The 72,089-nt window shown below is 39.4% G+C and overlaps 2 protein-coding genes across 3 annotated transcripts; both read right to left on the bottom strand.

Annotated features, from left to right (window-relative positions):
• Positions 1 to 32,072: 32,072 nt before the first annotated feature.
• LOC136867084 (uncharacterized) lies at positions 32,073 to 34,196 on the bottom strand. The gene is made up of 2 exons (XM_067144189.2): positions 32,834 to 34,196; positions 32,073 to 32,684 (listed from the first exon to the last, which is right to left on the bottom strand). Exons 1-2 carry the CDS (start codon positions 33,050 to 33,052, stop codon positions 32,295 to 32,297), a joined length of 609 nt encoding a protein of 202 aa, XP_067000290.2. The 5' UTR covers positions 33,053 to 34,196; the 3' UTR covers positions 32,073 to 32,294.
• Positions 34,197 to 36,637: 2,441 nt separating this feature from the next.
• On the bottom strand, positions 36,638 to 71,345 carry bonsai (28S ribosomal protein S15, mitochondrial). Of its 2 annotated transcripts, none has more exons than XM_067135165.2 (4): positions 71,162 to 71,345; positions 59,997 to 60,125; positions 53,435 to 53,630; positions 36,638 to 37,017 (listed from the first exon to the last, which is right to left on the bottom strand). In XM_067135165.2, exons 1-4 carry the CDS (start codon positions 71,340 to 71,342, stop codon positions 36,744 to 36,746), a joined length of 780 nt encoding a protein of 259 aa, XP_066991266.2. In that variant the 5' UTR covers positions 71,343 to 71,345; the 3' UTR covers positions 36,638 to 36,743. The 2 variants fall into 2 exon arrangements, with proteins under 2 accessions (XP_066991266.2, XP_066991265.2); XM_067135164.2 differs by lacking the exon at positions 71,162 to 71,345 and adding an exon at positions 60,343 to 60,877 and having other exon boundaries at positions 59,997 to 60,130.
• Positions 71,346 to 72,089: the final 744 nt, after the last annotated feature.

Genomic DNA, 72,089 nt, shown 5'->3' with positions numbered 1-72,089 from the left:
TTTTCTGTGTAAAACAAAGACATTGCAGAGTAAATTGTTCTTTTAGTAACTTGACTGGCAGTTCAGAATATGAAGCATCTATTAACGAGTGTCAGCTCATCTGCAGAACAATGTCACGCAGTGTGTTTCTATTAAGGTGAGAGGAGAACAAAGCACCGTCATTATTTCAAAGCTTTGCTGTTTCGAACCATCAATGTAGTTGACATGATAAAGATGTTGTTTCCCATCGATAACCTGAAATACTTGTTCCGACTGAGTAAATTTATATTACCAGTATAGTTGGTCCGTTATTGGACATTATAAATTTTGCAGCTGACTCGTTCCTGCTTGCCAGCGTTTCACTCCAATGTGCTAAGTTGGGCTCATCAGTTGGTAAATAGCACACCTACCAAGACACATAGCTAGTGCATACCGTGGAGGCCACTGCGTAGGCTACTTGGAGCCACTGACAGTGCCAGTGCATTATGAGAGACTTTGTCTCACTTTCAAAAATTGATGCCTGCCTGGCCATCAGATGATAAAGATGTTGTTTCCCATAGGGAACCTGAGATAATTGTTCCGAATGAGTAAATTTATAATACCAATATAGTTGGTCTGTTATTGGACATTATAAATTTTCCAGCTAACTCATTCCTGGTTGCCACCGTTTTGCCCCATTGTGCTAAGTTGGGCTCCAAGTAGCCTACGCAGTGGCCTCCACGGTATGCACTAGCCATGCGTCTTGGTGGGTATGATGTTTACCAACTGATGAGTCCAACTTAGCACACTGGGGCGAAACGCTGCTAACCAGGAATGAGTTAGCTGAAAAATTTATAATGTCCCATAACGGACCAACTATATTGGTAGTTGACATGTACAGAACGACTGGAGTTTCTGTTTATGCGACATGGCACACAAAGCAATCTCACTGCTTTGAAACAGTGAAGTGTTGTTGTGTCGAGGCAGCTGATTGCGCCGGCTCAGTTTTTCGAAGCATTCACACATTAGCTAACTCTACAGTGCACTATGGGAGACTTTGTCTCATTTATAAAAATTGATGCCTGCTACAAAATCAGATGATATAGATAATGATTCCCATACGAAACCTGACATATTTGTCCTGAATGAGTAAGTTCATAATTCCAATATAAATAGTCTGTTATTGGAAATTATAAATTTATATATATAAAATACGGTACCGCATGACTTAGCGAGCAAATGTTTGCCGGGCTGAGTGGCTCATACGGTTGAGGCACTGGTGTGACCCCAGCTTACCAGGTTCGATCCTGGCTCAGTCTGGTGGTGTATGAAGGTGCTCAAATACATCAGCCTCATGTCTGCAGATTACTGGCAAATAAAAGAACTCCTAAGAGAAAAATTCTAGCACTTCAGCATCTCCAAAAACCCAAAAAAATAGTTTGGCAATATTCTTACATTACATAATTAGATAGTTACATAGTTACATAGTTAGATTCCCGGCTCTGCCACGAAATTTGAAAAGTGGTACGAGGGGTGGAACGGGGTCCACTCAGCCTCAGGAGGTCAACTGAGTAGAGGTGGGTTCGATTCCCACCTCAGGCATCCTGGAAGTGGTTTTCCGTGGTTTCCCACTTCTCCTCCAGGCAAATGCCGGGATGGTACCTAACTTAAGGCCACGGCTGCTTCATTACCTCCTCCTTATCTATCCCTTCCAATCTTCCCATCCCCCTGCAAGGCCCCTGTTCAGCACAGCAGGTGAGGCCGCCTTGCCAAGGTACTGGTCATCCTCCCCATTTGTATCTCCCGACCCAGAGTCTGAAGCTCCAGGACACTCCCCTTGAGGCAGTAGAGGTGGGATCCCTCGCTGAGTCCGAGGGAAAAACCGACCCTGGAGGGTAAACAGATAAAGGAGAAGTTATGAAGAAACATGTGGAAGATTGATGGTATGATTCTACACATTACACAGGTCTGTTCTTTGCAGTTAACTTCAACAGCTGTAAACAGATAGATATTGCTTTTCTAAGAAAATCCCTTGCAGATAACATTCACATCAATGCTTTCAAACGCTTACAGCTGAACTACCGTTCTGCTCAAAGAGGTCAAGGTGTGACCCTTTTCCCTCCACTTGCAAGAACAGTATCTCATCAAAGTGGCTTCTTTGTTCATTGTGCTCGGCTATGGAATGAACTCACATGACAGAAAAAAGATCTTCCTATCGAAAAATGTTCTAACGATGTAAAAGTAATGTATATTTAATGAAACCTTCCCGTACATAAAGTAATTTTCTACTTATGTGAATGTTCAGTGTGCATGGGAGAAAAAAAGAAAGTTTCTGTGATCTTGAGTGTGTGAGACTGTACATGGGTATGAGTGAGTCGGCCTAGCTGGAGTGTACAGGGTATTTCTAAATTCCCATTACAGACTTTCAGGGCTTGCAGTGGGGACTAAGATGGTTAAGTTTAGCATAGGAACTTGTGTCCGGAAACGTACCGTCCTCCCGCTACCCGCAAGACACCACCACAGCACACGTTCACAGCGCCCGCATTTTCGGTGCTCTGTCCGACTCCTGCTGCTTGTCGTTTGGGTCCAATTACAGGTGGGATTCGATGTGACGACCACCGACATCAACACAGACACGGTACCTACATACCATGTTCTTGTACACACAGTCACCAATCCCTAGTCCTCCAACATCCGCCGCAGCCATAACCTGTGCCAGTAGGTCTTCCTCGGATTCCACAGGGGTCTCGTAAATCAAGGTTTTCATGTGACCACACAGGTAGTAGTCTAGCGGTATCAAGTCAGGTGAACATGCAGGCCAAACAATCGGGCCACCACGACCTATCCACTCTTGCCCAAATGTTTGGTGCAGATGATCTCGGACCGCAAGTGAAAAATGAGGTGGTGCGCCATCGTGCTGAAACCACGTTACCGAGCTTGATAGCTGCAGTTGCTTAAGTGCGGCCAGTATCCAATATTCGGGAGATAGTGGGTTCGAACCCCACTGCCGGCAGCCATGAGGATGGTTTTCCTTGGTTTCCCAATTTCTCACCAGGCAAATGCTGGGGCTGTACCTTAATTAAGGCCACGACCGTTTCCATCCCAGTCTAGCCCTTTCCTGTCCCATCGTCGCCATAAGTCCTACTGTATCTGTGTCGGTGCGACATAAAGCCAACATCAAAAAAAAAAAAGAACCGCATGTTTTGACGCACATGCAGTGGCACATCGTCAAAGAACTCGTGCAGTATGTCTTCAAGGAATATTAAGTATGCGGCACCCATGAGATTTCATGGAAGAAGGTTTGGCCCAATCACACATCCATTCAGGAACCCTGCCCAAATGTTCATACCGTATGGTTGCTGAAACCCATGGGGGCGCACAGCGTGCGGATTTTCAGCAGCCCACAATGACTGTTGAGGGAATTGGAAGCCCCTTCCCTGGTGAACTTTGCTTCAGCAGTGAAAAGGATCCACTGTGGAAAGTGGGGATCATCCATACAACAATGCAAGAACCACATGTAGAAGTGGGCTCTTGACGCAAAATCCTGTGGCTGCATTGCCTGTACCCTCTGGAGGTGGTACGAGTGTAGCTGCTGCTCATGCAGAACACTCCAGGCAGTTGTGTGATCCACATTCAGCGTCCTTGCTACGTTTCTGGTACTCGTATCATCCTCTTCCACAGCATGGAGTACAGCCTCTTCAAACTCGGGTGTGCGGCACCGCCTTGGAGCACCACAGTCGTCTCTGTGGTGAATCTACCTGTCTCCAAGGCTCACTGATACACCTTAGCAAAGAGGGCATGTGTTCGGCGGTCTGGAAAACGCTCCCCATACAAATGACTAGCAGCTCTCCCATTGCACCAAGCTTCGCCGTACAATATCAACATGTCGGCGCATTCCGCAAACGTGTATGCTATGGTCAACAGCAACACACTACCTATGAACTTACCTATGAACTACTGCAAGTACAGTACTGAATGTACAGCTTACTGCTGTGCACATAGTAAGGAATTACTGTTGTACTGTAGTATGAATGAAGATCACAACCACAACAGCAGGTACAACATGTCTGCGTGCAGATCACACACTCAACTGACTGGCATGGAATGTCAACAAACCTGTTGGGTTATGGGACATCACGTGATCGTTCAATGACATACAGTACGTACTCTAGTCAGGGGCGCCGAAAATGCGGGAGATTTGAACACGTGCTGTGGTTGTTTCTTGCAAGTAGTGGGAAGACAGTACGTTTCCAGACACAAGTTCCTATGCTAAACCGCCTTGGTCCCCAGTGCAAGCCCTCAAAGTCTGTAATGGGAATATAGAAACACCCCGTATGTGGGAATTCATTCGTGTGTAAGCAGAATTACTTGAATGTACATCATATCTGTGTGAAAATGAAAACCTACAACCTGTTTTCCAGTCATTGACCGGGTCAGGGATTAATGAATGAATCATATATAGGCTATTAGTACGATGGGGTCGCCACTCCCAAAGTGATTTATTAATGACTGATAGATGCTATGAAATGAGAATGGAGAGTGTTGCTGGAATGAAAGATGACAGGGAAAACCGGAGTACCTGGAGAAAAACCTGTCCCGCCTCTGTTTTGTCCAGCACAAATCTCACATGGAGTGACCAGAATTCGAACCACAGTATCCAGTGGTGAGAGGCCGACGCGCTGCCGTCTGAGCCACAGAGGCTTCCATATCTGTGAATGTTATGTAAATTATGTAAATCTGTTAATTGTATATAAGCACATTCTGTACAGTATAATTGTAATTATTTAATACTGTAATTTTAAGTGGGGATGGACGCACCTTTGTGTGCGTAGGGCGATGTCCTTTCTCCATTCACCATCCCTGAATTGTATCTACAGTTTGTGGAAAATAAATAATAATAATAATAATAACTGACCTATTGTTCTGTTCATGGGATTTTACTCCTTAGCAAAGAAGCCTTCAATATCTCACAACTGACATCCCAGAGTGACGAATAATAATCCAGACTGGGAATCAGTAAGGATTCAGCCTTGAGAGATCATCCTCGGTGCATGTTGAGAGGACTCAAGGCATATTTTTGGTCCTTTTACTCGGCAAGAAATCCTCTTCAAAGGGAACATTGCATTGTTTATCACGTTTGTGGCTGAAAACTATTTTGGTTAGTGCACAAAACTGCCATCCTGTAAGATTGTTTGCCAAACCCCCTTCATCCTCCCCTGTAGAGTCCTCATCAGAATGTACAGTTGCATCCAGTGGCTCAGTGTATATGTCCCTTACATCTTTGTCATCGTCTTCCATTGTATGTAGGGGGGGAGAGTAATGGTGATTATTGTTTAAAGAGGAACCATCCTCTAATCAGAGGGAAAAAAAATGAAGGTATTGGCCAATGAAAGACAAGGACCACAAAGGGCATGAAAATGAAAGGCTCCCTAAGCCTCTAAAAATAATACCGCCAGGGTCGTAAAAGAACAAGTGTTGACCAAGGGAAGTCAGGTAGGAGAGATAAAAGTGAGAAGCCTGGCACAAGTAAGTGGAAATAATGCCAGAACTCGGCTAAGGCCCCGTGATTGCCAACTCACGATGTTATAGTTTCAGATGTGTACCTTAATTAAGGCCACGGCCGCTTCCTTCCCACTCCTAACCCTTTCCTGTCCCACCGTCGCCATAAGACGTATCTGTGTCGGTGCGACGTAAAGCAACTAGCAAAAAAATATTTATATATTTTTTTAAATATATATTTTATAAAAGTACCCAGATGAAGAGATTTTTGAATCTGAAGGCTACCAATTTTTCAAGAGCAAAGCGCAAAGAGGAATCCTCAATGAGCTGTGATGCTTGGAACCGCGTTTGCTGTTAGAACCAAGATCCTTAAATCGGTTGCAAATTTCGAACCTGTGAATGACAGATTGTCTATACTCACAATTAAATGCGCGAACAAAACCTACGCCCTAGTTAACGCACATGCTCCTACAAACGATAAGAACAAGTCTGATCCAGATGAAGTTGATAATTTCTGGGACCTACTGGATGAAAAATTGAACAAAATCCCCAAACACCATGTCAAGCTTCTTTTGGGTGACTTCAGTGCCCAACTAGGTCGTGAGCAGAAGTACAAGAAAGTTATAGGAAATTACCCTGCTCACAAAAGAACCAATCCCAACGGCAAAAGACTGGTGACCATTTGCGAAAATCACAACCTGCAGGTCATGTCGACCCACTTTCGCCATCTACCCAGAAAGCAAATGACTTGGCGTTCTCCCGTCCAAGCTCTCGGAGAGTTCCAAATTGATCATGTTGCGATCTCCAGGAGAAACAGCCCTGAGATTATGAATGTCAAGGTAAAGAAAGGCATCAATGTGGCCTCAGATCATTATATGTCTCTTATCAAATTCAAACCAATTCCCGCAAACACAAGGAAGACAACCAAACAGATCACACGCTTCGACAATGATAAACTTCGGAAAAGGGTCGAGGAGTTCCAGGAGAAGGCTAGACCAAATGACTGTGACTTTAACAACGCCAAAAGTCTCCTTGTTGAGGCCGCCAAAGACGTTGCAGAAATCAAGAGAAGCAAAAAGCATGCCTGGTGGAATAGTACCTGCGAATCAGTCCTCCAAGAAAGACTCAATGTGTGGAAACAGTACAACTCTACGAAATCAGAAAATGATTGGGAAACCTACAAAACCCAACGTGCCCAAGCAGCTAGGGTGTTCAGAACTGAGAAACATAAATACGAAAAATCTCTCATTGAAAAGATAGAACAAAACTTTAGGAAGAATGAAAGCAGAGAGTACTACAGAGCCTTCAAACGCAAACTCACTGGCTATAAACCACCATCTCTATGCTTTGAGCGAACGGACGGCACACTGGCGACGTCAAATGAAGAAAATTGCAGCATTCTGGCAGATTACTTCAAGAATTTACTTAATTGCTCTAAACCGCAAAGCGCCATTGAGACCAAGGAACCCTTACTCAGGTACCCAGTTTCCAGACCACCCGACAGAGATGAAATCAAGCGCCACATTGCCCGTCTCAAAAATAACAAAGCGCCGGGGGAAGACTCAGTAGTAGCAGAAATATGCCCCAGAAGAATCAGTTGATATCTTGCAAAAGCAAATAGAAGAAATTTGGAACAAGGAGACCCTATCCGAAGATTGGAAAATAGCTTTGATCCATCCATTACACAAAAAAAGGCAGCATGAAAAACATCAACAACTACAGAGGAATATCTTTGCTACCCGTGACTTACAAACTTCTATCACTTGCCATCTTGGAGCGTTTGGAAGCACAAGTCGAACATCAAATAGGTGAATACCAAGGAGGGTTCAGAAAAGGTCGCTCAACAGCTGAACAGATCCAAAATCTCAAAACGATCATCAGATATTGTACATTAAGGTCCAAGCAGTATGTGTCTGTCTTTGTGGACTTTAAGAAAGCGTACGACTCCATTGACCGGGAAGTCCTGCTAAACATCTTAAATGAATTTGGAGTTGATTTGAAACTGCTGGCATTAATTAGAGCCACCCTGACCGATACAAAATCCAAGGTGAAGTTCCACGCATGTCTCTCGCATTCCTTTGACATCAAAACAGGAGTCCGACAAGGTGATGGGCTATCCCCGATACTCTTCAACTGTGTTCTTGAAAAGATCATCAGAACCTGGCGGGTGAGATTACAGGAAACCAACTACAGTCCATTGAGAATAGGAACCAAATCCAAGGGGATCGCAACAGACTGCTTAGCATTTGCCGATGATATTGCTGTTCTCTCAACCGACATAGAAACCGCTAGAGCTCAAGTTGAAATTTTAAAGGAAATTGCCAAACAAACTGGTTTGCAGATATCGTTTGAGAAAACAGAAGTAATGACTAACATCAAAGAGGCTCCACCAAAACTCCATACAAAATACGGGGACATCACCCGAGTAGACAAATTCAAATACCTGGGTGAGATCATCATGAAAAATGGACTGGACAAAGAAGCACTTCAGGAGCGAGTACGCAAACTGGAAATAGCCTACCAAACATCCCGCACAATCTACAACAAAAAATGCCTTTCCCAAAACACCAAGATACGTCACTATGAAACAGTTCTGAAGCCAGTAGTTCTATATGCAGCCGAAACCATGTCTCTAAATGCCAACAAAGGACTCCTTGAAGTACTGGAGAAAAAAGAACGCAAAATTGTGAGAGGAATCTTGGGATCAAAGTACAGAAATAGAATCCATCAAAAGAGATCCAACAAGGAAGTCTACAGCAAAACAGAGAAAATTACCGACACAATCAGAAAAAAGACGGGCATGATTTTACGGTCATCTGAAAAGAATGGACAGAAGAAAGTTAACTAAAGAAATCTTTCACTTTTTTGATTCAAACCCCAAAACCACAATTCCCTGGTTTAGAAATACCAAAGAAGACCTGCACATGCTACATATCTCAGCTGAAGACGCCCTTAACAGAGATCTCTTCCGCAAGAAAATATTGACAAACGGGCTAAACCGAGACGAGCAACCGAAGAGAAGACACGGTGCCCCTTGGACAGAGGAGCGTAAGCAGGCCCACTCACAAAGAATGAGGGAAATTTGGGCTCTAAAGAAGGCCAAGTTCAGTGTCAAATGCAACAAGACTTAACGTGGTCCTTGATGGCCCCAGCGAATTATATATATATAAAATGACATAATTCCTTTCAGCTCCAAACTTCAACTTTCATAAGGAAAATAAACTAAAATTAGACCAACTTAGATTATGAGGTCAAATTGTTTGGTTTTTGGATTCAAAACAATTTTGGAACTGAAATTTCTCCCTTGCCAAAAAGTAGAGATGTTTCTGAAGGTTGCAAATATTTTCAGATCCACATATTGTTCCTACCATCATTACTTCAAAATTTAAGGCTTCTTAATAAAAATTAGTAATGCTTTACTGAATGAAAGAAGTACTACTAAAAGGAAAGGATTACAAGAACAAACATTAAAACATTCAAAACATAGCAGTTTGGTAGGTAACACTAGAGTATCTGGCCCTTTCTAAATGACTTGATTTTCAGCACTCTCTGTTGTGGGTCATTTTAAAAGTTTGTCATAAATACTCAGTGCCTGTGGGTCCACATATTTAACTAGTTTCTTAATGCCCTGTATTCTTTTAGTCTGTATTGGCGCTTTTCCACTGTAGGCTTTGTCTTGCAGCACTGCAGGGAAGACTGTTGATTGAGGTTTCCCTAGAAGGAGAACTATGAAAATTGAAGCTTCTACTACTCCTGGTTTGTCACTGAAATATCTGAACTGTTTGAAAGATGCAGGGGAGAAATATTGCTTTTTATCTCGTGAAAGATGCATATAGTAGACTCGTGAGAATTTACAGTTTCTTTGAAGAGGTTAGGCTATCATGTAACAAAATTCAGTATTTCAGTATGGTTCACAACGTGTACTTCAACTCCCTTTTTGCTGTTTTCAATAAGTTGCACATATTTTTGAGGGGTATACACTCAGTCAACTTTCTTGATTTTCTTCCTGAAAACTCCGAAATCTGTCACTCAGCAGAAAAGAATGTTCACATTCAGGAAATCTATATATTACTGAATTAAATCTTCCTGTAGCTATTAATTTCATGCACATCCTGATCACAGAATGGTTTGTTTTCTGTCCTGGAACACTGTCTGAAAACAAGTCCAAATTCCTCAAGTTGTCTGGAACATAATGCTGCACATACAGGAAGGAACAGACTTCCTGGATTTTAGATCATGAACACTAAAAATATTCACCCAGAGTTGCTGCAGATAAAATGTTTTTTGGACTGGAATACTTGGTAATGGTAAATTCTGCATGAAATCGAAGGCTAGACTGCCAACATTTTTGCTCTGAATATCTTCTGAAACGGCTTTTATGCATCAATAAAATTTACGACTCCTTCGAAGATGAATCTCTAACTAAGCTTTTGCCGTAAGTTTAGCATTGTCATTAATATGTGGGCTCTTCAGTTTTGCATTTATTTCTTCACAGATAAAGCATGTATCTCTCTGAGGTCTACCAAACCGATAGTTGTAATTTTCACAAAAATGTTGCCTATAGTAATTGTATTTCACTGCTGAATCAGGATAATTGTTGCAATAGAGCTCATACATTGTTTTCACATCAAGGTGAGCATCTAAATAATGAACTAACTTTACTGGGTAAGCAAAATTGTAAAAAAAGAAGTCTTGCTATATTGTTATAAGTGGCATTGTTTTGTTGGTTGTTATTTAGTGTCAGATGTAGCCTCATTATAATGTAGTTGCAAGAAGTCAAATCAAATATTGAATTATGGTTTGAATTACCAATCGTAAGATATAAACTTCATTTTTTGATCCGTATTGAATTGTGATTACATTAATAACAATGTTTTTTTTTTGCTTTACGTCGCACCGACACAGATAAGTCTTATGGCGACGATGGGATAGGAAAGGCCTAGGAGTGGGAAGGAAGTGGCCGTGGCCTTAATTAAAGTACAGCCCCAGCATTTGCCTGGTGTGAAAATGGGAAACCATGGAAAACCATCTTCAGGACTGCCGACAGTGGGGTTCGAACCCACTATCTCCCAGATGCAAGCTCACAGCTGCATGACCCTAATGGCCAACTCGTCCGGTGATAACATAAATTATGTTTGAAATGGACCGCCTTTTCAATACTATATTCTGTACAGTTTACATTAGTTGAAGAACTACTTTTTTTCTTTGCTATTGGCTTTACGTTGCACTGACACAGTAGGTCTTACGGCGACGATGGGTCAGGAAAGGGCTAGGAGTGGAAAGGAAGTGGCCTTAATTAAGGTACAGCCCCAGCATTTGCCTGGTGTGAAAATGGGAAACCACAGAAAACCATCTTCAGGGCTGCCGACAGTGGGGTTCAAACCCACTATCTCCCGAATACTGGTTACTGGCCGCACTTAAGCGACTGCAGCTATCGAGCTCAGTAAGAACTACTTTTAGCCTTGGTTTTTAAAACCAGTAATAGGAATGCAGATGTCTTACATAATGCTACATCCATAAACAAGTTCAATAGTTTTTCAAAATTAGGAGTGTACTGGATTAATCGCAACAGTTTTGTTTCATCCTACGTTAGACAGACTGGAAAAAGCTTTAATATAAGATATTTGGCTTTGGGTAGGTCAGTGTATACTGAGAAGCCCCTTCCTCTCAAGGAGAAAGAAGGCCACATATGGAAGGCTTTCTCCGTTAAGACTTCTTAACTGCCTTAACTTCAGGTCCAGTTGTTGTTATTAGCTTCGTTGGTATTTAAAATGCCAAAGATAGATTTCCTCTCACTCTGTAAGTCTCTGACAGAGTGGAGGTGGGCATCATTGAAGCAAAACAGATGGTTAAAGATGTTGAAGTGTTGCAAGGAAGCCTCCTGATTACCTTTTCACAAGACCCAGTCTGCAACAACTTCTTTCTGGACAGCCGTGAGGAAGCCCAATGATTTCTTTCACAGCTCTCTCCTCTACATCAAGTAGAAGCTATTTTTAATATTATCCAGGGGATATATGAGCCTTGGCCAAATATACTTATTAATGATGGAGAGTTTCTGATCAGGTTTCAGCAAAGGTGAACTACACAATTTATTGGTGTTTGTATTCAGGTCATTTATGATTGCAGCTTCATGAAAGACAACTTCATCACAAAAGTTAACACTGAGATATCTGATGCATTTGTCAGTATTTGTCAATGAATGTATAATAGAACCGTCTGCAGTGGTAATTTTAGTAGATACACGATTATTGTTTTCAAGACAAATTAATTATTTATACTGGATTTGTTTTTAGACCAATGGATGCCAAACAGCTATCGGTATACCTTTACTGGCAGGACATAGTGTTTACAGTGCACTATGTCTTCTGGTATAGGCTAGAGCAATTTTGTTACTTTCATTGACCTGTCACAGTCTTATCCTTGGCTTTGACAATATGAAAGTGACTGAGGTATGAGTGATGCTAGTAATGCCATTCTTTATGCAGCCAGTCCCTGCTATGAATGGTGTGAAAATGTTGCCCATAGGGTCAGTTGATGCATGCATTTCAGTGGGCTTGGCGGACTGATATGTAATAGCAACTTCTGGCTCGGTGAGGAAAGCAACGGGGAAACTACCCCACTCCTCATTTCCCTAGTACGCTTCTTCAGTGATGCCTAGGCCATGTATGACAGCTGATGGCGGAACTGTTGAGGATCCAACCAGCCTTAGGGCTGACGACTGAACATATTTAGAACACATTAATGCCCTGAAGAGTACAATAGGTTTTCGGCTGTGGGACAGCATATGGAAGACTCTAATCATAAATTCACAGGCATAAAACATGATATGGGAATTCTCAAAAATCATCAACAAAGGACCCCTTTTTAACATTATAGAAAGCTGTTTCATATAATTATATAGATCAGTATTTTAATCCGAACTATAATCTTAATGACATTTTAGAAAAGCCTAATCTTGCTTGACCTTCTAATTCCCATCTTTAGAAATGTCAAACAAACAAAAAAATTGTAATTAATTTTTTTCTTCACAATACTGTATTCACAGTATCCTTTCTCAGCAGCTGTCTGGTGTCCCACATCATTCAGCCCTGCCCTAACCTCCTCTCCTCTCTTCTCTCCTCACCCTCTCCCTTCCCAGCTTTCCCTTCGAGTCTTACGATCCAGTCTCAACTCCTCTTCGTGAGTGTTAGGCATACAACAGTAGGCCATGCACCACATGCTGTAACGAAAGGTAAGTCTGATATATAACCTATGCTACTTGATAAGCACTCTCTCTCCCTTTAGTTCATTAACTTTTGACTATCATTTATTTAGAATCAACTTCATGGACACCGTGTTGAATTGTAAATGTTACTACTCTACCAGCTGTAACCTAAGAATGTGCCAGCAATTTAGACATATTTTCATGTGCCATCCTTGACAACTTCCAATAGAGGAACCTTTCAGCATTTTCAAGACAATTACTCCAGAAAGTTTTAATGGGAAGTATTAAAGAAACATGTTTTTAACATCGGGGAGTGTGTATGTGAGGATCTTCAAAAGGCAGAAGTATTCAGTCAGCAGTATGTAAAGATTGTTGGTTGCAAGGATAATTGTCCAGATAGAGGAGGAAGTATTAAAATTTACATATGATAACAATGACATTTACAATAAGATACAAAAGCTGAAAACTAGAAAAGCGGCTGGAATTCATCAGATTTCTGGGGATATTCTAAAGACAATGGGTTGGGATATAGTACCATATCTGATGTACTTATTTGATTATTGTTTGGTCGGAGGAGTTATACCAGATGAATGGAGAGTTGCTATTGTAGCCCCTGTGTATAAAGGAAAGGGTGATAGACATAAAGCTGAAAATTACAGGCCAGTAAGTTTGACATGCATTGTATGTAAGCTTTGGGAAGGCATTCTTTCTGATTATATTAGACATGTTTGTGAAATTAATAACTGGTTCGATAGAAGGCAGTTCGGTTTTAGGAAAGGTTATTCCACTGAAGCTCAACTTGTAGGATTCCAGCAAGATATAGCAGATATCTTGGATTCTGGAGGTCAAATGGACTGTACTACGATTGACCTTTCTAAAGCATTTGATAGGGTGGATCATGGGAGACTACTGGCAAAAATGAGTGCAACTGGACTAGACAAAAGAGTGACTGAATGGGTTGCTATATTTCTAGAAAATAGATCTCAGAGAATTAGAGTAGGTGAAGCTTTTTTTTTTTTGCTAGGGGCTTTACGTCGCGCCGACACAGATAGGTCTTATGGCGACGATGGGATAGGAAAGGCCTAGGAGTTGGAAGGAAGCGGCCGTGGCCTTAATTAAGGTACAGCCCCAGCATTTGCCTGGTGTGAAAATGGGAAACCACGGAAAACCATCTTCAGGGCTGCCGATAGTAGGATTCGAACCTACTATCTCCCGGATGCAAGCTCACAGCCGCGCGCCTCTACGCGCACGGCCAACTCGCCCGATAGGTGAAGCTTTATCTGACCCTGTAATAATTAAGAGGGGAATTCCTCAAGGCAGTATTATCGGACCTTTATGTTTTCTTATATATATAAATGATATGAGTAAAGGAGTGGAATCGGAGGCAAGGCTTTTTGCGGATGATGTTATTCTCTATAGAGTGATAAATAAGTTACAAGATTTTGAGCAACTGCAACGTGACCTCGAAAATGTTGTGAGATGGACAGCAGGCAATGGTATGTTGATAAACGGGGTTAAAAGTCAGGTTGTGAGTTTCACAAATAGGAAAAGTCCTCTCAGTTTTAATTACTGCATTGATGGGATGAAAGTTCCTTTTGGGGATCATTGTAAGTATCTAGGTGTTAATATAAGGAAAGATCTTCATTGGGGTAATCACATAAATGGGATTGTAAATAAAGGGTACAGGTCTCTGCACATGGTTATGAGGGTGTTTAGGGGTTGTAGTAAAGATGTAAAGGAGAGGGCATATAAGTCTCTGGTAAGACCCCAACTAGAGTATGGTTCCAGTGTATGGGACCCCTCACCAGGATTACCTGATTCAAGAACTGGAAAAAAGAAAAAGAAAAGCAGCTCGATTTGTTCTGGGTGATTTCCGACAAAAGAGTAGCATTACAAAAATGTTGCAAAGTTTGGGTTGGGAAGAATTGAGAGAAAGAAGAAGAGCTGCTCGACTAAGTGGTATGTGATACAATTCCTTTAGTTTTGCCAATTGCCACCTTTTCAATACAATAAAAGTATATTACAAACTTACATATTTATTATGATGTTTACATGGTACATGTTTCGCTCCTTTTCGTGAGCATCATCAGCCAAACTATCATTAATCTAAGATTGTGTAAGATCATAGAACAATTCTTTTGGTTCAAGATTACTCCTATAAAACTAATTGACAATTTTTTAACATTTTAAAAGTCACACAACAATAAAATTATGTCTTAAGTTAACACTTTTTGTCTAAAATCTTCTTCAGTCCAACCATTTTATCGCCGAAGCTCATCCGGTGAAAATCTTTTAAAAATTTTTAAAAATAAGAATAAAATAAAAAACTTTTGAAATCTGGCTAGTTGTGTTGATTCTCGTTGCTTAACTTGTATAATTGTCATTAAAACTTCATAACAGTATTTTTTTTTTTTTTTTTGCTAGGGGCTTTACGTCGCACCGACACAGATAGGTCTTATGGCGACGATGGGATAGGAAATGACTAGGAGTTGGAAGGAAGCGGCCGTGGCCTTAATTAAGGTACAGCCCCAGCATTTGCCTGGTGTGAAAATGGGAAACCACGGAAAACCATTTTCAGGGCTGCCGATAGTGGGATTCGAACCTACTATCTCCCGGATGCAAGCTCACAGCCGCGCGCCTCCACGCGCACGGCCAGCTCGCCCGGTCATAACAGTATTGAAAGGAATTGTATCACAAATAGATCTTCAATACGGACAAGGAAAATGAAGTTTATAACCTGCAATAAGTGGTATGTTCCGAGCTGTCAGTAGAGAGATGGCGTGGAATGACATTAGTAGACGACTAAGTTTGAGTGGCGTTTATAAAAGTAGGAAAGATCACAATATGAAGATAAAGTTGGAATTCAAGAGGACAAACTGGGGCAAATATTCATTCATAGGAAGGGGAGTTAGGGATTAGATTAACTTACCAAGGGAGACGTTCAATAAATTTCCAATTTCTTTGAAATCATTTAGGAAAAGGCTAGGAAAACAACAGATAGGGAATCTGCCACCTGGGCAACTGCCCTAAATGCAGATCAGTATTGACTGATTGATTGATTGATCCAAGGATTTTAGATCTCACTAAGATCCCTATTTTGTTACTGTTGTGTACATCATTCATTTCAGGATCTCTAGATGCCTTTAATGCCTTTTAATGTCATTTGTGTATGTTTGTACATTTGTTTTAATTATTAGATGCGTCTGTATAAATTTGTCTTATGGCTGATGATGGCCAGCCAAGGCTGAAACTAGTTCCCGAACTATAAAATATAATGTAAACATTATGTAATATACTGTAGTATTGAAAAGATCGACCATTTCAGACATAATTTTTGTTATTATTGAATTACCAAATGAAAACCCAAAGAAACTACTCTTCCCTTTGCAAAAATCAAATTATCATAAATATGTGTCTTGGTCATGGCCATCCATCAATGGCTACTAATTTCCGATGACCAGCAGTCATAAGCCATTGCCAGCACAGTTGCTAGGTAACATTGTCCACCCATCCATCTATGTCTTACTCTTCCGTCACACATTTTGTGATGCTAACTTCTGTAATACAAATTTTTAGAGGACTCCCAGCCATCAGACATATTTATGCAAAACAGGCAGAACTAGATAACTCTTCTTATGCACAGGCATGCATGCATGCATGCATGCATAATGGACGGGACGAGTTCGTTTGTCATTTGCAGAAGAGTAATATGCGTGATGAGGTAACTCGTTACCCACATCATGATAATGGGCATAATTTGTTTTCAGTCAAAATATATTCCCTGTTATGAATGTTTGTTTATCAGTGGAAACTCCCCGATTAAGAGGTTAAAAGGTCTGTCTTCTATTCGACGTGCAACTTTGCTGAGATAATTAGAATGAAATCGATAGTAGCAGCCGCTGGTACTGTACGGTACCACAAGTACTTCCTGGGTTAGAGGGCGGTCCCCCAAAGCAGTATTATTGAACCTTTGTGTTTTCTTGTACATAAATGATGACAAAGATTGTATCCAAGTATCCTCAAATGCCGAAAGCGCTCCAGTATTAAGCAACCACAATAGCTTCATCACCGACTGTAATGTCTTCAAGTTGGGTTTCCACAGTGCAGTTTGGGCAGTAAAACAGATGTTCAGGATCTCGAATTGCACCATAGTTTCAATCAACATTCTGTGTATAACCCCAAGTTTGAGTGTAGCCTTGGTTCTAGGCAACCCAGTTTTTATCCTATTAAAACTCTTCCAGACAGGTCGAGATTTCAAAGTATGTGCTGGTGTTCCTTCTGTTGGTCCATTCCAGTCTAATAGTGTGGACTGTTGCTGCCAGTATCGATTCCTAAGAATGCTTGCTGTGGCTGGAGCAGCCCTGGTGTTTTTAATGAAACTCCTCCATGACCTGAGACTCTGTTGTACTATTTCATGACCATAAAGGGGATGATGATTGTTCACCTCTTCTTTGAGTTTTTCAATTTCAGCTGTTACTTGCCATTGGATTGAAGGAGGAGCTATGCCACAAGTGTGATATAGCTTTTTGACATTTGTTGATTTCAGGCAGCCAGAAATTGCACAGCACGTATTGTTCATAGCAATATCCACATTTTTTGAATGGACAGAACTGGTTCACACAGGACAAGCACATTCGGCTTTGCCAGGGCTGAAGTTTCTACAGTTGCTGGACGTGCTCCCCAGCTTGATCTTGTAATAAACCATTCGTGGCTCTGACCTTCATACTGACATTATGACAATGTGCTCTGAAAGTAAGAGACCAATCAAGCTGAACTCCAAGCTATTTCAAAACAGGGGTGAACTCAAGTTGCCTTTCTTCCCATCTGATGTTAAGTTTGTTATCTGAGCACGATTATATAGATGAAAAAGTGTAACCTCTGTATTCCTAGGATTCAGCTTAAAAGACAGTTCTGCAGCCTCAACGTCAGCAAATAGGAAATGCTTGGTATTCTGTCTGATAGATTCATCATTAGTGTACTGTAATAATATTGAAGAGAATTGGTGCAAGAACACTGTCCTGAGGGAGACTATTTTTCTGTTTCTATGAGCGACTTTCTGTAACTTAAAGTGTCACTTTGAATCTTCTATTCAGTAACAAGCGTTGAATAATTCTTGTAAATTTGAAGTCTTCCATCATTTTAAACATGTGCACCAGAAGTCAGTGATTGATTGTATTGTAAGCAGCAGTCAGGTTAAAAAAACAACAGCACCAGACATACAGTGCCTTTCTGAAACCCATCCTCAATATACTGAGCGAGGTTCAGCACTTGATTTGTGCACGACTGTCCTGGTCTGAATCCTGTTGATTTACTGGCTTACTGTCAACAAGAGAAGTCATTCAAACAGTTTAGAAAGGTGACTCAGGAGAGAAACAGGCCTGAAATTCTTGGGACCGTCTGGTGTCTTGCCTGATTTGAAGAGTACCACCACTTTTGACTTAAGCTAGTCCTGGCGGATTATCTCGGAACGAATACACAAATCGAAGAAATTAGTTATCCATTCCAAACCTTTGCATCAAAATACTTGATTTGTTCATTCCTTATCACCTAAACCTGCAGATTTCCCTACTTCGAGTTTTTGGATAGTGTTCTTTACTTGCTCAGTTCTTGCAATATCCTCGTTAACGACTTGCATGCTTTTCAAGCCTAGGTGGCACATTCCTTGTGTGCGGACAGCCAGGATGTCACCAACTTGACACACAGCATTGTTAACTCCACCAAGCACTGTAGATTAGAGGACAGTTGGAATAACAGTTGATGGTGCTAACATAATAGTAATATGAAAATAATACTAAAACAAATATGACGACAGTGTGTTTTTGATGGTCAGAATACATCCCCATGGTGTACTCTGTAGAGTGATGTACCACAGGGTTCTGTGCTGGGTTCTCTTCTACTTTCCCTATATGTCAATGATATTTCTCATAGTTTGAAGTATTGCAAACATCAACTTCATGCTGATAACCTAAAAATTTATATACATGTGGCTCCAGAGGACCTTCACTTACCTGAAGATTGTCTAAACGAAAAACTAATTTCCATAGCATCATGGTCTTCATCTTGCAGTCTAAAAATTAACCCTTCTAAATCTCTAGCAATACTTCTAGGCTATCCCAAACTCCTATCCAAAATTAACCAGGTGGATCTCCCCCCATCATTTGTGGCAGTAGAACACCACTTACATCCACAGTGAAATGCCTTATCATTACCCTGGATGAAAACTTGTCCTGGATTGCTCATATTTCTAGCATAATGAAACAAGTAATTTCTTCTCTTCACTCTCTAAACTGGTTAAAATATATTTCTAGAGAAACTTAAAAGAACAATGGTTGAAGCACTCGTTTTGTCTCATTTTGATTACTGCGATGTTCTGTACAGGGATGCAGATGTGATCCTACAAAATCGACTACAAGAACAGAACACATGTATATGCTATATATGCAATCGAAGGTACTCAACCATGTATCGCCATCATTTATGTACTTATCTTGGCGACGTCTAAGCGTACGGCGTACTTATCATTCCCTAAGCATCCTTCATAAAATACTAAACACTTCACAACCCACCTACCTGAGAAATTCCTTCCATTACCTCTCCTCACACCATGACAGATATACCCAAGCACCAGTGGCGTATCCTGGAATCTCCACTGAGGCATGCAACTAGTAACCATGCAGTTAACACAATGTATTAAGTAAATTTCAATTCTACTCACCGTAATTACATGTAGGTGAACTCGAGCCAAACAGTTTTACTGTAAGTTTCTGGATTGAACGTGTGTACACAATTCTTGTTTTCTGTTTCTAAATTTACGAGGGTCCGTCTCTGTGGTGTAGTGGTTAGTGTGATTAGCTGCCACCCCCGGAGGCCCGGGTTCGATTCCCGGCTCTGCTGGAACGGAGTCCACTCAGCCTCGTGAGGTCAACTGAGTAGAGGTGGGTTCGATTCCCACCTCAGCCATCCTCGAAGTGGTTTTCCGTGGTTTCCCACTTCTCCTCCAGGCAAATGCCGGGAAGGTACATAACTTCAGGCCAGGCCGCTTCCTTCCCTCTTCCTTGTCTATCCCTTCCAATCTTCACATCCCCCGCAAGGCCCCTGTTCAGCATAGCAGGTGAGGCAGCCTGGGCGAGGTACTGGTCATCCTCCCCAGTTGTATCCCCCGACCCAGAGTCTGAAGCTCCAGTACACTACCCTTGAGGCGGTAGAGGAGGGATCCCTCGCTGAGTCCGAGGGAAAAGCCAACCCTGGAGGGTAAACAGATTAAGAAGAAGAAGAAGAAATTTACGAGGGAAGGTAGAGGTCTCCCGTCTTTAACTATTTGAATCTTTTCATCAAACGAACGGCCAGTAAATGGCTTTTCAAACTGATTTACAATTATATCCGTTTTAGACTCATCCATCGTTAATACCACATGTGCGCAAAATATAACAAAACACCGAAAACACAATGAATTAACTCACTAGTTAGCCACAACTCAAGCACTGGAGGTAAGTCACCCCAGTGGCATTGGTCAGTTTCGTCACATTGGGTTCTCACCGGGGGGTAAAGATGCCGACTTTCTCCAAATTGCTAACAGATGGCAGACGGTAGCACGGGTATGGGGTGACAAATTCTGACCAAGTTTCAATTGCAGCGACATCGTTCGGAGGGTTTCAGAACTACGTCTGCCACTGAATGCAATTTTAAGATTGAATGCCTTTCATCCTTAACTCCTGCATTCGCTGTCTCTTCCTTCCTAGAGTGGAGTAGACGGCGAGACTACACCAGCACCACACGTAGTCAAGCAACGGAACCAATACAGTTGCGCGGACCTTTTGAACTTCTGAGAGATGAAATCGTTAATATTTGACTTGAAACAACCTAAAATCGTACATCAGACAGTTCTTTGTGTTATCATAACGCATGCAATGAATGCCTTGCATTCAAGGAGAATACGCCCCTGCCAAGCACGTAAAACCACCCTTCTTGCACTGCCAACCCACAGAACTACCACGTTCACCAATTCCTTTACATTCGCATCTTGTGAATGCAACAAAATTCCTGAGAATATCAGGGCTATAAAATGCGGAAATGCATTCAAAGCAGCTGTTTGTGTATTCTTGCATAACTGAATGACTAATTGTTAGCTGTACTAATCAAAGTATTTCTCTTTTATATCCTCCTTATGTAACTCGCTGACTCATGTTAAATTCATGTATAATCATGATTCAAATAGGTGTGGTTCTTTTGTTATACTATTAGTTTAGTTATAAATAATTTAATTATTAATTGCTTACTTAGTTGCTTATTTTATATTACTTATTAGTTATTATACCCGGTCTAGAAAGCCAAGAATAATGGCCGAGAGGATTCGTCGTGCTGACCACACGACACCTCGAAATCTGCAGGCCTTCGGGCTGAGCAGCGGTCTCTTGGTAGGCCAAGGCCCTTCAAGGGCTGTAGTGCCATGGGGTTTGGTTTGGTTTGATTTTACTAGTTATTATAATTTCTAAAACTGTTAAATTCATACTCAATCATATCTCAAATAGCTTTTAATATTTTTTTGTAACTTTGTTTCTTTAGTTAGGTATAAATAATTTAGTTATTAATTATTTACTCAAGAATTACCTATTTTTATTATTAATTACTATTTTGTTATGCATCATCATTGTAATTTTGTTAATAGGTTGTGTTGTTGTTGTTGTTTGAGTCATCAGTCCATAGACTGGTTTGATGCAGCTCTCCATGCCACCCTATCCTGTGCTAACCTTTTCATTTCTACGTAACTATTGCATCCTACATCTGCTCGTCATATTCATACCTTGGTCTACCCCTACTGTTCTTACCACCTACACTTCCTTCAAAAACCAACTGAACAAGTCCTGGGTGTCTTAAGATGTGTCCTATCATTCTATCTCTTCTTCTCGTCAAATTTTGCCAAATCGATCTCCTCTCACCAATTCTATTCAGTATCTCTTCATTCATGATTCGATCTATCCATCTCACCTTCAGTATTCTTCTGTAACACCACATTTCAAAAGCTTCTCTTCTCTTTCTTTCTGAGCTAGCTATCGTCCATGTTTCACTTCCATACAATGCCATGCTCCACACGAAAGTCTTCAAAAACATCTTTCTAATTCCGATATAAATGTTTAAAGTGAGCAAATTTTTTTTCTTAAGAAAGCTCTTCCTTGCTTGTGCTAGTCTGCATTTTATGTCCTCCTTACTTCTGCCATCGTTAGTTATTTTACTACCCAAGTAGCAATATTCATCTACTTCCTTTAAGACTTCGTTTCCTAATCTAATATTTCCTACATCACCTGCCTTCATTCGACTGCACTCCATTACTTTTGTTTTGGACTTATTTATTTTCATCTTGTGCTCCTTACCCAAGACTTCATCCATACCATTCAGCAACTTCTCGAGATCTTCTGCAGTCTCAGATTAAATAACAATATCATCGGCAAATCTCAAGGTTTTGATTTCCTCACCTTGGACTGTGATTCCCTTTCCAAATTTCTCTTTGATTTCCTTCACTGCCTGTTCTATGTAAACATTGAAAACGAGAGGGGACAAACTGCAGCCTTGCATCACTCCTTTCTGGATTGCTGCTTCTTTTTCAAAGCCCTCGATTCTTATCACTGCAGACTGATTTTTATACAGATTGTAGATAATTCGTTCTCGGTATCTGATCCCTGTCATCTTCAGAATCATAAATAGCTTGGTCCAATCAACATTATCGAATGCCTTTTCTAGATCTACGGATGCCATGTACGTGGGCTTGTCCTTCTTGATTCGATCCTCTAAGATCAGACGTAAAGTCAGGATTGCTTCACGTTTTCCTACATTTCTTCTGAAGCCAAATTGATCTTCTCCCAACTCAGCTTCAACTTGTTTTTCCATTCTTCTGTAAATAATACGTGTTAAAATTTTGCATGCATGAGATACTAAACTAATGGTGCGGTAGTTTTCACACCTGTCAGCACCGGCCTTCTTGGGAATAGGTATAACAACATTCTGCCGAAAATCGGATGGGACTTCTCCTGTCTCATACATCTTGCAAACTAAATGAAAAAACCTTGCCATGCTGGTTTCTCCTAAGGCAGTCAGTAATTCAGAGGTAATATCATCAATTCCAGGTGCCTTGTACCTAGTTAGGTCACTCACAGCTCTGTCAAACTCTGACCTCAAAATTGGGTCTCCCATTTCATCTGCATCAACAGCCTCTTCATGTTTCAGAACCAAATTATCTACATCTTTACCTTGATACAACTGTTGGATATGCTCCTGCCATCTTTCTGCTTTGTCTTCTTTCCCTAGAAGTGGCTTTCCATCTGAGCTCTTAACATTCATGCACCTAGATTTCCTTTCTCCAAAGGTTTCCTTGATTTTCCTGTATGCAGCATCTACTTTTCCCAGGACCATACAGCCTTCGACATCCTTGCACTTCTCCTTCAGCCATTCTTCCTTAGCTACCTTGTACTTTCTGTCCACTTCATTCTTTAATCGCCTGTATTCTTTTCTGCCCTCTTCATTTCTAGCATTCTTGTATTTTCATCGTTCATCAATCAGGTCTAGTATCTCCTGAGTTATCCACTGATTCTTAGTTGATCTTTTCTTCCTTCCTAACATTTCTTCAGCAGCCCTACTGACTTCATTTTTCATGACTCTCCACTCTTCCTCTATAGTGTTTCCTTCAGCCTTTTCATTTAGTCCTTGTGCAACATGTTCCTTGAAACAATCCCTCACACTCTTTTCTTTCAACTTGTCTAGATCCCATCTTTTTGCATTCTTTCCTTTCTTCAATTTCTTCAACTTCAGATGGCATTTCATGACCAACAAGTTGTGGTCAGAGTCCACGTCTGCTCCTGGGAAAGTTTTGCAATCAAACACCTGGTTTCTGAATCTCTGCCTAATCATAATGAAGTCTATTTGATACCTTCCAGTGTCTCCAGGTCTCGTCCACGTATACAGCTGTCGTTTGTGGTGTTTGAACCAAGTATTGGCAAGGACTAAATTATGATCAGTGCAGAATTCAACCAGCCGACTTCCTCTTTCGTTCCTTTGTCCCAGTCCAAATTCTCCTACTGTACTACCTTCTCTTCCTTGGCCTACCACTGCATTCCAGTCTCCCATCACAATTAGACTCTCGTCACCTTTGACATATTGTATTAAATCTTCTATCTCCTCATATATTTTTTCAATTTCTTCATCATCTGCTGAACTAGTAGGCATATAGACCTGCACTATTGTGGTGGGCATTGGTTTGGTGTCTATCTTGACGACAATAATTCTTTCACTGTGCTGGTCGCAGTAGCTTACCCGCTGCCCTATTTTCTTATTCATTATTAAACCAACTTCTGCATTTCCCCTGTTTGATTTCGTGTTGATAATTCGGTAGTCGCCTGACCAAAAATCCTGTTCTTCCTGCCAACGTACTTCACTTATACCAACTACATCTAACTTTAGCCTATCCATCTCCCTTTTCAGATTCTCTAACCTACCACAACGATTCAAACTTCTAACATTCCATGCTCCGACTCGCAGAATGTCAGTATCCATCTTCCTGATGATCGCCCCCTCTCGTGTAGTCCCCACCTGGAGATCCGAATGGGGGACTAGTTTACCTCCGGAATATTTTACCCGGGAAGAAGCCATCATCAGTACATCATTCATACAGAGAGAGCTGCATGTCATCGGGAGGTAATTACGACTGTAGTTTCCCATTGCTTTCAGCCGTGTAGCAGTATCAACACAGCTAAGCCATGTTGAGTATTATTACAAGGCCATATCAGTCAATCATCTAGACTGCCGCCCTTGCAACTACCAAAAGGCTGCTACCCCCCTTTCGATGAACCATTCGTTAGTCTGGTCTCTCAACAGATACCCATCCGATATGGTTGCACCTGCGGCTCGGCTATCTGCATCTTGGGACACGCAAGCCTCCCCACCGCGGCAAGGTCACATGGTTCGCAGAGGAGGTGTTAATAGGTAAGACACAATATTCATGTCCATTTATATATAAATGTTCTTTTAATAATTTCAGTTAACATGCAATTTTGATGTAGGCATGTACAATCTTGCACTGATTAGATGTAAGAGAAAGCCATCTGGTCTTAATCTTGCCAGGATCGATCAATCAATCGATCATTTCAATATTAAAGAGACTCGAGGATGTTCGGTATTGAGAAAGCCACTCTGCTAAAGAATATTACTCAGGATATGCTGTAGGGAGGCCTATCCCATGTACCCCATATAAATGATACGAGTAAACACTGGAATCACAGGTAAGGCTTTTTATGGATGATGTTATACTGAATAGAGTAATAAATAAGTTACAGGATTATGAGCAACTACAAACAGACCTATTGGTGTGATGGTAAACAGGATGAAAAGTCAGGTTGGAAGTTTCACCAAGAGGACTTTTCCTGCATTGCTGGGTTGATAGTAGTGATGGGCAGTCTGAGACTAGGTCTCGAGATTTCTCGAGACTAGCGCTGGCACTATTTCTCGCGAGAAATTTCGAGAGTTCTGGGGAGCGTTGTCCCCGCATTGTGCGGCGAGCAGCATGTTGTAGACCTACAGATAGTCGGAGCTGAATGTTGTTTGTGCTGAGTATGCGAATAGCCACGCATGGGCCCTCTCCATCTCGTAAATACGTGTCAACAAGCGACTAGGGCGTTAATATCTACCGAGGTCTTTTTTGACGCAGTATAACATAATTGTAAAGGATACGCATTCGGGCATTGTATGTACTGGTGGGTACACGAATGAGTGGTTTAAGTACAGAACCTGACGGCTACTGTAGATACACGTACCTGGATACTAGAGGTGTGCATTATTCGAACTCGAGACGAGGCAAGATGCGCCTTGCTGCATATGCAACCGCCATTACGCATGAGTGGAATGTGTAATGTAAAATCCTTCAGTTTGCTCCAATTCTTTCGACAGGTAGGTGAACATCATTATCAGACCCCACATTCAATAACATATGACCACTGCTTGTGTTTACCGATATTTTGGTGACGAAGGAAATAATTCCTTACAATGTTATAGAGTATTCCCGTCATAATTAGATACTTTGATATATGACGGTGCAATGTGAAATTGTACTAGTTCTGCACGACATCTTGAAGATGATGTCCGAAACGCAACGTAAGTCATGGATGTCGGTTATTTTGAAGAGATGCCACATAGCACAGTCCGCTGTGTTGTTTATTAAAAAGAAGTAAAATACGTAGGCAGAAATACTTCTGGGATGATCCGACACTTAAAAACACATCAGACCGGGCGAGTTGACCATGCAGTTACGGGCGTGCGGCTGTGAGCTTGCATCCGGTAGACAGTGGGTTCGAATCTCACTGTCGGCAGCCCTGAAGAGGGTTTTCTGTGGTTTCCCATTTTCACACCAGGCAAATGCCGGGGCTGTACCTTAATTAAGGCCACGGCCACTTCCTTTCAACTCCTAGACCTTTTCTATCCCATCGTCGCAAGCAAGCGTCTTATGAACAGTACAATCAATTGGTCTCAACTCCTTCCCCCCCGCCTCCCCTCCCAAAATAAGAAGGCAGATTTCCTTATGTTTAAAGGAGATTCCAAATATCAATGTTCACATCTGTTACCTTCAGTTCTGAGATATAAGTATCCCCATAAAAAGAATTAGCTTTTATCTCTTCCTTTCACACTCCTCCCCTTAAGTGAATTTCCCGTTAAAAATACTGGTTTCTTTAATAATAAAGGATCTTCCAAATACCAATTATCACGACTCTAACATCTTCAGTTTTTGAGATATGTGTCCTCATAAAAGGAATTCAACTCCTTTTCACCCCCACCCCCCAAGATGATTTTCCCCCAAAACGCTTTTTCTTTGTTTTTAAGGAGATCCAAATACCAATTTTCTCGTCTGTAACAACTTTAGTTTTTATTAGATGTGAGTATCCTCATACAATGAAATCAATTAATTTTTTCAATTCTTTCACCTCCCCTCCCCTTCATTGGATTTTCCGAGAATACGTGTTTCTTTAATTTTAAATCAGATTCCAATTACCAATTTTCACGTCTGCAAAATCGAGATAATAGTATCCTCATACAAACATTTCAACTAATTTTTCAATTTCCCTCCCCCTTTAGGTGGATTTCCGAAAACAAAAAATTACGTATTCCTTTATTTTTAAAGGAGATTCCAAATACCAAATTTCACGTCTGTAACATCTTCAGCTTTTGAGATATCAGTATCCTAATTAAAAGAATTCAACCCCATTTTCAGTCACTTTTACCCCTCCACCCAAATGGCTTTTCAGAAAACAAAAAATACATGTTCCGTTATTTTTAGTAGAGATAATAAAATACTATTTTTCACTCGGTAGCATGTTAAGTTTTTGAGATATACTGTAGAAATGCTCATTTTAAAATTTAACCCCCTTTTTAGTTCCGCTTAAGTGGAGTTTCCAAAAAGAAAGATCGCCTATGTTTCTTTACTTTTACAGGAGATTCCAAATACCAGGTTTTACGTCTGTAACATTTTACTATTCTGAGATATACTGTAGATATAGTCTTTCTAAAAATTCACCCCAATTTGTCACTCCTGTTTGGATTTTCCAAAAACAAAAAATACATGCTTTTTTATTTTCAGAGGAGATCCCAAATACCAATGTTCAGGTCTGTAATATCTTCTGTTTCTGAGATATAAGTATCCTCATTTAAGGCATTCATCCCCTTTTTCTCCCTTTTCACCCCTTCTATTGGGATTTTCCGAAACCAAAAAATATTATGTGATCCTTTATTTTTAAAGGGGATTCTAAATACCAATTTTTACATCTATACACTTTAAAACTTTCCAATATATATATATACACACTCATTTTAAAAATTCACCCCCTTTTCACCACCACAATTAATTGGATTTTCCAAAAATATACGTGTTCCTTTATTTTTAAAGGAGATCCCAAATACCAATTTTCAGATCTGTAATATATTCAGTTTCTGAGATATAAGTATCCTCATTTAAAGCATTCAACCCCTTTTTCACCCTTCTTATTGGGATTTTTCCAAAAACAAAATAATACATGTTTCTTTATTTTTAAAGGAGATTCTAGATATCCACCTTTACATCTATGAACTTTAAAAGTTTTGAGATTTTGATACACTCATTTTAAAAATTCACCCTTTTTTTACCCTCACATTAATTGGATTTTCCAAAAACAAAAAATATGTGTTTATTTTTAAAGCATCCCAACTACCAATTTTCAGGTCTGTAATATCTTCAGTTTCTGAGATATAAGTATCCTCATTAAAGGCATTCAACCACATTTAAACCCTTTTTCACCCCTCCTATTGGCATTTTCCGAAAACAAAAAAATACGTGTTTCTTTATTTTTAAAGGAGATTCTAAATACCAACTTTTACATCTGTGAACTTTAAAAGTTTAGAGATATAGATCCACTCATTTTAAAAATTCACCCCCCTTTTCATCCCCCATTAATTGGATTTTCCAAAAACAAAAACAAAACATTTTTCTTTATTTTAAAAGGAGATCCCAAATACCAATTTTTAGGTCTGTAATATATTCAGTTTTTGAGATATAAGTATCCTCATTAACGGCATTCAACCCCTTTTTCACCCCTCCTATTGGGATTTTCCAAAAACAAAAAATACATGGTTTCTTTATTATTAAAGGAGATTCTAAATACCAATTTTTACATCTGTAAACTTTCCAAGTTTTAAGATATAGATACACTCATTTTAAAAATTCACCCCCCTTTTTACCCTCACATTAATTGGATTTTCCAAAAAGAAAAAAAATGTTTCTTTATTTTTAAAGCAGATCCCAACTACCAATTTTCAGGTCTATAATATCTTCAGTTTCTGAGATATAAGTATCCTCATTAAAGGCATTCAACCACTTTTAAACCCTTTTTCACCCCTCCTATTGGGATTTTTCAAAAACAAAAAAATATGTGTTTCCTTATTTTTAAAGAAGATTCTAAATAATAATTTTTACATCTGTAAACTTTTAAAGTTTTGAGATATAGATACACTCATTTTAAAATGTCTCCCTCCCCCCCTTTTCACCCCCTTGGCGATGGAATATCCAAAAATCCTCTCTTAGCGAGCACCTATATGTATCTTCAAAATTTCATTTCTTTAAGTCCAGTAGTTTTGGCTCGGCGATGAAGAATCAGTCAGTCAGGACAAGTTATTTCATATATATATAGATTGAAAACTACAGTATATTCTCCACTGTAGATGCTGTTGAGGTCTTCACTCATTACCCTAACCCAGAACTCTCCATATTTATGACCCCTGGAGAGAGGATGTCCCAGTATAACCAACTCCCCAGGAATTGGGCTGCTGTTGATCCGCAGGTCCATTTCCGGGGTATATGAACCAGCTCACATATCTGTGGGCCCCTATCTGGTATGATGGTAAACAGGATGAAAAATCTGGTTGGAAGTATTACCAAGAAGAAAGTCCTCTTAGTGTTAATCACTGTGCTACTGGGTGATAGATCACTTTAAGTATCTAGGTGTTAATATAAGGAAAGATCTTGATTGGGGTAAACACATTAACGAGGTTGTAAATAAAGGTAACAAATATCTTCATATGGTTATGAGAGTGAAGGTGTATAAGTCTCGTAAGTCCCAAAGTAGACTATGTTTCCAGTGTATGGGACTCTCACCAGGATTACTTGATATGAGAACTGGAAAAGATCCAAAGGAAAGTAGCATGATTTGTTCTGGGTGATTTTCCGACAAAGGAGAAGTGTTTTTATTATTTTAACCATTTGGTTTTATTTGTTTATGGTCCATATTGACTTAAATCCATCTACCACTGACATCACTGTTAAATATGTAATTTCACCTACTCAATACTATTAACATTTTGTTTAATTTATATCATTAAAAGCCGTACATGCTACAGACAGACTCTAGAGGGTGACGAACTATTTAGATGGCGGTCAGACTGGGTCTGATGGTCACTTATACTGGAAATATGCCAGCCTTTCAGTGACCTAGAATTAAACCAGACATGAATTTTGCTTCGGAGGACACTGTGTCGAAAATTAATGGATGGTGAGTGATTGAGAAATATACAGGAAGTGATCATCAGTACATTATTTTTCGTGTTCTTAATAAAAATCCACAGCTAAATATTGCACTGTGTAAATCAACATGGTGGAATATAGATAGTATGGACAGAAATAAGTTTCTTGGGGTTTTAAAGAAAGGAATGTAGAGTATAGCAGAACAATGTTATGGCTACAAGGGAGATGAAGTGGCTGAGCAATGTGTTGAACTCTCCATGCAGCTCATTCAGAGAGCATGTAATTTGTCTATGACCCGAAACACACCATGAAACAGAAAGCATTCAGCTTACTGGTGGACCTAAGAAACTGCTGAACTTAGAATATGTTTGCGATTTTGACGGAAGGCACAGAGGGCGCAAGTTGGCCAAGAAGGCACCTCACTCATGGGGGAGTTTAAGTCAGCGAAGAAATTTTTTTTTTTTGCTATTTGCTTTACGTCGCACTGACACAGATAGGTCTTATGGCGACGATGGGATAGGAAAGGCCTAGGAGTTGGACGGAAGCGGCCGTGGCCTTAATTATGGTACAGCCCCGGCATTTGCCTGGTGTGAAAATGGGAAACCACGGAAAACCATCTTCAAGGCTGTCGACAGTGGGACTCGAACCCATTATCTCCCGATTACTGGATACTGGCCGCACTTAAGCGACTGCAGCTATCGAACTCGGTTCAGCGAAGAAAGAACTTAGAAATGTTATTAAAGGGAGTTAAGTCGACAAATGATGGAAACTGTCTAAGGAATGCTATTAAAGGGAGTTAAGTCGACAAATATTGGAAACTGTCTAAGGAAGTGGATGATGACACATGGGAACTGCATTACAAGATCGTTATGAAGAAATCGCCATGAACTGCACTCTCTCAAATCCAACTATGGACTCAAAAAACCACAGAGGATTAAATGAACACACTATTTCCAGATCACCCTGAGAGGACTGATGATGAGGATAAAAAGGAAAAAGGTAATATACCTCTTTTCATTCGAAGATTTGACGAGAGCGATTAGTTCCCTTAAAAATATAAAGGCCCCAGGACCAGATGGCATTCCAGCAGCGATACTAAAGATGCTAATTCTGTTCACAGCTGCTGATGTAAATGTAAGACAACTGACTGATATCATGTGTTTATAGTGTTCACAGGAAAATAGATTGACTAGTTTTAATATGCAAAGGGAAATCTGGGGGCTCTAGGCCTTTATGTATGCTGGATACTGCTTGGAAAGGCTTTGAGAAACTTCTGCAGCCAAAAATACTCTCTCAGCAGTCCACTCAGCTGGGAATCTATCCGACCGTCGGAACGGATTTCAACAAAGACATTCAACAATCGATGCAGTGCAAGAAGTAGTGAACACTGTGGAAAGTGCACAAATGCATAATCATCATTCTCAAAAAGTGACACTTCTTGTGGACTTGGATGTTAAGAACACTTTCAATTCAGCAAGATAGAATGACATGTTATAAATGTTTCAGGAAACCTTAAACCTTCAAACTACCAAGGTATCTCATGTGCATAATGAGAAACTATTTGAAAGATCGTACTCTACTTCGCCTCAATCTTGACCTACTCATTTCTTCTTTTTCTGTCTCTCTGATGTGCTCCTCTACTTGGTCAACTATTCTTATTTCTGTCATTTTTGTAATTTATGTTGTTTTTTTTGCTGATCTAAATTTTTCTTGGAATTTTTCTTTGGCTTTCTGTCTTCCATATGTCCTATTGCTCTGCTTACTTCTCTACCTAACCTGGAATATTGTGCTTAATATTTGTCACCTAGTGAAGTTCTAGATTTTCAAATCCATATTGCAAGAAAAAAAAAAAATACCCTCAAGATCATGTTATTTTTCTTGCTAATTGTGTCCACTTTGATTAGGACTTTTTTTTCTCTCTCTCCTACTTTTGTTGTCTCATTTCTTAGAATTAAATATCCATCCTACTTTTATTGCAGCTATTTAGATTTCTTTTTACTTTGCTCATGGTCTCCGCATTTACATTTTTTCCCCTTTATCCAGCAGTTCAAGGCATTCTCCCCACCAAGCCTCAGGGCCCTACTGTAATGGGAGTAAAATACTTTTCCTACCATCTTTCTAAGTGTTTGTTATGTGTAGGGCTCGGATCGATATGCTCAATAAAATCTCCAGATATGCTTGAAAACCATGTGTTTTATGCTCGATAAATATGCTCGTAAAACCCATTATATGCTCCATAGATATGCCCAAAATACCCATTATATGCGGTTAAATATGCAGAATATGCTCCAAAAACACCGTTAAAAACTATAGAAAGGAAAGTAAAACGAATAAACCAATAACATATATTTATATAAGAGCTTTATTTTCTAATTGTATGTATGATACACTGCGATATACTCGCATTCAAGTTTCAAGTACATATATGAGAAGTTTTCTTATAAAAGTTACAGTTTAAAAGATCATTTACAAAATGTTCAGAATTAGGAGATTCAATGAAGTAGATCTGCAATGGTCTGTACGACAAGAATTTTTTTCTATTTTTTCAGTTTTGAATGATTTTCTTAAATCAGTCAATGAAATTTCAATGATGAGAATGATCTTTCGACTTCAACTGACACGAGAGGTAAATACTTGAATGATCCTGCTTCTTGTGCAGAGTACTTCGGAAAGTCCTCTGATGGTGCAGACTCGCCACGCAGCATCCTCTCCAAGTCCAACACTGCACTCCAACCGGGATTTCGAGCTAGCACGAACTCCAACTTTTGTTTCACGGTTTTCCCAGTCTCTCCAGGCTACGAGTTGTCTTCTTGGATGATGCCTTGTAGCGACCACTTCAACCAACTCCATCCCTCGCGATTCTAACTTTAGGATGGCCTCAGGAATGATGCTCATATAGGCTTTTATGAAAGTCAAGGATGGCATCAAGCCCTTCATTTTAAAAGCAGCCTTAGCTTTTGCGATGTACTTGCTGTCCGCCTCATCAAACGTATTGATCACCTGGAAAAAATATAATTGAAAAACATTAGCCGAGGAGAATAACTGAGAAAGTTAGGCGCCGTATGATGGAGTAAACATAAAAGGTATGAAAAGAATGATAGAGAAAACTTTGACAATGAGAAGATTTTAAACATTTCAAATAGTCTTACCTCTTCAATTGCCCTATGATTTTCAGAACAATACAAGGCAGCCAAGATCGAAGTTCTCCATCGCGTCAATATAGGTTCGGGAGGTAAAGGGAGCTTTGGATGCATCGTCTTGAAGTCACGGACGCGAGAAGGAGCCTTGATGAAAATTTTCTTCACTGAAGATATGACACTGTTGACGCTGGACGATTTTTCGCGCAGCTCCTCAGCAACTCTGTGCATCGCGTGGGCAAGACAAATAACATCTTCAGGTAGAGAAGCTTGAGGCTCTTCCCAGCCTTAATCATGTAGGGAGCAGTGTCAGTCACTAATGCGAGTACTTTGTTTACCTCCTCATCTGAAAAGTTTGTCCACAGCAAGCCTGAAACAGGAATGCATAAAATGAAGGGTGAACCGTTCAGTTAATGGGATTCTGACATGTCGTACGACCGCAAGAGATATTTAACTCTCATAACTATCACAGTCTTCACTAAGCATACGTAGAATGCATTGAAATCATAGCCGGATCTTCTTTGGCAAAACGCTCGAAAAATACATTAACAAAAATATACTTACGCAGAGCTGCTTGCACTGTTCGCACGGTATTCTCGAGAGATTACCTTCATTACGACAGAGCCAGCTCCATGTTAAAATTACTTCTAAATTGATTAAATGAGAATGCGGAATACAGCAATCGTGCATGAATTCATACCTTTCCATACTCTGAAGAAAAGTAATTTTTACGTAGGGTCGACTCATGAGGCAACTCTCTTCCTGCAAAGTCCTTGAAGAGAGCTCTAATCTCAGCATGTTCAGTCTTGTAGAGGGGTATGTTGGCGCTTAAGAACGCCCTACAAACTCCGGAAGAGAACTCGTCCGAGTGCTGTTGCTGATTGAACAAAGGTTGTATCAGCGCTTGTTTCTTCGATTTCCTGTTTTTAAATTCTTCAACTTTTGCTGAGGGCCCACTCGTGGCTTTATGTTGGGAAAATTGAAAACTCTTTGAAATCTTGATCTGAAAGTAAATAGCTAGGTACGCATAAGTGAGAAAAAATACACTGAATGAACAAAAATAAATTATTGCGGACTGTGGAATTATTGTAAAATATTGCAGTAGAACTACGAGCACCCTCTCAACGATGCCATGAAAAACCAGCAAATCCAAATGTCAATTTCCGCCTCGGAAGTGTAAAATCTGAGGATCTAACAGGTCTACACTCCGACTTCTTAGACTTTTCTCTACTTACCTAGTAAGTAGGCACCGTAGGCTGCACATACAGCTTACTTGAAATTTCAACTGCTTGACCAGTAATATCTTTAATAATAATAATAATGTTATTTGTTTTACGTCCCACTAACTACTTTTGGTCTTCGGAGACGCTGAGGTGCCGGAATTTAGTCCCGCAGGAGTTCTTTTACGTGCTAGTAAATCTACCGACACGAGGCTGACTTATCTGAGCACCTTCAAATACCACTGGACTGAGCCAGGATCGAACCTGCCACGTTCGGGCTAGAAGGCCAGCGCCTTAACCATCTGAGCCACTCAGCCCGGCAGTAATATCTTTAAGAACGTAGATGCGAAAATGTCAATAAGAACTTAGGTACCTCTTTTTCGCACATTTTGCAGAAAAGAATTTTCCCGTCAGTTGCACATCGTCGGAGTAAAAAAACTCAGAGATTCCTTAACTTTAGGCATCGTGTACTTAGAAATCACAAGAACACGATAGATACATACGGATACGTTTACGAACTGAGAAATGAGATTAGAATGCAGAAACTTCACTTGACCGAGATGGATCTTCCACCACTTCATGGGAAAAGCCACCTAAACAATACTGGTTCCCAAAATAGGCACACCATTAAAAAACCTCACATTTCAAAGTGAAAGGATGCTTGGGGCTTCCAGAGCTTATCTGACGAGCCGCACTCTAATCCGACAGAGGCCAATTATGGTGTGTGAATGACCTCACTAAGGGTTAAAAACCTGCGGTTCTATTATTCGCATCAGATAGCCTTTTCAATAATTATTTCTGTTTTCGAACCTTAAGGATGGTCAGGGCCCCAATTCGGGGAAAATTCGAAAAACAAACTATTTAGACGAAAACCACAAGAATATGCATTTATATGCTTCTATTCTGAAAACTGTGTTTTTATGCATTTATATGCTCGATAAATTTAAATTCTGTTGGTCCCAGAGAGATGAAAATACCACCGAAAGGCTTCTTTCAATGTGTACTATTCAGGAAAATAATATGCTAATATGCTCGAATCCGAGCCCTAGTCATCATGTTGCTCAACGTGCTGTTCATTTGTTTAGACTTGATGCAGTTTATCTGAGGTTGGGTTTGGTGCTAAGGACGTTGAAGTGCCATGTAATTTAATTTTTCCTTGCTATATATTGTGTAACCTCTGAAATCCGGTTACAATTATTATCAAGAGCCACAATATTGTCATACCTAACGTCAAGTACAGAAAACTTAGCGACAACTTTGTCCACAACGACTTTCTTATTCATCATTTCTATGATGGCATTACAGTGCTTCGTGAATACTGATCTAATAATTCCACGCTTCTTCACGGCCGATTTTCAAATGTCTTCTTTTTCCACAGTCGTCATTGCAATGGCCGAAAAAAACTACTCCAAAAGAATAGAAGATAATCAATAACAACCAAACCCGATAGCACAAATAAGGTTCAGGGAAACAACAACAACAACAACAGATGTGCCCTATCACGGTCGCCAAATGTCAAATATCATATGATTAAACAGTTAGCAGATATCCCCTTTTATCCTTTTTATTTGATCTATAATTCAATATTCCGTCCCATACTATATGAACAGAGCATCTAAACATATGTTGGATACAAAGAAGATTACATAACAAAACAAAACACTCACTCATACCAAAAGCGTCCAAGGAATACAACTATAGTTCTATAGTTCACGCTGGTGCTGCCACAACGGGTTTGCACTTCTAGTTAATTTTGCTCACAAAGTTAAGTTGTCCACAGAGGAAGAATCAACATCTCTCTGCAAGTGGAGATGTAGACAAAAGGTAAAATTAATAAACTGCAAATAAAATGATTGCACCTTCTATACTTTCAAAAATATAATATTTCATCATCAAGTAGCAAACAAACACAAGCAAAAACAGCTGCATATTTTTAACATTAGTCAGCAATGGAAGTACTGTATTACCTTTCAGAAGATTTCACCTCTGCCAGTCAAGGTTTACCCAATGGTTATTCAAATCCATTTCACTGCACCAGCTAAAACTGATACACCTTTGTGTTCTACTTAGTGATATTTTATTAAACTCAAATGATACAACCACTTTTGATTTGCAAAACCTGGTCAACGTGGGCAGAGCTGCTGGTAAAAGCTACTCATACAAAAAACTTGCTTGTTTTGCTTGTTGTTTAAAGGGGCCTAACATCGAAGTCATCGGCCCCATACAAAAAGCAGGAAAATAATTTTTTAGAACACTTTCTATGCTTATATGTTATAAAATACAGCATAATTATGAAAACATAATCTAATGAATACGGTAGATAAATGTAAAATATAACTCTCTGGCACCTTCTTTTTCCTCCTCTAATATCAACTATCCCCTATGTTCAGTGGCTTGTCAATTACTTTTCATGGATTTCTGATGTTACCTAAGGATATTTAAAAATTGGGCAAATTGGGCCCCTTAGAGTTGAGAAAGATTAAACTACCATGCATAATAGTAAACAAACTTGCTTTACTCTGACCTTTCAGCAAATATTTGTTTCTTAATTCTTCAATTTAATTCAATACAGTTTTCAATAAATGAAAGACAATCATATGAATACAAAATATTTAATAGCTATTATTCATGCAATGATCACAAAACATTTAATACACTATGGTAGTATTAATTATCCACATAATGTTTCATTCATTCCAATTCTAAGTCTCTCTAATTATTCCTTGTCCAATCTCAAGTTCTTTTAGTTGTTTCAACACTTTATCAATATCATTTTGATTAAAAGAAGGTTTAATTCCACAAGCTTCCTCCTCTTCAATAATCCACTTCAACTTTGCTGCTTTTTCTTGTAAAAATGCTGCCTTTTGTGATTCTAAACTTTCTCTGTAGCTAGCAAGACGCTCTTCTTTTATCTTCTCACAATACCTGTCAGTCAACTTGCGAAGAGAATCCTTGCGTGTTACCCAATGGAAATGGCTAGAACAAATCAATATTGAATCATTAAAAGGTGACATTTCACAGTGCAGAAATAATATAAGAAACAGAAGAGATGTAGGAGATATTGGGCCTGTTTTACCAGATGGTCCTAACACTGAGTTTTGGTAGTTTGATATTTTTTAAACTATCTACGCACTTAAGCACAGAAAACTTAGGTTATGTTAAGCTGCCAGCAGTTAACTGCTTGGCCCTTTATCACTTAAATCTAATTTACTAAATTATAGAATAATGACTGAAAGGAAAGTAGACCTTTATTAACCTGGAAAGTACAATGTTTTTATTTTTCTCTTTACGGGTTCAATTTTATCAAAAATGATGATAGTCACAGAAGGGAAGCCATGAAGAGCTATTTTCATGTAAACTGGATCTACGAGTTGTCAAGAATAGCCTGGTACAACACAGTACCGCATGTCTCTTATGAGAGCAAATTTTGTGAAGTTTGGTAATATACTTATGTTACATAATACAGTAGAGTCTCGTTAATCCGAACTAATTGGGACCGGAGTCTGTTCGGATTACAAAATTTTTGGATTAACCGGAAAAATATTTTCTAATAATAATGTTATTGTTTTTACATCCCGCTAACTACTTTTACGGTTTCCGGAGACACCTAGGTGCCGGGATTTTCTCCAACAGGAGTTCTTTTATATGCCAGAAAAACTACCGACACAGGCTGACGTATGTAAGCACCTTCAAATACCACCAGACTGAGACAGGATCGAACCTGCCAAGTTGAGGTCAGAAGGCCAGCGCCTCAATCGTCTGAGGAAAATAGTTTCTTCAGTACAGTACAGTACATACTGTAATTTGAAATGTCCATTCTTTCGCAGTCACATTAATAAAATACTGTATAAAATTACAGTAGGGTAGTTAAGAACCCGTAGAGGAGAGAACGACAATGAAAATGACATTAGCGAGTGGATGGAAACTGACTGTCATCAATTACAAACAGGCCAAGAAATTGTAGCTATGGTGGAGAAAGAATATGGAAGTAGATGAGGAACACAGTGATGACGAAGAAGACCACAATGAACAACTAGTGTCACATTCAGATGCCGCGGCCGCTGTAGAACTTACCGTACACTGCGCCGAGCAACATTCCGCTGCTACGCCCACTGATGTGATATTTACGAGACGCTGGTTTAACACTGAATCTTCGAGTAGGTTCCAATCACTACGACAAAAGAAACTAACAGACTTTGTAAAGATAAATGACTAGTGATTGATGGTTTATGATGTGTAATTATGTTTACATTAAGTTATTCTAGTAAAATATGGCCAATAAAATGCAAGTAAATCTTCATTCTATAATATTGTAATGTCTTGGTGGGGTAAATAAATGACCAAATGAGTACAGAACCTGGTAGCATCCTATTTCTAAGATTTATTATCTAAAAAAAAAAAAAAAACACACACACACAATAGCCGAGCTTACAACTTAAGCAAGTACACTTACACGATTCGCGCTCTCTCTCTTAGTTTCTCATGTCACACTCGTTAGCGCTGTCACGGTCCACAGCCTACACGTCAGTCTCGCCGGTCGGGACAGTATCCGCTGTTCACTCAAACCGTCGAACCCTATTCGCAGTCTACACGTCGTACCCGGTGTTCCCTTCTTCGCTGCTCCAGAACACCCAAGATTCTTCTCCAGCAGCCAGCCACAAGGGACTCACACACACACGACGCCAGGGGAACAGGAACGAGTCCTCGGCTCCAACAAGCAGATAATCCATCAGGCTGCACTTTCCCAGGCCATCACTGACTGCACTCCAGCGAACTCAATCTCGCTTTCACTCACTCTTACTCACTAACTCCGTCTAACTCTCACTAACTGACTGACTGCAAGTAACTGCTCTTATATACCTGCGCCAGCCCTTCTGGAATAGTCCGGATGTTCGATGGATCCAGCAACCTCGCGAAATAGAAGACTCCAGATTAATCTCGAGTAATTTCCGTTGTCCCATGCGGCGCGACCACGGACAGAAGAGAGAAGGGCCCCCCAGCACTTAAATGTTGCTCGCGATTGGCGTGCTCGAGCCTAAGGGGGTGGGGCGATGGGTGACGAGCTCAGCGCGTAGCGACTTGGCATGGCGGACGCTATAACCATTACATTGCCCCCTCCTTAAGGCAGCTCGTCCCGAGCTGCTCCGCGGTACGCTGCAATGTGGTTTGTTTGGTTGGCCACCACCTTCCCATGGGGGATCCGCTGAGTCCGGTCGACGGTGTCCTCGTCCCCGTTGATGACGATCAGCAAATCCTCGCGTGGCAGCTGGATCTTTGGTGGTTTTCCTTTCCTCCACACCCAAGTCCACTTTCAGGGCTTGAGCGCCTTCGTAGTCCTCTGGTGTGATGCCCAGGACTGGCTTGCTCGCCCCAGATTTAGCCCTGCTGAAATTCCTCTTCTTCCGGGGTGCAGAATTTGATGTTCGTACCAGCACGCGGCTTTGTGCCGGAACAAGTGTCCTAGTTAGGTGGCATCCTCATTCGTTGGTCACTGGTTCGTCTTCCATTGGTGCTCCGTCCCCTAATAGGGGTCCCTCCAGCTGTACCGTTGAAGTCGCTGCCTCAGTCTCATGGGCCATCATCAGAGCCTCTTCGTAGTTCTGTTTCCTGCCGGTCGTCCTCCCTGGACGGGTCTCAGCGCCACGTGGTGTATCACAGCCGTCAGCCGCCTCGAGCTTGATGTCACTTTGGGATAACTCTTCCACAATCACGTCTCCTGGTCGCTTGATCTCGGCGTCGAATTCCTGCGGCGTTATATCGGCGCGCTGAGTCTTCTCCTGCAGCTGGACTCGGTAGGTGGCTCTCGGTTGCTGGACACCGCAGCGCACGTCGAGCACTCCCACAACCTCCTCGTAGGTTGAACTTGGCTGGGGGCTGCGTTGTACTGTCATCTTCTGTACACGTAGTCCGGCGATCGGATATTTGGCACTCTTCTTGGACGTCGATCCGGTCCCGAACTGGGTCCGGCATGTTCTCTTGGAAGTAATCCAGTCGTCCCGTAGGGTTTCCAACTTCACGACGGTGGAGCCGCCGTCGCTGCTAGCAGGATCCATTCGTGTCTCCACAGCCATTGTTTCCGCACGCAGGGCACTTACTTCCAACGCTGGGCCTCGAACTCCGGACTCCACACCCGCGAGCATCTCTTCGGACCGCTTCTCGTCCAGTTCGTTCTCGTCCTGCACATCGTCATTGTTGACCTCTTTTTCGAGAGAGCGCACTTCATTTTCTGACTTTAGCTGCTCGCTCTTCCGTTCGTTCACTGGAGTCTGTTTTCAATTGGCCCGAGTTTGATCTCCGCTCAGATCTCAGTTCACTAACGAGTTTGCCATAACCAGATAAAATTTTATTTTCAAGTTCATTAAACTTGCTTAGAAAAATCTGGAGCTCTTCGGAATTCATTTCACTAGTAAAAATTTCTGTCGACTACAAAATACACTACCAGGTACTCGATTCTGACACCAGTTTTTACGTAAGAGTTTATTCACTAGTTTATCACACTTCTCCATCCCACTTCTGACGCCAGTTGTAACGTGTTGGCGGGGTAAATAAATTACCAAATGAGTACCGAACCTGGTAGCGTCCTATTTCTAAGATTTATTATCTAAGCACTACAATTACACATTTACACACACGCAGACGATAGCCGAGCTTACAACTTACGCAAGTACACTTACACACTTACACGTTTCGTGCTCTCTCTCTTAGTTTCTCATGTCACACTCGTTAGCGCTGTCACGGTCCACAGCCTACACGTCAGTCTCGCCAGTCGGGACAGTATCCGCTGTTCACTCAATCCGTCGAACCCTGTTCGCAGTCTACACACGTCGTACCCAGTGTTCCCTTCTTCGCTGCTCCAGAACACCCAAGGTTCTTCTCCAGCAGCCAGCCACAAGGGACTCGCACACACACGACGTCAGGGGAACAGGAACGAGTCCTCGGCTCCAACAAGCAGATAATCCATCAGGCTGCACTTTCCCAGGCCATCACTGACTGCGCTCCAGCGAACTCAATCTCGCTCTCACTCATTCTTACTCACTAACTCCGTCTAACTTTCACTGACTCACTGACTGCAAGTAACTGCTCTTATATACCTGCGCCAGCCCTTCTGGAGTAGTCCGGATGTTCGATGGATCCAGGAACCTCGTGAAACAGAAGACTCCAGATTAATCTTGAGTAATTTCCGTCGTCCCATATGACGTGACCACGGACAGAAGAGAAGGCCCGCCCAGCACTTAAATGTTGCTCGTGACTGGCGCACTCGAGCCTAAGGAGGTGGGGCGATGGGTGACGAGCTCGGCGCGTAGCGACTTGGCATGGCGGATGCTATAACCATTACAATATGTTCTTTCATTTTAATAAGGAGATTTTTTTAAGAAAATTGAATATTTCAGTTCGGATTAACCAGACTTTCCGATTAACGGGGTTCAAATAAACGGGACTCTAGTGTAATTGTTTTTGAATGTGACTATGTGGTCTGGTTGAAAAATAAACTGAACATGTATTTACAGAAAAATATAGGCACATTAAATTTAAAAACGTATATCCGTAGACTATTTTTCACAACTGTTCGTAAAATTGGGCTGCATTTAGAAATGGGAAACCACAGAAAAACCATCTTCAGGGCTGCCGACAGTGAGATTCGAACCTACTATCTCCCGAATACTGGATACTGGCCGCACTTAAGCGACTGCAGCTATCGAGCTCGGTCCCGGATCCTTGATATTGATTACTATTTATATTATATTGTGGTTGAAGAAAACGTTTCGGTTCGTGTTTTGGGTCTTGAAGGCAATGTTAATATTTTGTTTTTTGATGGTATTAGTTATTTGGTATATAGCTGGAGAAGTGAGGGGAGGAGTTGAGTTTGTTTGTGTCAATAAGCCATTAACTTTTATTGGATTAAAATGTTTATAGAATACCATAAAATAACATACATAGAATAACATACCACTTAGTCGAGCAGCAGCTCTTCTTCTTTCTCTTAATTCTTCCCAGCCCAAACTTTGCAACATTTTTGTAACGCTACTCTTTTGTCGGAAATCACCCAGAACAAATCTAGCTGCTTTTCTTTGGATTTTTTCCAGTTCTTGAATCAAGTAATCCTGGTGAGGGTCCCATACACTGGAACCATACTCTAGTTGGGGTCTCACCAGAGACTTACATGCCCTCTCCTTTACATCCTTACTACAACCCCTAAACACCCTCATAACTATGTGCAGAGATCTGCACCCTTTATTTACAATCCCCCTACCGAGCTCGATAGCTGCAGTCGCTTAAGTGCGGCCAGTATCCAGTAATCGGGAGATAGTGGGTTTGAGCCGCACTGTCGGCAGCCCTGAAGATGGTTTTCCGTGGTTTCCCATTTTCACACCAGGCAAATGCCGGGGCTGTACCTTAATTAAGGCCACCGCCGCTTCCTTCCACTTCCTAGACCTTTCCTATCCCATCGTCGCCATAAGACGTATCTCTGTCAGTGCGACGATAAGCAAAAAAAAAAAAAAAAAAAAAAAAAAAAAAAAAAAAAAAAAAAAAAAAAAAAAAAAAAAAATTACAATCCCATTTATGTGATTACCCCAATGAAAATCTTTCCTTATATTGACACCTAGATGCTTATAATGATCCCCAAAAGGAACTTTCACCCCATCAACGCAGTAATTAAAACTGAGAGGACTTTTCCTATTTGTGAAACACACAACCTGACTTTTAACCCCGTCTACTGATCGAGGATCAGTAATTTTACGTTAGGCGTACTTAATATACCAGATTATCTTTCTTAATTTAACTTAAATGATGGCCGTCTTTTGAATATTTGAGTTAACTGTTAATCTTTTCTTCTTCCTAGTAATCTAAGTTTAATTAATTAACTTTAGTAATCTAAGTTTAATTAATTAACTTTATTATGTTGCAGCTCACTGAGCCTGATTTAGTAGTATTGTTCTTTCCAAGCTGTTAAACCGTTTCTAATACTTTAAAATTACATCTTTTGAAACTCAGTATCTGGTTGGTCTTTCTTTCGACTAGTCTTACAGGTTAATACTGTACCAGTTTAATTCTAAGTATCCACGGTTAAGTTTTCTTTGCTTTAGTAATTATGTTTGTGTGGGGTATGTGCCCAGTGATTAGTTTCATATTTATGTATTGATTTACCTTGTCTTGTACTCATACCAGTTCAAAGGACAGTACCAGCTGGTGCAGTAAGTGGTAGCAGAGCGTGGTTACATTGTGGTACCGTTCGCTCCGATCTACCTGATGGTTGTCGCATCCTTCCTTTGTGTAATTGTTTCTAGTACGGTATTAAGTTGTCAGGGAGTTGAAAGAAAAACGGAAGCTAATATCGTGTGGAAACATATTGTAAAAAGGAATAGCATTCATCTGGTTTAACATTGTGTTGTTTTTGTGTTTCATGTAAATTGTCATCATGGAGCATGAGGTTATGTCTCCGTTCCAGTTAAGGAAAGGCGAACTGCTGTATGAACTTACCATACGAGGTACCGTGCCTGCTAGAATACGCTGCATTATTATCTTCCTGTATGGAAATTCCTATTGATCTTTCTGTTATCAAAAGAAGTGAAGTGGGTGAGTCCTTGCACATTATTAATTCAGCTTTAAATTAAATCAAAATGATAATCGCAGAATTTAGTGAAGTAACTTCTACCAAAGCACAGATCAACCGCTTCAGAGCGAGATTATATCACTACTCTGGAAGAGTTAAGGATCTCTTGTCTATTAAACCGAATGTTGAATTCATTAGTGAAATTACTGATTTGTTGTCGCTTACTTCTAGCATATCTGCAGATTTAGACTTGCTAATTGCCAGTAGAGAAATGGAGAGCTTATCAGTTGCTGACAGAGGATCTGGCTCTAATCCTAGTGCAAATAATCATGTGAAATCAGTGTTGTGTCCTCCCACTCATCATGTTAATGTGACAAAGCAAACCCTGTGCTGGTAAATTCTTAATTTTGGTTAAGTTTGCGGGTGACTGCTTGTAATTAATTTTGCGTGCTCCGATATAATGATTGTAGAATTTGAAATTTATTGACCTGCTTGTAGTTGAGCACGGCTCGCTTGGCTCAGAGTTATGAGTGTACTACCTGTGCGGACGTGTTCTGAATTGTTTGTGTTGGTTATCTACCTGTGAATTAATTTTATTTTGCTTGGTGAGCTTATCTGATCAATTACTGTTCATGTTAAGCTTATTTTGTTTAGTATTTTGCACATGATAGTATGCGCTCTGGGAGCATCTTATTATGTTATCTGTCCTGGCTTTTGTTTTGCCTCCCAGACTTAATATTGTTGTTGTTATTATTATTATTATCATCATGAATTCCTGCATGGTGCTTAGGTGGTGTACTGCAAAACGGGGTAACTTCGGCCACTTTATTGTATATTTTTAAAAATAAAATGTGAAATATTCCCTCTAATTTTCTGAAAAATATAATATAAATTCTGCCATGTTTGTTCTTCATTTTTAAATATCAACATAATTCTAATTGTTATTCAGTAATGAATAATGATTATCGAAAGATTGGCCAGGGGTAACTTTGGCCGCTATAAAAATAACTCAAGAAACGAAGTTTTCTTCGATGTAATGTTACTTCGGCCACCGTGAATGTTTTTAAAAAACCTGCAAAACACCCAGTATCAACAATCACAAACATATTAAAACGATTTATGGTGAAACAGATGTATAGTGATCAAATTCACTTTTTCCCCAAAGAAGAAGCTATTTTATTTAGCCTAAGTGTACAAGCATTGTATGATATTACAAATTACATGTTGCATTGCATAAATATTTGTAATGGTACAAAAGATAATAAATAAAAGGTACGGAAATCATAAAGCCCAATTGTATGGAGAGAAAAAGTGGTCGGAAAAGAAGCAATTTTGTAGACTGTCCTCATAATACACTGTCTTCTAAATTAGAAAATATATGGGCCGTCATCAAGTTCTTAAATGTGTATTGTCCATGTCAACTGATATCCATCTATTTATCATTGAAAATGGAAACTGTCTTTCCCCTCCCTGTTGGGCTAAACTTCCCCATTTATTGTTATTGTGCCTTTATTAATTTCTTCTAAAGCATTCTTGAAGTAAACAGGATTGTAACTACAATATCCGCGGCCGCGTAATGTTTTCCTGTATGTTCTTGTCATGGCCGAAGTTACCCCGGAAGAGGACAACTTTTATCACAAAACTATTCCCTGAAAAACCTATTTGAATAAAATGCATCAAATTGTGTTGATCAGTTACCAGACAAACTTACATTTTGACCCCATAAAGCACTGGAATGGAGAATCGAATGCTGGGGCTAGAGAACAGTTTGTTTTCTGCTGTTACCAGAGAAGACAATAGTCGGGGCTGCAAAAAAAAAAAATCAACTGATTCAACAATGAGCCCGCCAATGCTATTTGGACTACTGAGTGTTGAAAGAGCATTCTATTTTATGTGCGTATTAGTTGTTGCAAGTAGTTCATCTTTTCCAATATAGGAGGCAGGAGAAAATAAGTGTTGCTATTCGTCAGTGGCCGAAATTACCCTGTATGGCCGAAGTTACCCCACTTTACGGTACATGCTAACTTTGCTTTAAATTATGTTTTCTGCTGCGTTAACTTGGGAGTGTGAAACTTGTGAATAATTTAACCTAATTTCTAGGCATATCCATCTCACGTCTATCTCTATATGTAAGCGGTTTTGCACTGAAGTATATGGTGGTTCATTATACCATCTAAAAATGCAAACAGTACAGAAATCCAAAATATAATGCTTTTGCACAGGGGAACCAGCATAATTTATCCTCGTCTTTGAATTGTGCGATTTTTTCTTTTGTTGCGTGAGGTTATGTTTGTCAGTGATTTACCCAAGTGCATTATTTGAACATTTGTAAATGCACCTTGTTGGATACATTTCGGAAATAGTTTTTTCCATGGCATTTGAAAGGTTTAAACTGTGAATTGAGGTGATTGCATGTATTAATGTGTTTTAGAATACTTTGTGACGCGGCAAGTGTTTACATTTCTGAAGTACGAGAGAAGTGCCATGGCAGGAAATCGTACAAGGATAGAGTCATAGGAAAGTTCTATTTTAAGGGCATCGGGTACTTTTTGTGTAAATAGAAGGCATCTAAAATGCATACAGTATAGTAATCCAATTAATAAAGCACTTGCACATGGGAGCCAGCATAGATTTCTCCTCGTCTTTGAATCATGCTTTTTTTTCTTTCTTTCATTGCGTGAGGTTATATTTACCAGTGAGATATCCGAGTGCATTATTTGAATACTGTAAATGCACCTTCTTGGATACATTTTGGAAATAGTTCTTTTTCCATGGCATTTGAAAGGTATAAACTGTGAATCAAGGTTAACTGCATGCAGTAACGGGCCTTAGAATATTTTGTAACGCGGCAAGGGTTGGTACTTCTGAATTGCGAATTGGCGGTTAATTCGAAATCACGTAATTCGAAGTCCGATTTGTGAGTCCCAACGACTTCAAATTAATGAGGTTTTACTGTATACCAAAATAATATTACAAAAAATCTATCACAAAAGAAAAAGAAAGAAAAATCTGGAAAACGGCCAAGAAGAAACACAAAAGTTTGGTATTGGCAATTCAGGGCCTAGGATTGCCTTCTAGTTTACTGGAGACACTAGTTAATAGCACAGAAACAGTGCCTGAAGAATGAAAAACTTTCTTTTCCTACAGATTTACGGAGTATGATAACTCTGGAAGCAATTGCGTTCCCTCTTTATGCAAAGATGAACTTGACATTTTAGGCACAAGAAGTGCGTTCTATTGTTGCATTCTGAAGCCTTGCATCTTGGTTTTTTTTTGTCATCAAACTCTGGCATGTGGTTAATTTGATCCAAACGTACTTCGGTGATTGGATGCTGCTCAGCTTGCTTGTGCCTCTTCACTTCTGGTACATCACATCTGGTATACATCACATTCTGCATTGGTACTTGGACGGCATCTCATTTTAGGCCGCATTTTTTAAGGGAGAATCAAAGATTCACCGATGTGTTGCCTGAAGTGAACCAGGTCCAGAAAGTTCTTTCCTGGTACACTAAGTACTCTGGCATCCCTTTTATATTCCAGCCAGCTGTTGGTGCAAGCCAACCTCTCAGGCACAATGTACATTAGAATCCCACTTTATAAAAATCTCAGGGTGAAATAAACTAATTATCTGCGGTTTATTTCACATTTCCTAGCATATTAATCTATTTTCTTTAGAATATAATGTTGTATGAACTTCAATCCTCACGTATTATAGCAGAAATTTGTCTTCAGATAACACACTGTTTGCTGACGTCATAAACAGCAACTACGCAGCGGAGCAATTCCTGGTATTTTGCCGGTAAAACCGCCAGATGTCGGGCCAAGTTACTCAGTCGTGACACGGAAGATGTACATCTCAATGCACATTGTGACTCAACGGTCGCACTGCACCAAATATTTCCTAAACGGATACCGTAATATCAATGTGCATTATAATGTACATGATGACCGAACGGGTTAAGAGGGCCAGACATGAAAATGGCTGGTCCAGGCATTCAAGTGTCCCACTGAGAAGCAGGTACTGAAGTGTTAAGGAGTTCTTCCAAATACAGGAAAACCTTGTTAATTCGAAGTAGTTGGGACTCAAAAATCGGACTTCGAATTACGTGATTTTGAATTAACCGCCAATTCATAATTCAGAAGTGCCGACCCACGCTTGCCGCATTACAAAATATTCGAAGGCTCATTACTTCATTCAGTTAACTTTGATTCACAGTTTAAACCTTTCAAATGCCATGAAAAAAAAGAAAAAAAAACCTATTTCCAAAATGCATCCAAGAAAGTGCATTTAGAGTATTCAAATAATGTACTTGGATAACTCACTGACAAACATAACCTCTCACAACGAAAGAAAGAAAGAAAGAAAGAAAGAAAGAAAGAAAAGGAAGAAAGAAAAAAAAGAAAGCAGGATTTAAAGACAAGGAGAAATATATGCTGGCTCCCATGTACAAGTGCTTTATTCATTGGATTACTGGACTGTATGCATTTTAGATGCCCTGTACTTGCACAAAAAGTACCCGATGCCCTTAAAACATCATGGCTAAATGAACTTTCCTATGATGAGGGGAGAAAGTCTCTCGCTTCCTTCTGCATGACAACACAATACAGTCACTCTATCCTTGTACGATTTCCTGCCATGACACTTCTCTCGTAATTCGAAATGTAAACACTTGCCGCGTCACAAAGTATTCTAAGACCCATTAATGCATGCAATCACCTTGATTCACAGTTTAAACCTTTTCAAATGCCATGGAAAAAAGCTATTCCCAAAATGTATCCAACATGGTGCATGGCGCAACAAAAGAAAAATATCACACGATTCAAAGATGAGGATAAACTGTGCAAATGCATTATTTTTTGGATTACTCTACCGTTTGCATTTTTAGATGCGTTGTACTTGCATAGAAAGTGCCTGACGCCCTTAAAACATTGTGGCTTATCGAACTTTCCTATGATGAGGGGAGGAATTCTCTCGCTTCCGAGTGCATTGCAACACAGTACAATGACCCCCCCCCCCCTGTACGATTTCCCGGCTGGCACTTTCTCCTTTAAAACCATAAGACCGTCTGGGCTCGGCATTAAAAGAAATGCAGTTTCATCGGCAATGACAATTTTGTTCGGTGCCTATGAATTGATTATATGAGCCACGCATTTTCGTCAACTGTCAGCATCACCAGTGTTCACGGATTCTGTTTCTCCGCACACTGCCTGATGCATGATATTATGGCATTCCTTAAAACATTGTGTACAAAAGAATTCTGATTTCACTCGAATTTAGCAATTATGAAGCACAACGTAGACACACCGAAGTGTGTGAAAGTGCAGAAAGCTACCCCTGCACGTTCCGGAAGATGCATTCTTTCATGACGCGGATAAATTTTGAATTTAAATTACTCTACAACTTCCTATTGTTTTAAAATGTAAAGGCAGTTTCGAAATAAAAGTCTGAATTTCGGTAATGGGACCGAAATTGTACTTTGAATTATGAATCATCCGATTTTCAAATTAAACAATTTAAATAACATGCAAAACCGTATCTCATGTTTTCGGGAACGAGAGCTTCTTCGAATTAGGCGGGATTTTGAATTAACCAATTTTGAATTATCGAGATTCTACTGTATCTGTTGGTAGATCATCTGGGCTTGGTGCTCTTGAGTTCTTCATAGACCTTATAGCAAGGGCGACTTCATCGGAGGTGATGTGGCATATTGGTCCGGAGTAAGGCAAGTTTTTTGGAATTGGTGAATGTGGAAATTTTACATTTGAAATTTCTTCGAATTACTGTTGCCACCTTTCCAGGATATGGTTTCTGTCCTGCAGTTCAAAATCAAATCAAAATCTCTTTATTTGCAAATGAGGTTTTTACCTCGGTGGCAAATGGTACACTAAAATACATTATTGTCAAGCACTAACTATTAAACTGATAAGAGAAGAAAATTTTCCTATAATACAATATTATACAATTTACGCTAACAATGTTTTCTATTAAACACACAGGTCATCCTTAATAAATTTATATTGTTTACAAAATTCTACTTATAATATCTCCTGTGCTACTTACAAATATAGTCAACTGATATACAGTATGTGGAATTACTTCAAATGATACTATACAACTGGTATAAGATTAATATTTACATTGCATTTATTTATTTACTATTTTTTACCCGTTCTGGATCCTAAGTAGCATAACGACCTGCTGCGTCTTAACCAAAGACCCTTTTGCCACCACTTTTCAGAGTTCCTGAAGGGCCTTCACAGCTACCGTAGCGGTCCCAGGGCCCTCGAAGTCCCCACTGTACTTCACCCCTACAGGCAGTCCTCTACTTTGGCTGTCCAAACTCCTTAGACCAGGGGATGGAATTTATTCACACACATTTTTTTATTTACAATAACCTGCACTGGTCGAATGCCCTCTAATACTTCATTTATTTTCTCTGTTGCTGTTTATTCTCTTCTTGAATATCTGTACAGATTTTGGAAAAGGATCAAACACTACCCCTGGTAAACTGTTCCACTCCTTCACACCCTTCCCAATGAATGAAAATTTACCCCAATCGCTTCTGCGTAAGCCTCTTATTAAGCCTTTTTGGTACGAGTCCTACATCCATTATTACAGCCTTATGGTCTCCTATTCCTTCAATTACCTCAGTTTTATCAACAATTTCCCATGGTTTAACCAATTACTTTCAAATCTCACACCTAAGTATTTGCACTTGCCATCTTTTGGGATAACTACCTCATCCAAAGTATATTCAAATTCAGTTTTAAAGCTCCTGTTTGTAAAAGTTGTAACAGTTGATTTGCCTCCATTAACCTTCATATTATTTTCTTCAACCCATTGTTGGATACTTTCAAGGTCCCTTTGTAATTCTGAACAATCCTCAATGTTGTTTATTTCCCTATAAACAATTATGTCATCTGCATACAATCTTATTTTTGATGTTATATTGTTCCCTAAATCATTTGCGTATATTAAGAAAAGTAACGGACCGATTACACTACCCTGTGCAATTCCCTTCCAAACTTTCTCTTCCTGAGATACATTATTTCCTACTTTGACTTTCTGAACCCTTGAATTTAGAAATGTTTTTATCCAACGTGTAACCCTTACGTCCAATCCTATTCCCTCCAATTTCTTTAATAATATTCCATGTTCCACTCTATCAAAGGCTTTGGAAAGATCTATGGCTATGCAATCTGACTGACCTCCTGAATCCAACTGATCTGATATGTCCTGCTGAAATCCCACCAGTTGTGCCTCACAAGAAAATTTCTTTCTAAATCCATACTGGCTCCTCATGAACCAATTTTTATCATCACATATCCCTCTGATGTACTTTGATATTAAACTCTCCAGTATTTTACAAACTATACTGGTCAGGCTGATTGGTCTGTAGTTCTCTGGTTTCCTTTTATCACCCTTTCCTTTATAAATTGGTATTATTATAGATTCCTTCCATTCCTTTGGTATTACAATATTATTTATGACATAGTCAAAGAGAAATTTTAAATAAGGCACTATGTACCACCCCATTGTCTTTAATACCTCCCCAGTAATTTGATCACTTCCTGCTGCTTTTCCTTGCTGAAGCAGTTGGATTTCTCTGAAAATATCTTCGTTTGTGAATGAGAAGCTTCTTGTTTCCCTATGTGTCTCTCCCTCTCTATCTTCTGTTTCGGTTTCCAACTCTTGACAATCATCTACTGAATCTCTAAATTCCCTACTAAATAGGTTTGCTTTCTCAGTATCTGTTAAATAGTGTTCACCCCCTTCTCCCACCATTGTAGGAATTTGGATTCCTTTTCCTTTTTGATTCCTGATATATGAATACAGCTTTTTCCATTTCCCTTTGTGGTCATTACCCTCTTGAAGTATGCCATTCATATAATTCTCTTTTGCTTCCTTTTTCACTCTATTCAGTTCCCTCATTAGCTGTTTTCTAGTTTCTCTACTCTCCCTACCCTCTTTGATTTTCCTGTTTACTATTCTACATTTTCTTTTTTCCCTTGTATAATAAACAGGGTCTGAGGTCATTTTACCCTTCTTAACAGGTACAAATCTCTTCTCTCCTTCCCAAATGATTCCTTTAAATTTAGCCCAAAGTGTATCCACGTTACTCCCTTCACCTATCCAACAACTGAATTGTGATTTAAGGTAAGTCCCAAATTCATCAACTTTAGTTTTTCTGTACAATTTCTTGTCTTGTGTAACCCTCTTATTAAGCCTTTTTGGTACGAGTCCTACATCCATTATTACAGCCTTATGGTCTCCTATTCCTTCAATTACCTCAGTTTTATCAACAATTTCCCATGGTTTAACCAAGAATACATCTAGTAAGTTATTGAGATGAGTCGGTTCTTGTACTACTTGTGTAAATCCTCCCTCCCAAATTAACTTATTTGCCAGTTTCTGTTCATGGGCTTCACTTGCAGCTCCATTCCATTCAACTTCAGGCAAATTTAGATCTCCCCCAATTATTACCATATCATTATTATTTTTACGAGTATAATCTATTATTTTCTCAAAGATTTCCATGTCTCTTTCCTCTCTTCCAGGCCTGTATGTTCCTATAATTCCCACCTCCTTCATATTAACACAAACTAATTTTATCCCTAATATTTCATCCCTTTCATCGGTAAACCATTCACGTGAACAGTAAGTTTCCTTCACCAGAATAAACACCCCCCTTCCCTTTTTATCTCCTCGGTCTCTACGATAGACTGTGTACCCTTCTGGAAATACTTCTCTATTACCCACCCCTTCTTTCAACCACGATTCCACTCCTATCGCCACATCAGTCTCATAAGATTCCATCAATGTACCGAATTTTAATTGTTTATTTACTACACTTTGGCACCCATCCTCGTCTTTGACTATTTATCTATAATCAGTCAAAGTAGTACAAATGAAAATGATACTTGCCACGATAGAGAACATTAGTTCTGTAAACTTTTCACAAAACACGCTACAGAATTTATTATAAATTTCATCCTATATTGTCAAAATAATACCAAAAATGTAGAGATGTAAATTCATTAGAACAGTTAATGGGTTAAGAGGGTAAAATATCAAAGTTCGCTATGTGTTTAAAGTATTAAATACACATTATTTCAGTCATTTCAAAGTCCCTTGTAGCCTCTTATGAGATACTGATATCACTATTGTCCTATTCGGCATCATTCTCCCATTGCAGACATTGACAAAACTCATGCTGCATAAGTGGGATGAACTTCAAAAGGGAGAGAATGTCCTTAATTCCCTTCCTTTTTATTCCTACCCCATTTTAGTACCTATATGATTGCAAAGCCAGTAGGTGAATGGCATTTCTCTCATTCTTCCAGTCTTTAATATCTCCAAAGGTATAGTCAATATCTAGTTTATGTTCCACCAGTAAATCTAAAAGCAGTAACTGTAAAATTCTACTTTCCTATTATTGGAGCTTAAATGGAAATATGGATTCTATTTAAACAATCAATTTATGCTTGCTACTCATGTGTGTTATCACTGTGGGATAGATCCATCTTCCATCAAGAAATGAAATAGTGAGATATTCTGTTTTTATTTATTTATAACAAACGTAACAAGGTTGTGTCTATCCTACAATAAAGAACGTGTGGAATCACACACTAGATGGGGTTTGTTACCTATTGCAATTTTGCAAAGAATGCAATTTTGAAGAGAGTGTGGGATAGGCTTTTTTCCACCAAGCACCTCAATTCTATTTTTAAAATTTCCTTCCTTATTTTTGAAAGCAAAATGAAATGATTACAATTTGCTGTTTTGCAATGCTCAAAATGGCTCAGAAGTCAATGGAGAAAAGCAGTGTTGTTACTCACTCAGGAGGTGGGCGAAATACCAAATCAAGTTTTTCAAGCAACCATTCAAATCTTTTATAGTCCCAACGGCGCAGGTATTTTAAATATTTCTTTCTTTTGTCAATGAGTTCTTTTAAACGGACTTTTGTTTTCTTATTCCTGCTACATGTCTCCATAGAAGCTTGCATGTCTCTGATGCCACCAGTCATTGCTGCAACTGTACATGGGAAGAAAAAAAGAATAAATATTAACACAATATTGTAAAGTGTCTGGCAATATGCACCTCCATAATTCCCTCTCTGCAACAGGCATTATGATTCCACTTCAGTTATCCTCCTTACCAAACAATTATTAAAATAGGATCTTAACATAATTTTTTGGGTTAGATTTGTTAAGAATGAAGCCATTCTTTTTCAGTGTTCTGTTAATAGAAGCTTTTCAGTCTGCCAAACACGAATATCACCCTTAGAATGCTATAAAATACATTTTTAAAATGAACAATTGTAATAATTTTTACAAGTATTTTATAGTAGTATAGTAGCATAGTATAGCAGTTTATAGTTATAATCATATTCGACAGACTGTAAAACTTACAATTCGATGTATAATTATTAATTTCTTTTACAGGTATTTTATGGTGTTTTAAGTGTTATATTTTTTGTGTCTGACAGACTGAAAAGCTTATAAGTTACATTATCTTGGGTTAGATACACAAAGCAGAATAATTATTGCAAACTATGATCTGTTACACTCCCACAATTTCATGACCAATATACATTTCAACATTTCATGACTAGCAGTGAAGTCTACAAAACTCTACAAAAACACAATTATGAATATATGCACTAACATTATTTCCAATGAAATAATTCCAGAAGCGAGTCCAAAACAAACTGCACATGAAATATGCTAGGGGCTTTACGTCGCACCGACACAGATAGGTCTTATGGCGACGATGGGATAGGAAAGCCCTAGGAGTTGGAAGGAAGCGGCCGTGGCCTTAATTAAGGTACAGCCCCAGCATTTGCCTGCTGTGAAAATGGGAAACCACGGAAAACCATTTTCAGGGCTGCTGATAGTGGGATTCGAACCTACTATCTCCCGGATGCAAGCTCACAGCCGCGCGCCTCTACGCGCACGGCCAACTCGTCCGGTGCACATGAAATATGAAAGCCATGTAAGACTTGATGAAAATGAAGAAAAGAGAGATGATCAAAATAGATACGATCAATTACAAGATGTTAGATAAAACATCAATGATCTGCATTAAGAGCTGTCGCCCAGGTGGCAGATACCCTATAAATAGTTTGTCTAGCCTTTTCATAGAATTCTCAAACAACTGGAAATTTGTTGAACATTTCCCTTGATAAATTATTCCAATCCCTTACTCTTACTATAAATGAATATTTTATTTATTTCGTAAAGGCACCTGAGCCAAGGCTCATATAGGTGCAATACATATCTGATATACATGTAGCAGAATTAGGAGATAACACAGAATCTTAAATGTTTTACACGAGAATAAACGTAAAGTGAGTTAAGCTCATTATAGAGGTATGATACATTTAACGTATAGGCCTACATTTTACATATGTCAAGATATCTCAGATGTTCATAGCTTGTTATGTAAATATTTTACAAGTTTCTGCTTAAATACAGTAAATGAAGCAGCCGGTCGAATATGGATTTTTTTTTTTTTTTTTTTTTTTTTTTGCTAGTTGCTTTACGTCGCATGGACACAGATAGGTCTTATGGCGACGATGGGACAGGAAAGGGCTAGGAGTGGGAAGGAAGCGGCCATGGCCTTAATTAAGGTACAGCCCCAGCATTTGCCTGGTGTGAAAATGGGAAACCACGGAAAACCATTTTCAGGGCTGCCGACAGTGGGGTTCGAATATGTTCAGGAAGTGAATTATACACATGTGCTGAGTAGTACCATACAGATTTGTTGCCATATTTAGTTGAATTAATTCAATGTGAATTTTATTGATACCTCTTGTATTATACGAATGTACGTCAGAATTTGTCACACACAAAGTATTGGAGTGAGCAAGGTTATTTATCAATTTATAGACCATCATATATATATATATTGCTTAAAGCCACCACCGTCTCAATCCTATATACTGCCTGCTCTATGTTATGCGGTTAACAAGCTTCCCAGCGTGAGCTCTTAAGTGTCGCAAACGTCCGCTAGGGGCGCCAGCTAACGCACCCAGTTTATCTCCGTACCCAAGTTATTGTGTTCCAGTGCGTTTGCATCGAGCATTTATTTGTGTCTCTCTCGTTGTAAAATGATTAACTGTTGGGTTCCTCTCTGTATATCAAAGTAGGAAATCCAAATTCTTCAGATGTGAGGATTCCTGTTATCCCCCCAAGTAAAGAATTTTGAGAAAACGCTGTATCAAGGCAAGGATCAACCAAGAGTAATCAATATTCCATCTGCTTATTCTCGTGTTTGTAGCCTGAATTTTAGAGATGGAGATATAAAAGATAAAACGAAAAGAAAAATATATTGAAGCCAGAGAGCGTGCTTAGTCGGTCTTCGAATTATCCCCATTATCTTCAAACCAGAAAAATAGCTCCATAAAAGACCAGACAGCGACAAGATATTTCTTCGGAAGAAATCTGTGACGAAACAAGCTCTTGAACCGCAGGAAATACATTGGATGACGAGTACGAAATTCATTTGAACAACGATGTATCAATCCAAGACAATATTCCAACAAGTAAGTATGACAGCAGTGATCAGAAAATCAGACATTAGAGGCTCCGATCAAAAATTCTGAAACTGCGATAACAGCTGATGACTAACCATAATAAAGTTAAAAGACTACAGAGGAAATTCGAAGACAACCCACAAATTGATCGTCTAAATAAAATAAAGGAAGCAGCCAAATATAAAGGAGAAACAATCGCAGTCAGAACAAATTTTGCGGTACTATGAGGCGTGGGGAATAGTATCCCAAACAGTTACGAATATGGCAGAATTCCTGGTCTAGTGTCAGCTCTGTCACAAAGTACTCTGGACAGGTAGCCTAAATGGAAAATGTTGACAGTGTTTGTCAGGATTTCCCAATTAGTGAAGGAAAGACATAGAGCAGAATTTAAAACTCTCCTCAGACCAACAGAGAGGAGTGTAACAGTGATCACCGATTAAATGGCTAATTAGGTACGGCTCCTCTAAGACCAAACCAGTGTGACAAGTTTGTTTGCGAGGTCAATGTTGAAGGTGTATGCAGTACAGATATTTTAAAATCTCCTGCTCGCGAATAAACTGTTGTGTTTCCTTATAATTCGACTTTAAAAAAAGTTCTTTAGTCCTTCTGCCTACTTCCTCGTTAAAGGCTTAGAAGTCTCCGATCTATCCCTTTTAGTTCAGAAATGATTACTGTAATGCCTTTCGGCAAAACAATCCAGATTGTGCGCATTTCTACTCACCAGCAGATAAAATACTTACAATGGTTGAATGATGATTTCATCAAGTACGTTAAAATAATTCGGTTGGAATCAAAATGTGAAAAACTGAAGTGTCTGACTAATGAGAGGCAGATGCTATCTCGCTAACTGTGAAATCTATAGTGGAGTGTGTGTCTTATCTGTTACAAAATCAGTTATTTTATGTTCTCACTAGATGATTTTCTGGAGATGTACGGTAATAGAAGCTCTATTTAGTTCAGTGAGATTGGGTGGTGGATTTAATGACATGACAAACGCACGCACTGCATTATGTGCTATAAAACGTATCCTGAAAACTGGTCATGAACAAAGGGTCAGCAAAATAGTGATAGAATTTTTTTTGGCGTCCACTGCTTTTAAATAACAGTAATAAAAGGACTGAAAAAGTCCTTCGTTACTCGTCTAGAGGAAATTCTGAAATTTGTATGTACCATGCAGCATGGGATGATCCTAAAATATCTACAGTAACTAGTAAGAATTTATATATTTCTATATCTTAAGCCAAGCTCAAATGTGAAATGTTAGTTTCTGTATGTGCATTATCTTCTCAATTAGTAACATGTTAAGGATTATTTTTCATTTTATATTGGTGTTTTGGACCAACTCTCATTTAACCAACATGTGCTCTGGTAAGTGCTGCCATCGGCAATGTCGCTGTAAACGCAATTCTCGCGGCACAGAGTAGGGAGTATATAGAGATTGAGACGGCGGTGCTTAAAGCAAATATAAGTATCAAAAAGGTGGAAATTTACTGTTATTGATTCAATGTACATACCACATAGTCAAGCATCTTATCTCATTACTCGCAAGTCTTCCCAGCCCAAAGATTGCAACATTTTCATAACAGTATTCATTTGTTGAAAATCACCCAAAACAAATTGTGCTGCTTTCTTTCGGATCTTTCCCGGTTCCCATATCAAGTAGTCCTGGTGTAGGCCCCATACACTGGAACAATACTCTATTTCGATTCTTACCAGAGACTATATGGTCTCTCCTTTACACCCTTACTACAACTCCTAAATACCCTTACAACCATGTGAAGATATCCGCAACCTTTCTTTACAATCTCGTTAATATTATTACCCCAATGAAGACCATTCCTTATATCAACACCTGTGTACAGTGGCCTCAACGTAGAAGGTGTCTGCTGAGGGGAAGCGTTACGGCAAAAGAGGGGCCTCCATTGCCTTAAGTAGAGTTATGTATGTAATGACATTTAGAAATAACGTAGACCTCTGGATCCAGACAACCATTGAACTGCGATGGAATAAATAAATAAATAAATAAATAAATAAATAAATAAATAAATAAATAAATAAATAAATAAATAAATAAATAAATAGAGTCAAATATGTCAGAAATCATAACACTTGGAATTCATCAAGAGTTGTTTGTTAAACATGGTAATGACCTGTTTTAATTTTCCATCAGTAATATCTATTAGGTCTGGACGTAAAACTTGACCTGCTTAATCCATCAGAATGAGCTGATCGCAACATACCATCACGGTATGTGTTCAAACAAAGCTTTAATTTCCTGATTACTGGTTGCTGAGGCGTCTCTCTTTCTCTCTACCGTAACTGAACTACACTGTACTACCAGATTAACGTCTAAACTACATGGTTTTTAACCAGGGGCATAGCCAGGAGGGGGTTAGACCCCCCATCCCACAATTAGAACTTTTGCAAAAATAAAATAAACAGAAACTGACAATAAACTAAATAAACACTCAGAGACATAATTGTAAAACCACCAGATCTGTTGAATTCCAGGAAGCCTCAAAAATTGGATTTTAGATTGTAAACTGAACATCTAATTTGCTGTAAAACTGTTGACCTTGATTGTATTGTTCTTCTTCTATATTTTAATGTAAGATTTTGTAGTGTACTGCAATCTGAATATCAACATAATTCATGTGTATCAGTGGCCTTATAATGACAAGCACCACACATGCACCTTGATTATGTGTTCTATCAGAATTCTGTAACTATAACCCCTCCCAATCAGCCGATCCCGGCTATGGTACTGTTTTTAACAAACTGCTCCACCACGTAATAGACCTACATTGAGCTTAGAGACTCTCAAGGCCAGTATTATTCCCTTCTTTTAATAAATTCATACATTAACTCATAATTGGAGATATTTATAGTTAAGCAACTTAGGCCTAAAATGGGTGACCGCTACATTTCATGGGAGCTAAATAACTCTCTTAAACATCAACACATGGGATCGGTGTGAGCGATCCAACTACATTACACCACACTATACCATAGCTGTGCAAGAATGCCACTCCACAGCTAAACCATTTAGTCTGACCACTGTGAACTGCGAACATAAATCAACAAGAAAATTAAAACTAACTGCAATTAATATGTTAGCATGCACGCTGGGTAGAAATTACCCAAGACTAGCATCAACACACAAACATATCACTGAATAACACAGATGCTAGTAAAATATCAAGCAATAACCACTATTTGGGAGTCCACTAGGAAAGTAGCAAGGGGTAGAAGACAAAATTCCTGTTTGACCAAGTATTAATAATTCATTTTGCCATGGGAAAAAAGTACCCACGTATCTCCTAATGGGATATCAAATAAGTTTGAAATTGATCTTAGTTTTCTATCATGTTAGTCCAAAGGTAGGAAAATATACGCAACAATGATATTCTAAAATATGTCAAACCAATACTCTATATTTTGTCAAGTGCAAACATTGTAACCAAATTTCAACATCATTTTATTTTCACATGTACCCTGTTAGTCGCTAACTCATTTACTTAGAAAGAGTTTGTACATGGCTCACTGTCAGAAACGATCACGGTGGGGAAAGTTATGCAACTTCCATTGTGATATCAGAAAAACACTCCTCCTTGATGCTGAAGAGGATGTTATCTCATTAAGTTGCTTAACGTACATAAGGACACTTGAAGTAGCTCATACAAGGAAAGGGACACAAACCGATTGTAGACCGTCTATAGTACGGCCTAAGTTGCAAGAAAATCACATATCTAAATTGATAATCTTGTAAATGAGAATAATTATTAAATAAATGGACTGGTAACACTGAAATTTCTCACCATTCATGACTGTCACATATGAAAGTAGTCTTACGTTTCACTTACTTCTTGCTTCCATTGAACTTCTATCCAGGGCATGTCTCTTAACACTATTCACCAAATCTGCACGGAAAAATGCCATTGTTTTATTTCTTGGCATAAATTCTAATGAGAATATTCTCTTCACATGAGCATCTGCACTGAAAAAAGAACAGCAGAAGTAAGATACCTGAGGTTGTGCCAACGTAGTCCATATGAAAACTTGGTTTCCATATACATATATAAAAAAACCACGCGAACCTAAGCTCTGGAGTAAATTGGAGTGTTGTCAACAGCCAACAGAAATACACCAACTTAGCAAGACATGAAAATATATTCACATAACTAATATTTTTTTAGCCTTCATACATACTCTTTCAGTTCTTCAGATTTTTCAAAACCCAATGGATATTGCTTTAGGTCGACTTGAGGAAGAGGTTTCAAATCTCCACTCTTTTCCGGTTTTACACAGGGTACCTTTGTTGGTCTAACCCATTTTATTTTTAAATCAGACTTAAACCCCCGGGTGTGAGAGCTGAAGTCAGGAAATACCATATATCTATCGTTGAAAACAACACACTTGCTGCTTCCGTGTGTAATGTTATTTTGGGAAACAAAACTGTACACTGATTCATTCTGTAGAACAAAATATCTTCGAAGATGTAATAATCTTAACCTAGAAAACATTTCCTTCTTCTTCCTTACTACTACGCTGCCGGTTATCTTCTTCTCTTCTAAATGAGGGGGTTATAGGCTCTCATAATTTCACCCAGTTGCAAGTCGAGTTTATATCATTACTTATACAGTACTTCTAGAAGGAGGAATCCACAATAAACACAAACGGAATACAGAAGCATTCAGTTCAAACTACACTAAACACATATAATGTACACACGTTTTGGACCGTATTTTAGAGACAAGCAAGTAAAGATCATGTTACATCAAATACAGTAGAGACAATACCTGACACTCAGCGAGATATCGAGGGACAACTACTAGAACTCTCTCTAGCGGGTAGACCTGAGAACTAATGATTCTGTCATAAGAGCACGTGTATTTGTGTGTGAAGTTTTTGGTGTTATTTATGCGTTTTCAGTGAGTTGACATAATTAAATAGTAGCGCGTGTCCTTCCTTGATATCTCCTCTCAACATAAGGGAAAAGGTATGTGCTGTCTTTGGCTGCAGTAACTATGAAGTAGAGAAGAATGCGCGGTCTTTCTTGAACCATTTGCCTCGTGACAAGAAAATGTAAGTAATACTGTGTTTGCATATATATTCTTCAGTGACAAAGATAATTTTATAGTACCTCATAATCTTCTGACCTGCTCGACCCATATTTTAACTGGCTTAAAATATAATACGCATATTTTATTGTATAGTGCAGCAGTTAACCTTCAATACCGATGTGCCTCTAGCGAAAGAAACCGGTAACGTTTAGGTGATCATGTCTTGAGCGGTCAATCCAGGCTGTGTAACTGTAGGTGTGAAATAGTGGTGGTAGTAGTAGTGTATCAAAATGCCTAAATCAAATAGAAGCTGTTGTGCAGTGAACTGCTACAACACACAAAGAAACACGCATGGAAAATGAATTACATTTCACATATTTCCTGGTCGTCCATGGGAATCGGACAGACGCAGCAAGTGGATTTCGGCTGTAGGAAGAATAAAGTAGTACCTTATTTCATTTGTGACGTAAATCACACATTTCATATCACACATTTCAAACATACCTGGTATACCAAGTCAAGAACACGTTCATTTAGGTACACTTTGAAATAGTTAAGTACATTTCATTTCAAGTATGCATTACAACAGGTTCGTATGTTTACATTCATGTCCTTCCATGTGCACGTGTCTTGACTAGGCCGAATATTTATAATAATAATAATAATAATAATAATAATAATAATAATAATAATAATAATAATAATAATAATAATAATAATAATAATAAATGTTTTCCCTGCATTTCAGTGCAGATGGAACTCCATGGGAACCCACCAAATGCTCCTTCATTTGCAGTGAACATTTTGTTGGAGGAAAGCCAATAATATTGAAAATCATCCATCAAATATACCATCCGTGTTTCATGAGAGATATAAGAAGAAACCGAAAAGAGAATGTGATGTATCCCGGTTTGAAAGAGCGAGTAAACGAATGAAATGCTCAAATATACATACGTATTCTAATCAGGAAACTCATGCGTTTATTGTGAAAAATGAGTGTGAAAACCTACATAAGTCGGTGCAAGCAGCATTTCAGATTGAAGCAACGACTTTCGAATTCACTTGTGTTTTTAGTGGGAATGATGTAGTCACACAGTGCAACTCAAGCACAGTACCTCCAAGTATTTCGAGAAGGTGGATAAAATTTGTGGTCCCAACACCCCCTGGACATATGCAGAGTATGTCATGGATACCAGGGCATAAAAAGTGAGGCACAGTTGAAGGATTTAACAAGTGTTTCATTTAAAACATTCAATTTTTTACTTTCTTTCCTTGTTTCTAAAGTGTCTATAAATATAAGTAATAACGATGTTGTTTACCTTTTTTTTAATGAAAATGAAATTGGATATAACCTTTGCTGCCTTGGCAGTCATATTTGGTGTACATCGGACTACTGCTGCGCGAATATTTTTTACTGCTCTTGGAGTAGTCAAGAAACGCATTTCTAATTTTATTTTCTGGCCTAGCAAACTATCCGTGCAAAATACTTTGCTTCGGCTTTTAAAACATTTTATCCTGAAGCACGAGTAATAATAGATTGCATAGAAATGAAATCAGAAACGCCAGCAAGAATAGATGAGAGATGTTACATGTATTCATCGTACAAGTCATGTTATACAGTTAAATTATACGTCCAGCAATCACTCATCACCTTCACTTGGAAACTGAGTTGTAAATGCTACATCAAGTATTTTTTCTGTTGTTAGCGTAATATGAGAAGTATAAAAATCGTCACTTAAAAAAACTCTCCAGAAGTGAACACTGGAATCTCCTTGAAATTGAAGCAAATCGTTCATGAGTTTATTTTAAAAAATTCTTATGCCAATACTGACGCTATTTCTGCACAACTCTTCACAAAAACTTTTATCTACCGATTCAGACTCCTTTTTCAGCTCCGCTCTAATCATTTCAGTTCAAGGCGAATTATCTATATCTGTATTTCCTAGTTCATGGATGGTAATAACAGCACCCTTGTTAGTTCTCGCCCTCTTCTTGAAAAACAGATATCCAGCCTTCCTCCCTTTCGCATATTTTACGGACCCTAGAAGATATCTACACTGTATTAATCATACTGTGAGCACTTAAATTTATTACACAATTAACAGCGATAATATTACATACCAGCTGTTTACAAATTCGGTTTCCCCCATTCTTGCGACAAATTTGTCTTACTAAATCCTGAATCAGAATTGCAGTAGTGTATAATGGCACATACATGTTTACGGTGCCCTCCGGCACCACCCACACAGTCACAGTTTGATTCAGCACAGTTTTTTTTACAAGTTACTTTACGTCGCACCGACACAGATAGGTCTTATGGCGACGATTGGACAGGAAAGGGCTAGGACTATGAAAGAAGCGGTCGTGGCCTTAATTAAGGTACAGCCCCAGCATTTTCCTGGTGTGAAAATGGGAAACCACCACAGTGGGGTTCGAACCCACTATCTTCCGAATACTGGATGCTGGCCTCACTTAAGTGACTGCAGCTATCGAGCTCGGTGAACAACACAGTTTCGTTCATTGTCAAGCTGTAATAGAAATTCGTAGTATTATAGACTTCACTGAATCACATAACATAATAATGTAAAATATAAAACTGTTTAACAATAATGAGGTAACGTAATTACCTAAATTGTAACCTTGTACGGGCTTTTGCTAACACTCGTCTGTCTTATGACAAAGCCGATAAGTGTACAACTGGAAACAGTTCGTCTTTCTTCAACTTCCAACACATGGCCACTGTCAACTAGTTTCTGCACTTTATTCTTTGTGGACTTGCGACTATTTTGGAAGTGTATGTATTCAAACCCATATTGTATTACAACTTCCATAGCACTACTTCATATCTTGACGATAAGATGCAACGATAATTTTTGCCGTAATTGTGACGCAAGTCTTCACTTCAGCGGAACGCACTCTCACCGTATTAATACTCGGAACTCCGCCAGAGCGCTCTGATACTAGTACCGTGCAGGCTCCCTATAGATTTTCTTTCTGTTAGTATGCTTCATGTTAAGAGGAAAATTGTCCAGCTTTTAAATGTTAATTCATTGCATCATGTGTGTAAGGAATGTGCCGATATTTTTATTGACAAGTGTCTTAATGTGATGATACAGGGTGATTAATTTAAAACTTGAGAGCAGAATGCCTAGGATTAGGTGCGCTGGGAAGCGAAGACAGCGAGCACAGTGCCCGCCATGACAAGCAGGCATAGTCGGCTCAAAAAAGCGGCATGATTACGCTTGTATATACTAAACGAAACTGAACTCACCGGCTATATAGATGCCCTGGACAAATAAGTAAATGAATAAACAAATAAATAAATCAACTAGGAAATTAAACTGAACTAGCCAGTAATAAATAAATAAATAAATAAATAAATAAATAAAAAATAAATAATAATAAATCAACCAGGAAATCAAACTGAACTCACCAGTATTTACAGACGATGCTGAAAGTGATCTCCTTCAGTTCGAGGGTTATTACTGTAAACTTTTTCTTTAAGATTTCCTCATAGATAAAAATCACATGTGCTTAAATCAGGCGAACGAGGGGGTCATAAGCCTTTACTGATGATCTGATCATTATCGAAAATTTCCCGTGACCGTCCCATAGAGCTATGCGCCGTATGGCTCGTTGCACTATCCTGCTGGAAATAGCCGTACCTTTTCTCTTCTTCAGTCAGTTCAGCAAAAAATGGTTCCAGAAAGTTGTGGATATAACGGTCAGAAGTAATCGTGTCCTGAAAAAATATCGGACCGATAATTCGTCGGGTAATGATAGCGCACCACACACCCACCTTCACATCGTGCAGAGGTCTCGGCTGTAAAATGTGCGGGTTGTCTCTATCCCAGATTCTATTGTTCTGTGAATTGACATATCCACACATATGAAACCAGGCTTCGTCGCTCATAAAAAGAAAGTTCGGATCCACAATACCGTCGTGGACACTATGCATTATCCAATTGCAAAATCGTATTCATGCATTGAAATCTGTAGGCAGTATGTCATGGACTGAATGAGTCCCACAAGATCGTAAATGTAACAATTTTGTTTCATTTCGTGCTGAAGAAGTTGAAATACCACTTTCCTGAGATACTATCCGAAGCGACTTACGTGGACTCACCAGTTTTCTTGCCTGTATAACATCTAACCTCTCCCGTGTGAGAGCTGTTCTCCTTCGCTTCTTTTTCTTGTTGCTTACAGAACCAGTACTACGCCACTTGTAAACGAGCTGATGCACGTAACGTTTCGATGGTATTGTCGCACCGGGAAATTGTCTACGGAATTTTCGAAGGCACCTTTTAACTGGTTTCTTCTTCTTGTGCAAATAACACTCGACAAAAAATATTCTTTGCTCTGTAGTGTATTTAACCATCGTGATAATAACCTCACAAAACACCTTTAAAGTCCAATAGTTTCTAGCGAACTGAGGGACAGAGTGCAAAACAGCTGCGCGCTGGCATTCAACACTTCTTATCTCGCCAGTGTTGATAGAAGCCATATGGCGCTCGCTCGGGATTTCCCACGGCATGCGAGGAGAAGTCTGAACACTTAAATTATTCTCCCTGTACAATGTTTTTAAATGAGAAAAAAGACAAATTAACCGTAAAAGTTCAGGCAGGAATGCTAAAGCAAACAAAGTAATGCATAAATGAAAGATCAAGCTATTTCACAGCAGTCCACTTCACATCCTGTTTATATGTCTAATTTCAGTCCTTAAATAATAACGTTTTAAATAATTCTGCATTCATTTATCCAGAATTGATTTAGCAACTTCGAAGTTAATATCTCAATAATACTTTCTTCCTAGACGTAATTTATTTATCCATTTTCGTATATGCATTTCCATTGATATTTGAATTTAGCGCGACTTTTCAGGTCAAGTCACTAGGAGCGCCACCGTCGAATTGTCTCCCATTTTAACAAGGCTAAATCCGTAAGTGTCGCGTATTGTCTCTACTGTATTTGGTTACATATTGCAATGGAAAGTAGATGCGTGAAGTCTTCTGTTAAACAAAAGAACGACACATGTTTACAAACGTAATTTGGAGTCAAGGCTATGTGAAATTATCAAGAAACTGGTTTCGGAGTGGGCTCAAATAATAAACATGAGACACTAGTTGGGAAGGGGATTGATAAATGTACCAATCGTTGTAAAAAATGCGTCGTGAGGAAGAATATTCAGGACATTGAAATAATAGGTGATTACTGTTGCCATCTGGATTGCCAAACATATTATATATTATATATATCGCCGTCTCGATCCTCCTGTACTGCCTGCTCTATGCGAGGTTTTTTGCGACTAGGCTGCGACAAAATTTATCCGCTAGATAGCAGGCATAAACGCACAATGATCCAACCTTATTCTAATGACGAGAGCCTACAAAACACTATGCAGTATGATCATATATTCACTGAAGCTCGTAAATTACATCAGTAATATTAAATATCGGCAATATTACCTGTATGAAGTCACAGTTGGCCTCTTCATCCACTTCAAACTGTGCTCCGATATGGGAGTTATTAAATATTGTATTGTCGTGTGCAGAACCAGACCACCTAGCAAGTATATCCCTGATTTGGAGGTTAGGCTCACTAATCACCTGAACATTAACATTAACAGAGAAATATCCCTTTCGATTACGATATATTTCGGCCCAATTGCCTCCAGGTGATTGGATTCTTACATGTGTGCAATCTATTGCACATAGAACAAACACCAGGAAAACGGCTTATTTCATAGAAGTCGCGGATAATTTGCTGAAGCTCTTCTACTGAAGGGAATGTTATATATCTCCTTCTCATGGATGCTATTGCTGCAGACACTCGACAAACAACTCTATTAACAGTGGCTTTAGAAATTCCAGCATTGTCTCCGGCCATTATGTGAAAATAACCAGTAGCAAAAACTCGTAATATTATCAGTACCTGCAACATTGGAGAAAGAGGTTAGTTTCACTTCGTAGGATATTCTAACCTCACTTGAATTTCGTCAACAACCTTAGCAACGACTGTTTCCGATAACCTGTGGCTATGAAGAAATTTTGGATCCGTCAAATTTTCAGAGTCATTACGTCGCTGAACTCCTCTTCGATCAGGATTGTTTTGTAAAAGATCTAAATAGAGCAATTCCGCCTTGAAAGCGCGATTCACAGCAGCCATTTTGGAACAGGTTGATAAATGCTAATGTTAGCCATTTAACATTGGAAATGGCTGATGTTAACTTTAATACGCAGTTTAACATTTGTTAATGTTAACATTTGTTGATGAAACACAAATTTTCTTAAATCGTATGTTAAAATGATTTAACACCTCGTTAAGTACTAACATGTGTTGATGAAACCGGGCCTCAGTATGCGAGTGAAACTATAAAACTTCAACGGCGTTAAATACCAGTTCAATGTTTCTGGTTAGATTAGGCTTTTAAGTAAAAAGCAACTAGTTACTCCCAGTGTATTTTTGTGAAATCCATGATTGTACTATCACGAAGCGTCATCGCATGAAACTGTAAGTACATTGTTTAAAATCTGCTAGAGATTAAGTTATAATGGTGTCGTCACTGCCGTGAATATCAATTTGGAAGTATGTGCGAGCGTGTGGTTGAAAATATTCTTGAAAGATCTTTCTCAGGTAGACCTTTCAACGAAAGATGCAGCCTTATAAAATGGTAATGTTGACTTTAGAGAGTGTAGTGGGGCTACGATTGTTTATATTTAAAACACTTCTTTGCAGCTGGGGTAATGAATATGTTCACCACACACCATTGCTTACAATTTCTCTCAGTTCTGGATCTGATTTTTGATTATCACTAAGTTCGTGATACAGCAAATGGAAGATCAGGCAGAATGGCACCGACACCCAAAGTACCAACCACTTCAAGGGTCACTTCCTCGGATTTATCTTCAGCATCATTATCACCTTCAAACATACGACTTAAGCTGTCAGCGATGACATTTTCAGTACCTCTAATATGTTTGACGCTGAAACTGAAAGAGGAGATACGGAGAGCCCACCGAGTGATCCTTCCGGTTCTCGTGGGACGATTCAAGACCCACGAGAGAGCTTGATTATCAGTTTCTAGATCGAAATTCACATGTTCTATGGAGGGCCAAAACTTATCTAGAGCAAACAGCACCACTAAACACTACAATTCATACACTGATTATTTGCTTTCCAAACTGGTTAGTATCCTAGCTACATAGGCAACATGCCTACGCCCGTCGTCATACTCTTGGTGAATAACTCCAGCGGTAGTTTGCCTGAGGCATCAGTCTGGACAACGAAACTTGGATTAAAATCAGGGATGACTAAAACAGGGGCATTCGTGAGAGCAAGTTTTAAAGTCTTAAATGCTTCTTGCTGAGGATGTCCCCAGGTGAATTTAACGTCATTGAGTGTGAGGTAGTTAAGAGGAGCAGCTATTTCAGCAAAATTCCAAACGAACTTTGGAAAAAGTCACCATTCCCACAAAGCGCGCGATTCCTTTGACATCCTTAGGAGGTTTCAAATCTCGTATTGCATGGGTTCTGGAGTGGTCGACGGAGGTCCTATCGGAGGAAACAACGTGTCCTAGAAAGGACATACTAGGTTTAGCGAATGCAATCTTTGACAATTTTACAGTGAGTCCAGCTTTCCTCCAACGCTCAAGAACTTCCCGAACATTATCCATGTGCTCTTCAAAAGTTTTGGAGAAAATCATCTAAAAAGAAATGAATTCAGCAACCGGGTAAGAACTGCAGCACCACACGATAGTACAAAACCTTAAAAATGCATATAGGTTCCAGTCAGTAATAAAGGCAGTAAGGGAGATAGATGGCTTAGACAGAGGCACTTGATAGTACGCCTGTTTAAGGTCCAGTACCGTAAAGAACTTCGCTCCAGAAACCAACCCAAAACAAGTGTGCAAATGCGACAACGGAATAGACAGAAGGACGATCTTACGGTTGAGAGCACGGTAATCTATCAATGCTCTAAACCCGCAAGAGTGTTTAGGTACCAGGAATACAGGAGAGGCATATGGAGATGTAAAAGGCCTAATAACACCATCCTTTAGCATTTGATCGACAATCTTCTTTAACTCAAGCATGCGTATGGGAGAAAAACGGTAAGGGGGAGATATAACTGGTTGGTTGTCAGACAACTCAATTTCATATTCTGAAACATCAGTCAGACCCAATTTACTGGTAAACACTTCTGGAAATTGATGACAGAGTGCACGGACTTGATCAGCCTCCTCATTACTAAACTGGTTAAGATCAAGATGGTTAATGTCATTAGTTTCATAGGGGCAAGATAACCAACACAAGCAAATTTAGGAACCTTCGAGGGAATATTAATCAAGTTAAATCTAATACTTGGGGAAAAATTTAAAAAGAAATTTCTGCTTCGCAGATCCAAAACTAGCCCGGTACTAGATAAGAAGTTAGTCCCCAGAATCACACTGCAAGAGAGGTTAGGGGCAATTAAGCGCCTGATTCTCCAGGTAAAATTTCCTATCCTCGTCTCACATTCACAGATCCCAGAAGTTCCAAGTTATTACTATTAGCCGTTACACATTTTACATCAACATGTTGCAAGTTAGGCAACTTACAAGAACACTTCAGTTGGTAATACCATGCAGAAATCAAGCTCATCACACTACCAGAATCAATAAAAGCTACTAAATATTCATTATTCACTTCAACGTTTGTAAAAGTACCTTGGGAAGCTACATTACCAGAGATCTTGTTAAACTCTTGTGAATAAACTACCTTTTCAAAATCATCAGAATTTTTAGGATCATGAAATTTACACACCTCTTTATTAGCCTTTAGTAACTGACCTCTTTTTTGAGAAGAAGGAGAAGGGCAATTATTTTTAGAGTGTTGCCTAGAACCACATATATTGCAACAAATATTATTATTACGTTTTTTAGAAGGGCATGCATGCATTCCTGAGATGGTCTTTCGACCCACAATTAAAACATTTTTAACATTCACACCTTTATACATCTGAGAGGGAACAGGGCACAAAGGATCGACAGGAGGAGGAAGATGAATGGGTCTGGACGCATCTCCATGCTTCACGTCTTCCGCAAAAGAATAACACAGCTTCCAGTTCACCGACGTGTGTCGGGCACATAGTCAGAGAGAGATAGGACCTGCACGAGGGCGAGATTCCTTTCCAAATCCTATCCACCACTTCTTCCTCAGATACTGAAATTTTGAAAACTTTACAATAGAATCTAAGGTCCAAGACGTAGCTCAAGCGATTTTCATGCAGGAATTGTGTTCTAAAGCAAATTTTAGGAGTTAAGCTCTGGAGAGCTGAAGACGGGATGAATTTAGAGAGAACAAGTTCTTGCAATTCAGTAATTTTTAGATTCCTCGAAATAGCTTCCGAGATTTCTCTTTTCAAAATTCCCTCACAATGGGGAGGAGAGGTCGAAGTAAACCCGGATCATCCACAGAATAGACATTACCCGACTCGGTGAACTCGACTAAGAATCTAAACTCCTCAATCGAGGTCACAGAAAAATGCTTTACCCCATAGAAAAGCTCTTTTAATGGGTTATAAGACGGTGTAGAATTCAACCGGGATACCACATTTTCTGAGACAGAATAGTTACCACAACATGAAGTTTGGTACGTGGGAGGGGAAACGACATGAGTCGAGGAAACTTCAGATGTAGGATTATAGCAGCTTTCTTTTTTCAGTAATAGATAAGTTTTTCATATCTCTACTCGCAATCATTAAGTCTAGTTCTACAGAGATACTAGTGGCAATGGTCAACAATGTCACGCACTCTGAAATTAATTCGGCTTCGGGATGGATCGCCAACAGGTTTTGAATACGTCCTAGATAGTGATGCACCCTAGCCTTTAAGACGACTTATTTGAGCCTTGGAGGGGGTTTGCTCAATAACTCTTCTCTAATAATTTTAATCTCAGTTAGGGAACTAATAATAATGTTCAAAGACTCACCAACATTGTACGGCAGGACGAAAGAGGGGTTAACTGGCATCTGAGTTTTGGTGGACAGGAGAGCAGCACACTCAGCAAGAGTCCTAGCTGGTTTAACGCCACGAATAGATAATTCATACTTGATCTCCGCTTTCCGTAATTGATTTGGGAAGATCACGGCGCAGGACATCGTGATAGTCATGAAAAAACAAAATTAAAACATTAATTAAGATAAAGGCAGTTCCTTTTAAGCAATGTTTTATAATTGGTTACTATTTGTCTTTCTTTGAACTGCTAAGTAGCTCCGAACCATACAGTGACCATGTCAAAAGGGGAGGATGCAATAAATATTCAGTTAGCTACGAGCACAAGAAACACAATAAATCAGGACTCTGCTAAAACTCACAGCAATATATTTCGATAAAGGGGACAGATAACCTACATGAAACACAGAGCACAAGAAAAGGAAAAAACAAATCTATGCTACAACTCACTGCAACAGCCGCGCAATATCCCAAATATTGTCCAGACTGCCAGCATAATTATTGTTATTTATTTATTTTCTGCTAGTGGCTTAACGTCGCACCGACACAGATAGGTCTTATGGCGACGATGGGATAGGACAGGCCTAGGAGTTGGAAGGAAGCGGCCGTTGCCCTAATTAAGGTAGAGCCCCAGCATTTGCCTGGTGTGAACATGGGAAAGCACGGAAAACCATCTTCATGACTGCCGACAGTGGGATTCGAACCCACTATCTCCCCTAACCGCACGGCCAACTCGCTTTACGCTGACCTTACGGAAGTAAGGGCAGAACAAGACAAAGGGTGGAAGTGAACATCACCATAAACGCACAACAAATCAAGGGGAAGAAAGATGTTACTCACCACAAACTGGGAAGGTGACATCAAACTCGTGGATAAATTTAAACTGCGTCACTACATTGAATTTT

This window comes from Anabrus simplex, chromosome 1 (genome assembly GCF_040414725.1).
Source record: "Anabrus simplex isolate iqAnaSimp1 chromosome 1, ASM4041472v1, whole genome shotgun sequence".
Lineage (NCBI taxonomy): Eukaryota > Metazoa > Arthropoda > Insecta > Orthoptera > Tettigoniidae > Anabrus > Anabrus simplex.
The sequence above is the reverse complement of the archived record's forward strand: the minus strand, read 5'-3'. Positions and strand labels throughout refer to the sequence as shown.

What these genes read in the sequence shown, in the direction of transcription:
- bonsai (XM_067135164.2), bottom strand. Translation starts at nt 60,656, where the DNA reads ATGTTTTCTAGGTTAAGATTATTACATCTTCGAAGATATTTTGTTCTA. An exon ending in AAGTTCAATGGAAGCAAGAA is followed by an intron (nt 53,631 to 59,996) that starts GTAAGTGAAACG and finishes TCCCATGTACAG; the next exon opens with TTGCAGCAATGACTGGTGGC. An exon ending in GTATTTCGCCCACCTCCTGA is followed by an intron (nt 37,018 to 53,434) that starts GTGAGTAACAAC and finishes GATTTGTTCTAG; the next exon opens with CCATTTCCATTGGGTAACAC.
- LOC136867084 (XM_067144189.2), bottom strand. Translation starts at nt 33,052, where the DNA reads ATGCACAGAGTTGCTGAGGAGCTGCGCGAAAAATCGTCCAGCGTCAAC. An exon ending in ATCATAGGGCAATTGAAGAG is followed by an intron (nt 32,685 to 32,833) that starts GTAAGACTATTT and finishes TATTTTTTCCAG; the next exon opens with GTGATCAATACGTTTGATGA.